The 72,089-nt window shown below is 43.2% G+C and overlaps 1 protein-coding gene across 2 annotated transcripts; it reads left to right on the forward strand.

Annotated features, from left to right (window-relative positions):
- The first annotated feature begins 24,225 nt into the window (after positions 1-24,225).
- LAMP2 (lysosomal associated membrane protein 2) lies at positions 24,226-59,427 on the forward strand. Of its 2 annotated transcripts, none has more exons than XM_021686678.1 (9): positions 24,226-24,453; positions 35,408-35,526; positions 36,181-36,394; positions 40,339-40,497; positions 41,409-41,596; positions 43,218-43,340; positions 47,168-47,231; positions 47,760-47,924; positions 50,643-53,159. In XM_021686678.1, the coding sequence occupies exons 1-9, from the start codon at positions 24,390-24,392 to the stop codon at positions 50,780-50,782; spliced, it is 1,236 nt and encodes a 411-aa protein (XP_021542353.1). In that variant the 5' UTR covers positions 24,226-24,389; the 3' UTR covers positions 50,783-53,159. The 2 variants fall into 2 exon arrangements, with proteins under 2 accessions (XP_021542353.1, XP_021542362.1); XM_021686687.2 differs by lacking the exon at positions 50,643-53,159 and adding an exon at positions 57,905-59,427 and having other exon boundaries at positions 24,246-24,453.
- The last annotated feature ends 12,662 nt before the right edge of the window (positions 59,428-72,089 follow it).

A 72,089-nucleotide genomic window follows, 5' to 3' on the forward strand; every position in this document is an offset into this window, starting at 1 on the left:
AAATCTGTGTATATTAAAGCAAGATATAAATCATTTATATTGATTATCTGAATTTTTTAAAAGATTTTCTTTATTTGCCAGAGAGCACGCACGCACGACCAGGGCGGGGGACAAAGGAAGAAGCAAGCTCTGCACTGAGCAAAGGGCCTGATGCGGGAATCAATCCCATGACCCTGGGATCATGGTCTGAGCCGAAGGCAGACGCTTAACCAACTGAGCCACCCAGGAGCCCCTATCTGAATATTTTTAAATAGCACAAGTAGAATAATTATTATTAGTACATATTCACATGATTTGATCAGCTTCTTATAATGTATCACTGGTATTTTTGTGAAGAAAGTATTTTTTCAATATGGTTTTATTATTTAAAATTTTTAAAAATAAAATTGCAGTAATTTTCAAACTTGCATTTTATGGCTAAGAAGTTTGAAATTGTTCACACCTTCAATTGGCTCATATCTGTAAAGCATAATTTTTAATTGAGAAAATACTGTGTCTGCACGTGCTGAGGTGCCCTGCAACTCATTAGGTTCTACTAGAGATTATTCACAATTACATTTTTTAAAACATTGAAATGTGTAAATAATCCCAAATCTTCTCACAGAAACTGTCTCTTCAAAGTATCATTCTTCAACAGATGTTTTCACAAGACAAAACTCATTTAAAAAGTTGTCTTTAGGGGCACCTGGTGGCTCAGTCATTGGGTGTCTGTCTTCGGCTCAGGTCATGATCCCAGGGTCCTGGGATCGAGTCCCACATAGGGCTCCCTGCTCGGCGGGAAGCCTGCTTCTCCCTCTCCCATTCCCCCTGCTTGTGTTCCCTCCCTCGCTGTCTCTCTCTCTGTCAAATAAATAAATAAAATCTTTTTTTTAAAAAAAAAGTCGTCTCTATGTTTCTTTTGGAAATTTCACCAAATTTGGATACTGAAAGTCATAGGCCTTCTCAAATTTTGTTTTGTTCAGATACAGAATATAAACGTACCCAATTAAAATTTTATCCAATTAAGAAATAAGAGCTCTATCAAAATGTCAAGTGTCTTTTCACAAGTCAGGATATCCTAAAGCACAATTATAGAATTTCACAATTTAGTCCTATTTGTTGTTCACTGTAATTTGTTCCAGTCCTTTTTTGGGAAACATTTTAATGCCTTCCTGTTTTCATTAACTGCAACTCGCTAAAAGCTTCAAAAGCCAAAGGGATTTTTTTTTAGCACTCTATGTGTTGAATATTTTGATTAAATATTTCCAAGTGATGGTGAACAAAATAACCTGAAATTTAGAGAACTCTTCTTTTTAAAAAATCCAGTGCCATTGTAGGAGACTTAAGTGGAGTAACAAAGTAGTTCTTCAGAAGCTCAAATGCTTCTAAAATCTGATGCTGCCATGCTAAGTCTTTCTTATTTTGGGGGAAGTCAACATGAACTTTGTCACATACAAAAAGTGTTCAGACACTAATTGTGTCTATAGAAAAAATACATTTGTAAATTTGACACTACAGCTTTGTCCATTGGTAAAATACTGCAGTTTGTTTGGGGGGCGCCTGGGTGGCTCAAGCGGTTCAGCCTCCGACTCTTCATTTTGGCTCAGGTTATGATCTCAGAGGTCCTGAGATTGCCTGCAGGCTCCGCGCTCAGCAGGGAGTCTGCTTCAAGAGTCTGTTCCTCTGCCCCTACCCCCACTCGCTCTCTTGCACGCATTCTCTCTCAAATAAATAAATAAATCTTTGAAAAAATATCGCAGTTTGTTTGGATGCAGTTATCAATTATATGTGTACTATAACCAATCTCAATAATGTTCCTGTGCTATAGATTTCTTCATTGAGTAAAAATGTTATTTTTACCACAACATTTTCCTCTGGTAGAATTTATGTTCATATTATCACTGAAAAAAAAAATTTATTAACTTCCAAAATTGTTATTTGATCCGAAACATTGCATGGGATAATTGAACTATTATTAATTTAACTTGTATTTGAAGCACCCAAACACACTGGTGTAAAGTTGGTGCATGGCACCATTTGTTTGCCAAATTCAGCCAACACTTTAACAGCTGCTGCTTCATTTTTCATACATACACAAGGAAATTTAGAATAAAAAAATAAGCAAAATGAATTTAGAACAACCATTTGATCTTGAAAAGTTATGCTTCACAGCATCATATGTAAATCTTCTGTATCTGCATGTGATCCTTAAGCACATTATTAAAATAACTACCAACTTCTTTTTTATTTTAATTCCAGTATAGTTAACATATAGTGTTATGTTAATTTCAGGTGTACAATTTAGTGATTCAACAGTTCCATATGTCACCCAGTGCTCATCACAAGTGCCCTCCTTAATCCCCATCCCCTGACCCTCCTCCCCTACCTGTGTGTTCTCTAGAGTTAAGAGTCTGTTTGTCTCTCTCTCTCTTTTATTTTTTCCTTTGCTCATTTTTTTTGTGTTTCTTAAATTCTACAATGAGCGAAATCATATGGTATTTGTCTTTCTCTGACTGACTTACTTTTCTTAGCATTGTACTCTCTAGCCCCATCCATGTCATTGCAAATGGCAAGATTTTCTTCTTTTTAATGTCTGAATAATATTCCACTGTGAATTAACTACTGACTTCTGAGGTAGATGCTGATGTTTCGTCAGCAGATAGGTGTCTTCTGGTTTTTGTGTGACCAGTTATATCACTGTGGCCCACATGGGTGGCAGACGTCAGCAGACATTTTGTGTGAGTTACATGTAAATCGTTAAATTCAGTACCTAAATTTTCATAAACACATATGTTCATTTATTTGTGCTCATTAGTGCGAAGAGGATTTATTGCAAAATAGAGAAGCATTATCAGTCAGTAAAAATAAACAGTTGTAGATTTATACCATGCTTAAATTACGTAACCACTGTTGCAAGAACGTTCAGTTCTCTCTATATGCTATATGGCAGGGCTGCTTAGCCTCTATTCCCTACACTATTTCATGTACACCTAACCTGTAATTTCCCACATCTTCCACTGACCCTGCCACCTGGTGAGCCGATAGCTTGTGTGGCTGGCATCTGTAACTCACAGGCCAAGGAACCACTGGCTGGTATACCAAGGGACAGGCAGCTGGGCAGTGTCAAATACTTCCTCCACCACTACCTGCGACCTGAGGTTGTTAGGTGTCCCTAGCTGCTATTTCCTGGGCACATTTTCTTTCATCAGTGAGCTCCCTGCCTGCTTTTCCTGATGGGGACGTTAAGAAAGATGGTAAGGAGGGGCAGCTGGGTGGCTCAGTCGGTTAAGCGACTGCCTTCGGCTCAGGTCATGATCCTGGAGTCCCGGGATCGAGTCCCGCATCGGGCTCCCTGCTCGGCGGGGAGTCTGCTTCTCCCTCTGACCCTCCTCCCTCTCATGTGCTCTCTCTCTCTCTCATTCTCGCTCTCTCAAATAAATAAATAAATAAATATTAAAAAAAATGAATCAGAAGCACATATAAATACAGGGAACAAACTGGTGGTTGTCAGAGGGTAGGAGAGGTAGGTGTGGATGGGCAAATAGGTGAAAGGGATTAGGAGGTACAAACTTCCAGTTATAAAATAAATAAGTCACAGGGATGAAAAGTACAGCATAGGGGATATAGTCAATAATATTGTAATAACTTTGTATGATGACAGGGTAACTAAACTTATTGTGGGGAGCATTTTGTAATGTCTAAAATTGTCAAATCACTATGTTGTATACCTGAAACTAATATAATATTGTATGTCAACTATACTTCAATTTAAAATGAAAATTGTTTAAAGTATGAGACAAATGCTAAATTGGATGAAATGCAGGACAATGGGTGCCTCTCTTCTCTATCTGCACTCTCTTCCTGGGGGATCTTTATCTAGGTCCATGGCTTTAAAAACCATGCTAATCGCTCTTGAATCTATATCTGCAGCTTCGGCTTTTCCCTTATACCCAGAATCATATCCTCACTTGCCTATTCAACATATCCACTTGGATGTTTTAGATTCATTTCAAAATGAACATGTCTAAAGAGGAACTGTAGCCTTGCATCTTGACTTGACTACATCTTGACTGTAGTTTGCATCTTGACTCTGAAACTTACTAGCTATGTATTGTTGGTTGCTTTTATGTGACTTAATTTCCTTATTTCTAAAATGGGATTTTTTTTTTAAAGATTTTATTTATTTATTTGACAGAGAGAGAGATAGCAACAGCAGGAACACAAGCAGGGGGAGTGGGAGAGGGAGAAGCAGGCTTCCCGCTGAGCAGGGAGCTCGATGCGGGGCTTGATCCCAGGACCCTGGGATCATGACCTGAGCCAAAGGCAGACGCTTAAGGACTAAGCCACCCAGGTGCCCCTAAAATGGGAATATTAAACCTCTGGGGACCTTGTAGAGTTGTGTTAGTCAATGTAAAGCTTAGAACAATATTTGGCACATATTAAACATTCCACTCAATAAATGTTGGCTATTATTATCTCTATCCCCTGTTTGTTTTTTTCATAAAGCAATAAAACTTGAAATTATTTTGTATGTTTACTCGATTCTCACTAGTCTTCCCTACTAGAATGTAAACTTCTTTTTTTTTTTAAAGATTTTATTTATTTGTTTGACACAGAGAGACACAGTGAAAGAGGGAACACAAGCAGGGGGAGTGGGAGAGGGAGAAGCAGGCTTCCCGCGGAGCAGGGAGCCCGATGCGGGGCTCGATCCCAGGACCCTGGGATCATGACCTCAGCCGAAGGCAGACGCTTAACGACTGAGCCACCCAGGTGACCCTAGAATGTAAACTTCTTGAGGAAAGAGACAATATTTGTCTTATTCATCACTGTATCTTCAGTACCCACCACAGTTAGTGCCTGGCTCATAATAGGTGCTCAATAAATATTTGTTGGAATGAATGAATGAGTGAATGAAATAACTGCATGACCCAACTTAAGGGTCCTGAAGCAGAGTTTTCTGTCTCTCCTTCTTTCTAATGTGTTATATTTGGGAAATAATGGGGAGGAATGTTGGGAGTAGTTGTATTATATGGGGTTGGGGGATGGTTTGTGTATCAATTACCTAATATAAGTAACCACTAGCTCTATAGACTTTTCTACTACAGGACTTCTTAATGTGTTTTGTGCCATGCACCTCTTTAAGAATTTGATGAAGGTTATGGACCCCGACATAGAATAATGTTTTAAATGCATAAAATAATATATATAAGATTACAAGGAAACCAATTATATCAAAATACAATTATTAAAATATTTAATAATATGTGATGTAATATGTGCTTCTCTCTTAACACATTAAATAGCAAGATCTAGGGGTGCCTGGGTGGCTCAGTCGTTAAGCGTCTGCCTTCGGCTCAGGTCGTGATCCCAGGGTCCTGGGATTGAGCCCTGCATCGGGCTCCCTGCTCAGCAGGAAGCCTGCTTCTCCCTCTCCCACTCCCCCTGCTTGTGTTCCCTCTCTCGCTGTGTCTCTCTCTGTCAAATAAATAAATAAAATCTTTAAAAAAAAAAAAGCAAGATCTAGAGATGTAAAAAGTAACAACGCTGAAGTACTGATGAGCATAAACTACGTGTGCAGATACTGACAATAATAGTCATGTGATATAAAACACAGCCACGGTTCCTCTTGGTTTTGACTAAGTCATAGGTATTGCTAAATTTACTGTGGGTTGTTGCCTATATCCATGATTTAAGGAAATCCTCAATTTCAGTGAAAGACTGGTTCAGATGAAGCTGCTGTTTTTTCCCATCCCAGTTCATGGGCCCCTCTGAACTCCATCTATGGACCCTAGGTTAAGGACTCCTGGCTTAGAGTCAGGGAGTTCAGGACACTGACTAGGAGAAAACCTAGTATACCTGTATTTGTTTCTGTAACTTAGGATCCCATTTGGATTGTCCTTTCTTTACCACATCTCCTTGATATGTGTTACTACATTGTTGCTTTACCCCCCAGTGTGGTGGACACAGAGAATATACCGTCCTGATCCCCATTCGAGGAAGGGCTTGCTGCCCAGCTGTGGGACGTGTGCTCAGACACCCCTGTCAGCCCCTGAGGGTCTGCATCCACTTCAGGTCGTGAGGTCATGCTCTTCCTGGGACAGCCCGCATCCCATGATTGAAAGAGAGGGGGGTATAAAGGCCTGTTGTGGGATACTCTGATGGGCAAGACTTGTTCCAGACCTCCCTGTGAGTCAGACAAGGCTTTGTTAGGCTGGCATCCCTGTTCAACTTTTCCCTCTGCCCAATCCCGCCTTCCACCCATTTCTTTCACAGATACTGATCTCTAAACATCTTGCCTCAGCATCTGCTTCTGGAAACCCAATCTGTCACACCCCACTTCCCGCCCTTAGAGCAACTACAACCTAAGTCCCCAAAGTGTGGGGCAACACTTCAGTGCAAACTGAGACGCTCGCACTGACCTCCATGCCAGGGGACCCAACCTAGCTTTCCCACCCTGTGCTTCCCCAAGATGTGTTACTTTGGCAGGCGGATTATTCTGAGCTGAAAACAAGGCTCAAAAGACTCGAGAAGAAACATTGACCTCCCGGCCTAACTGCCTAAAAGAGTTGGGATAAGGGACCTTCTCCAGGAAGAAAGTGACCACCATAGATAACTACAGTATATTATGAATTAGGGGCAGCAGACAGAAAAGAATTTAGAAAAGTCCCTTTGTTAAGATTCCTCCCTGTGTCCCATTGTTTCTAGATGGCCCAGAAAACATTTGTCTACCATTTACTTTCTCATCTTCCTGTGAGTTGCTTTCCTTCCCTTTCCTAGTCCCAGACCCCTGCCCCCTTCTCCTTAGCTCAGGACACATACCTCATTTTGCCCAACTATCTGGAATCTCATATGTATGTAGGTTCCCCGTACTTACATAATCAAATTTTATTTTCTCCTATTAATCTGTCTCATGTCAATTTAATTCTTAGACCAGCCAGAAGAACTCTGAAGGGTAGAGGAAAATCCACCCCTGCAACACCTATATCCTGCCCCAGAGCCCCAGGTAAGGCCCTGTTGTTGAACTGGGGGACACGACGCAGGGAAAGCCTCATAGAGTGGGCTGAATTTGGGGTGAACGTTTCAAAGTAAGGAGAGAGACGGGGGAAGAGAACCAAGACCCACCTAGTTTACCTCTTATGTCTCAGGCTATCTGCTAGGAATTTGTTTATTTCACCAATGCTCTGCTCACAATGACACTGTGGGGTAGGTGGCTCCACCACCCCCAATCACAAAATAAAAATAAATCCAATGATTGAATGCAGTACTTACTATCTATAGGGTACTCTCCTGAGCCTTCACACTCATTATTATCTCATTTATTCCTTCAGGGTCCGCAAGGCCTGGGAAGCCTTCAGATTTTGGAGACATTCACCAGCTCCCACCCTCTAGTACCAGGGTTCCATGGACTTCGCTTAGGATTAACATTTGTGATAACCATTCTACCAGCAATTCCACAAGAATACTCCCATGCAGCAGCCCAGATTTGAGCACCTCCCACCCAGGATAGAGGCCAAATGATCTCTCTTTCTGTTCCTCCTCTGCTGACCCTGATTTACTCAGGACCCTCTGAGGAAGCTGAGGCTCAGAGAAAAGAAGGGACTTACTGCTGCTCCCACAGCTGAGTGGCGAGAGTTTGAGCTCAGACCTAGGCCAGCCCGACTCCTTAGCCTCTTTCCTGACACTGGTGTTGTGTTACCTCTACTGGGCAGTGATGTTTCTTTCTTTTTTTTTTTTTTTAATGATTTTATTTATTCATTTTAGAGAGAGCGAGAGAGCACAAGCAGGGGGAGGGGCAGAGGCAGAGGGAGAAGCAGACTCCCTGCTAAGCAGGGAGCCCGATGCAGGGCTCCATCCCAGGACCCTGGGATCATGACCTGAGCCGAAGGCAGACACTTAACCGAATGAGCCACCCAGGTGCCCCTGGGCAGTGATGTTTCTTTTCTGTTTTTTTTTTTTAAGATTTTATTTATTAATTTGAGAGAAAGAGCACAAGCAGTGGGGTGGGAGGGGCAGAGGGAGAGGGAGAAGCAGACTCCGTGCTGAGCAAGACCCTGGGATCATGACCTAAGCTGAAGGCACACGCTTAACTGACTGAGCCACCCAGGCGCCCCTCTTTTCTGTTTTTGAGGCCCGATGGCACCGTGTTTTCTTAGGTGTCACAACCATAGTAAATAAAGTACTAATGAAATGTCCTCATTTAGGAAAAACTTTGCAGGTAAAACCATGTGCCTATATTTACAGAAATTTAAGGCTTTAAAATAAATAACAGTTAACTCACCAAGAAAAGGCAGGAGATAACGATTTTTTTTTTACTACTCAGTGACATAGATAAAAGAAATGTATTTTTGCATTTTATCAGTTCCTTAATTTTGATTACCATTTATTACTTCTCTACATGTGCTCCTTTTTAAAAGCTTTGTTGAGGTATTATTGACATTCAGTACACTATACATATTTAAAGTGTACAATCTGATGAGTTTTGACGTATGTATACACGCGACACAATGTCTTTATGTCGAAGTTGGCTAGAGCCAACCCAAGAGAGCACTAGGCTTTGGTGCAGGTTCTTGCGCTGTAAAGGACACCAGGTGAGTAAGTACGCCAGGTAAAGACTTCAAAGCAACTACTGCCATTGAACTCAGAAGTAACCAACTTTAGACATAAAGGCCAGCACTTTATTGTTCTTTCCTCCAAGAGGCCATAATTAACTGGTAAGGATTGCATTCCACTCTTGGCGCCAAAGCTAAGAATAAAACAGCATCACACAGCAAAAACAAACCGCATTTAGAAGCTAGGCCTGCAGGGGGAAAAAGCTCCTGGAGACGTGCCTAGAAAGTGGCAAAGCCTGCGGAGTCACGAGCTGAAAGTACAATAGTCGCTTTGCCGAGCAAGGTCTCCTTGACCGCTGGCCGCGAGCGCAGCCTGCCACGGCTGCAGCCGGCCCTCCAAAGGTACCAAACGCAGGAGACACCCAAGGCCAATGTCTCGTCCGGCTCGCTGCGCTGCTGTTCCCGAAAGGCTGGCCCGCAAGGGCAAAGGCGCGCCTGCCCGCCCGGATCCCGCTCCTTCCACCACCCCTCTGGCTCCGGCCCGCCGGGTCCGCCCGGTGGAGGAGCCGAAGGACAGATTCAACCGACGCCCCCCGCGCCTGTAACAATACGAAGAAGGGGGGGTAGGGGAGGCAAAGCTCACCACTTCTGGTTTAGTTTCGTTTTTATTAAAAACTTCACGTGATTGCCCGACTCTTGACTCAGCGATTTCTCCAAAGAGCCTCCTTTAATTTATTGGTTTGTCATCACCGCCTTCACCCTTTCTCGTACAGTCCTACCTACCAATTTCGGACATTTAAGCGGCACTCTCCCATTCGATACAACGAACAAGTAAATTAGCTGTTCGATTCATTTAGCCAGTTCATTTCGTGCCCGCAAAATGAGAAGATAGCGGTTTTAAATAATCGCCTAAGTGATTCCCTCGTTCCCCACGGAAGCAACTGCCACACGTTTTCTTAAAAGGATCATCGGTTTGTTTTGTTTTGTTTTTTCACTCTTCTACCTTAGTTCTGGATTATTATAGATCCATTCTTAAGTAAAAGGGAGAATTAGATAAAGACTTAATAAACAGTTGTCCCGGAACTTTCTCTCCCTCCCCCGGAGATACACCCCAATAACGACAATTCAGGTAAGTTTTGAGCAAATTGAATTTTTAGAATACAAAGCTTGGTTTTTGTTTTTAAACGTTTTATTTTAATCTTTATGTTTTATTGTTTTATTTATTTTTATTTTTTTTAAAGATTTTATTTATTTATTTGACAGAGAGAGACACAGTGAGAGAGGAACACAAGCAGGGGGAATGGGAGAGGGAGAAGCAGGCTCCCCGCCGAGCAGGGAGCCCGATGCGGGGCTCGATCCCAGGACCCTGGGATCATGACCTGAGCTGAAGGCAGACTCTTAACGACTGAGCCACCCAGGCGCCCCTTTATTGTTTTATGTTTATTTATTTACTTTAGTCACCTCTACACCCAATGTAGGGCTCGAACTCACAACGCGGAGATCAAGCGTTGCATGCTTCTCCGACTGAGCCAGCCAGGCGCCCCTTATTTTAATCTTTATAATGAAAATACTACTCATTATAGAAAATGTGGACAATCAGACAATTCAAAAAACAAAAAGTCTATTATTTACAATCTCAATCCTCGGGAACAATTCCTGTTAATAATTTGGTGTCTTTCCAGTCTCTTTTATTATGGAATTAAAAAAAAAAACATTTTAATTGTTGGAAAGAAAAATTCTCCTCTACCATTCAAGGATCTTTTAGCTGCTCTAAGAATTAAATTGACAAGAGACAGATTGAACAGGAAAAAGTGAGACATCAGACAGATTAACGTGAGACAGGTTAACAGGAGGGGACTCCACAAGAAAATGAGACCCCAGGCAGTTAGGCAATTGAGGTTTATATGCCATCTAGTATTAAGGAGAAGGGATTAGGGTTCTGGATCTTCAAAGGGAAGAAGACAATTCCTAGGAAGATGAAAAAGAGTAAATATTTGGTGAACAAATGTTTGTTGGGTCATACAGAAACAATGGGACATAGAGAGGAATTTCAACAAACAGATTTTGCTAACTTCCTCCGTGCCCACCACCCCTTACTTCATATTATAATGTAGGTATCTAAGGGCACTGTTCCCTTCCTGGAGCGGGTCTTCTGTCTAAATTCTTTTAGGCAGTTAGAGGGGAGGCAGAAAAGAAAAGACTTCTTGAGTCTTCCATTTCTTAAATATAATCAGCTTAAAATAATCCACATGCCAAAGAGACACGTTTTGGGGTGGCAAATATTCCTCCCTTACATAATTATACAATTTCTTTTCCAACTGTCCCCCCTCATGACAACATTAGCATCTTCCCATTACATTAAGAACACAACTTTTAATAACCGTTTAATAGTCCGCCGTATTAATGTAACGTGCATCATTTAATCCTCCATTTTGTGACATTCAGGTTCAAAATTTTCAGTTGAGCCAACTCTTTAAAATAACCCGGAAGTAAATTCTTTCTGTGAAGTGAAGCATCCTTTGAAATGCAAGTGGACACTCTCAGATCCAATCTATTTTTACAAGTTGAGGGGTGAAAAACTTTTCCCTTTTTCCCTTCTATGATTCTTTGCCTGGCCTAATAATCAAATTGACATAAGACAGATTAACAGGAGAAAAATGAACAAATAAAAATTCGAGACCCCCAGGCAGTCAGGTCCTAGAGTATCATCCTTGGCTGAGGAGAAGTGGGTAGCAGCCTGGGATTCAAAGGGGAGGAGGACACTTCACAGGAAGATGAGAAGAGCAAATGATGGGTAAACAAATATTTGCCATGCCATACATCTTTCTGATATAAAAAGTTATCTCTGGGGGCGTCTGGGGGGCTCAGTCAGCTGGGCGTCCGACTCTTTTTTTTTTTAAAGATTTATTTATTTATTTATTTGAGAGAGCGAGAATGAGAGAGAGAGAGTGTACATGAGAGGGGGGAGGGTCAGAGGGAGAAGCAGACTCCCCACTGAGCAGGGAGCCCGACGCGGGACTCGGTCCCGGGACTCGATCCCGGGACTCCAGGATCATGACCTGAGCCAAAGGCAGATGCTTAACCAACTGAGCCACCCAGGCGCCCCACGGGTGTCCAACTCTTGATTTCGGCTCAGGTCATGATCTCAGGGTTGTGAGATCCAGCCCCCCATCGGGCTTGCGCGCTTAAGATTCTCTCTCTCCCCCCTCCCTCGGCCCCTCCCCATCTCTTTCTTCCTCTCAAAAAAAAAAAAAAAAGTTATCTCTGGTAATAGCTGTCTTCCAGGTACAGGCATCCTATCTAAATTCATTTAAGCGGTTAAGGGGGAGGTAAAAAGCTTTACCTGAGTTTGCTGGGTTTTAATTGCCTTCAGCTCAAACCATTCCACATGCCCAAGTGACACACGTTGGGGTATTGTATTCTGTTCCCCTCCCTAAATTTTTGAGTTCTCATTTATTGGGTTTATGTAAGGCAAAACACACCTGAACTTTTGCTTAAGTTTGGCGGTTGTTTGAGGTTTTCCTACAAATGTATGTTGGACAACCCCTAAAACTATTGTTCTAACCATCTTCTGTGTTTTTCCCAAAGCGCCTCAATACATCCATAAGCGCCTAGATCAGTGGAAGGAGTGATTTAACTCCTTTCTCACTCATTCCTGTCCACTGAGTCCAGGAGAGAGATGTGGAGAGAATGGGCAACCACTAGGACGGCAGTCAGTGCTGAGGAGGGGAGAGCTGGGCTGAGCACCAGGGGATGTGCCCCCAAGTGTTAACAGCCCAGCCGGTCAGAGTGAAATCCAACTTGTGTGTCGTACTGGGCAGGCCGATTGTGAGTCACACAAGGTCTTATAAAAGACATTGTCAGATAAAGACACAGCTTCCTGCACTTGGTGTCCTTAGCATTTTAATAGAGGAAGACAGACCCTAAACAATAAACATAATAATAAAGAAATTATATTTTATGTTAGGAGGAGACAAGTGCTGGGGAAAAATGGGCAAGAAAAGGGAGTTTGAAAGTGTGTGTGCGTGTGTGTGTGCGCGCGCATGTGCGTGTGTGTATTAAATAGGGAGTCAGGGTTGGCTTCAGTAAGAAAGTGGCAGGTAAGCAAAGACTTGGAGGAGAAACGAGAGAGTTCATCATCCAGATATCTGAAGAAAGAATGTTCCGGAGAAAACAGCCAGGGTAGAGCCCTGGAGTGGAACTGCACCTGAACAGCAAAGCGGCTAACACACGTGGAGAGGGGCAAAGTTTATTGCTTACATGAGTGAATGGCTAGATACCCGATTGCAAAGCAAGGTGTTAGCAAGGACGAAAACAACCCTACCCGCAGGGCAGATGGAAGGTATGAGGGCTTGAGCAGCTGCTGAGTTGGAAAGAAGTTACCAGATGGAGGTTCTGGGTAGGCTTCCTGGGACTTGAGGGGTGGAAGGTGTGGGGAGGGCAGACAGGGCACATAAAACAGAGCCATGGCCTCAAACTGCTCCACAGTGGTTGCCAAGACTCGCAGGTTTCTAGAAGGCTAGATGAGAAACCTGTCTGGAGACCATCGAAAACTGGCATTTGCTCTTATTCTGGGACTTCTAAGTAGCAAAGGAAGCAAATAAACCGACCCAAACCCCAAAACAACAAACTACATTTTTCCGCCAAAATCTTATAAAAGCCAACTTCAGGGGCAAAATACTCAGGGACCCACCTCTCCTTCCCTAAAATCTGCGAGTCTTTCCCTACAGGGGTTGTTTTATTAGTTTTCTGTTGGCTGCTTTGACAGATCACCACAAACTTGGTGGCTTAAAGCCACACGTATTTATGATCTTATAGTTCTGGAGGCCAGAAGTCCTAAAATCAAAGTGTCAGCAGGATTGCATTCCCCCTGGATGCTCTGGGGGAGAATCTGTTTTCCTGCTTTTTCTACATTATATAGGCTGCCCGCATTCCTTATCTTGTGGCCCCTTTCCTTTCATGGTATCGACGTCCTTTGTATTTTCACTTATGGTAAATTCCCTCCTCTAACAACTTGTGAGGCACAAGGAATTTCAGAAAGCTACCGGATCCAAGTTGATAGAGCACTTAGAGGTCATCTGATCTAACTTTTCTATCGGTGCTGAAACTCATTCTACATTTTTCTGGACAAATGCTCATTCGGCTTCTCTTTTAAACACTTGTGGCAACTCAAAACAAGTCACTATGAGTTAGTACTTGTTAAGGTCTTACTGTTAAACAGTCTTCCTACTGAACAGAATCCTGGCTCCTTGTAACTCCAAACGAACCTTCCCATTTCCTCTCCGGAGCTCCAGAGAAGAGTCTTTCTCTTCCCCGTGTTTGCCCTGTAGGTAGGTATTTGAAGACCGCTACCCCCGCTAAGACCTGTTGTCCAGCCTGACCATGTGCCCGTGGGGAGATTTTCTGGTTCCTCTCTACCCTGGTCTCCCTTTTCTGGAGGCTCTCTAGTTTAGTGCCCTGAAACTGTGGTACCCAGAACTGAATATATGACTCTAGGGCAGAATCCACTGGGATAGCACCTTCTTTGACTTGAGCTTTCTTTCTTTCTTTTAAAGATTATTTTATTTGAGAGGGAGAGCGAGAGAGCACGAGCTGAGCATGGAGCCCGACACGGGGCTCAATCCCAGGACCCTGAGATCATGACCTGAGCCGAAATCAAGGGTTGGATGCTCAACTGACTGAGCCAACCAGGCACCCCTTCCCCTTTCTGATTTGTAACAGCTACTTTCTTCTGTTAGTTTTCTGTTAAAAGTGTATTTTTAAGCAAGTAAAAAATGCACCACAGAATTTTCTGGTTATAAAATGTAGCCCACAGACCACTTACATCTGACCCACCTGGCTATTTTCTAAAAATGCAGACCCCTGGGCCCAACTCAGACTCAGATTCTCCAGTAGTGAGGCTCAGGAGTCATCATTTGACATTAAACCACAGGTCATTCTTATGGACTCTAGAGTTTAAGCACCCTGCTTTAGGACTTCCACACAGCGATCTACAGCAGTGGGTCTCAACTCTTCACACCTCTCATGCCCAGACCACACCTCCTATTAAGTCAGACTCTCTGGGGGTGGGACCCTGGTATCTGTAGGTTTAAAAAAGTTCCCCAGGTGATTCTAATGTGTAGCCATTACTGAGAAACACTGATTTTTATGTTCTCCAGTATAGATTTGAGGGTCAAATAACCTTTAACAACTTGTCAGACCTCAAGAAAACCCTTTGAGCTCATAAAATGTCACCTGTTTACTTTGGACCTCGAGTTACCTGTCCTAGGGTAAAAATGAACTCCTTGTAAGGAGAGACATGAGGTGCCTCTTAGTCAGCACTAAAAACGTCAACAGTAATTGCCATCATTTTTATTCCGACAAGGAAGGTTGATGACCACCATATGTGTGGGACAGTGTTTACAGCGTTATGTACTGCTGGCAATGCTGGGGGTAAATAAGCTACTAGAAGGCATGTTCCTCAAGGAACTTAGTCTAGCTGGAGAGTCCAAATGAACCCAGGAGAACCTAGAGTGAAAAGTCATACAAAACCCCCTCATAACGAAATATTGAACTATAGGACACGTGGTAAACACTAGTTCAGAATCTCAACAGAGAGAGAGGTGGGTGAGGTCTGCAGGTAGGGTTTAAGGTGCATCTTGGAAACATTTCAAGATTTGAATTGATGGTGAAACAGATGGACAGCTTCCTGGATGAAGGATACTAGTTCAGATGACTTCAAGTCAGGCAATAAAGTTCCCCAACTAAGAGTGACTTAAGTTTATATGGACATGTATTATCCCACTTAACAAGAAGTTGGGAGGTGGGCAGTCCCAAGAGGATTGTGTGGCAACTCAGCGCTATTAAAAATAGTTTTGTCTTTTTTGCTCTGACATCCTCAGTACCGCAATGATGTCTTCCCTCATGGTTCCAAGATGGCTGCCACAGCACCAAACATTGCATCCTGACTCTAGTATCCCAACAATAGGTGGATGCAGGCCTTTCTCATGTTCGTCTCCTTTTCAGAGAGGAAAAATTTCAGAGCTCCCTCGGGGTCCTCCTCTTGTCTCATTAGTCAGAATTAGGTCACTTGGTCACCTTTATATCCATCACTAGCAAAGGCTTGCATGGCTGGCTTAAAGCAATTGTGATTTCATCTCTTGGAGCTGAACACATTGTCACCTGTAACATAATCAAGGTCGTGTCACTAAGGAAGTAGGGGGAATGACTCTTTGGAAGGCAACAGCTGTTTCTGCCACAGACGTACTGAGCATTTGTACTAAATGACTGAAAACTTACGATAAGTCATTATAGCAATTCAAACTGACAAAGATGTGCACGTTATTTAAACTTTCTGTGCTTCAGTTTCCTCGTCTGTAAAACAGAGATAACAGTGCCTGCTGTATAGAGTTGTCTCGAGAATCCCACGAGATAGTACATGGAAAAGGCTTACACCAGCCCCTGGCATACAGGACCTGCTAGCTATCATGCCTTTTCGGGTGTTACCAGCTTAGAGATGGTTCTAGAGGACTGCCATGGATATGCTCTTTGAGTGTTCTCATTTGAGCTTCTATTTTTATTTTTATTTTTTTTAAGATGTATTTATTTGAGAGAGCGAGAATGAGAGAGAGAGAGAGCACATGAGAGGGGGGAGGGTCAGAGGGAGAAGCAGACTCCCTGCCGAGCAGGGAGCCCGATGCGGGACTCAATCCAGGGACTCCAGGATCATGACCTGAGCCGAAGGCAGTCGCTTAACCAACTGAGCCACCCAGGCGCCCTGAGCTTCTATTTTTAGAACAAAATCCACCCGAATCTTTCATCATAAAACAGGCCTATCTTGGGCACTGAGAAAGAACCTAGGATTTTAGACTAGTTCAGCTAAAAGTCAACATGGCGATTTCTTCGTCCAATGTTTCTTGTACTTTTTTTTAGCGACAGAGCCACGAAAACTTATGCTCTAAAACAAAGAAAACTGGAGCCATTGTTTTCCTTACTCGCTCCAAGATACCTCCCCTGACCCCAAGGACGCCATGGAACACACTTTGAGAAACACTGACGGGAGTTCAAACACTTAGACGATAAAGTTTCATCAGGTGGCCAAAGAGATGAAGTGGCCTAAAGAGGCCACAGAGTGAGTAGTGGCCAAACTGGGATCAGAAAGCAGCTTCCCTGGTTTGTAAGCTGAGGAGAGTGAGTGAATGTGCGGTGGGGGCAGGGGGCTAGATGGGGCATTATGGCCAAACCTCCGCGGGGCCCTGCCAAGCCCATCATTTAGGTTTTATCTGGAGGGTTGTTGTCTTCATCCTGCTTTACAGGTCTTCAGGGAGACGTGCCTACCCCCGGGAGGCACCCTGGCTCGCAGAAACCACTGTGTCCGGGGAGAAAGGATGGAGAGACGCCAATGGAAAGAAAGGGATGGAATCAAAGGATGTGGACTTGTTTTTCTCAACTTCTGTTAAATCCCTAATGAAGTGGTTGGCCGATGGGCTGTCCTTCCTTAAAGCCCGTTGTAGAGCCAGCAAGTGCTTAGGTGAACAGTCAGCTGCAAAAGGGAGGAAATAACATCTGGAAGAGGGACGTTGCTAGGAAACTCCCACAGTTCAGTTCCTAAGAGTGCTAAGGTCTGCACCCGATCAATTCTGCACCAGCGCCGAACAGCACCCTCGGGGTTTTCCCGGCCTCTCTCACTGACAGGACACTTCGATGAGTGGGGCCTTTTAGAGCCCAGGCTTGGAGCTAACCAAGCATAGAGCACTAGACAAGAAGTACAGAGATGAGAGTTCTAGTCCCCGTTTGGCTGCCCACTTGGGCAAGTAAGTTGAGCTCCCTGGGCAAAATGGAGAGGTTGAAGCGGACAAGGGCTCTTCTGATTTGACCATGTCCATCGCTTCAAATCAAGGGTCTGCAACAAGGGGCCGCCATCTTGTGCCAAAGAGTTGGCTGCGGCCTTCTCAGTTGTACCTGCCGAGTCAGGTTATCCTCCTCATGAATACCGTCACCAGGTGGGGTTAAGGATTTCTGAAGGTGAACCCTCTCCTCCAAACCCCTACTGCAAAGGAAGGGAAATGGGACGTTATTTCACAGTTTGTGGGTCGTACTGTCCTGGGATCAGTCTCCCGCATAATCTGTTGTGTTGAAAGAGAATGTGGGGATCATGGGGGAGGTATAAGTAAGGCCAGCATGCACGTGTGTGTGTGTGTGAGAGAGAGAGAGAGAATGAGACTCAGAAAGAGAGAGAGAGAGACGAAGAGACGAGGAGAAAGTGGTAGAGGTGGAAGGTAGACGTTTGTCAATGGTCAGCTGGTTGGTCTAGTGGAAAGAAGGCATATAGCCTGCCACTTTCCCTGATGTGACTCAGATGGAAAAAACTGGGGAAATATTCTGCTTGGGAGACCATTCCTTCAGCTCAGCACTTAGGTCATATAGTCTCCAAAAGCCAGATCCTATTCTTAGATCTGTTATTCATTCATTAATCCAATATACACTTACCGAGCACTTACTATGAGAAGAGATTGGTAAAAAAAAAAACAAAAAAAAAAAAAAAGGCCACGTCCTCTGCCCTAAGGAAGCTCACAGGCTACTCTCGGGTCTGGGCCAGTGAATAGACAATTACAGTGTGATGAATGCCATGATGAGGGAAGTCCAGGATATTGGGGGGAGCCTGTTGGTGAAACCCCCCTAATTCAGCCTTGGCTGGTTAAAGAAGGTTTCTTCTGAGAAAATCATGTCACCTGGAGAAGCAGAAGCCAGCCTGCTGTTGGAGGAGGTGGAAAGAGAAGGAAAATTCTAGGCAGAAGGAGGACTACGGGCTTTAAAATTTTTTTCTTTGTGCTTAGCAGTGTTTTACAAATATTCTTCGCTGGCAATATATTACATTAATATAGAAGGAATTTTAGAATTTAAAGGTTAGCAACGGCCCTCCCTTAATCAGTGAGCACCAATGAGAACTTCCTTAGGTCTGTGACACGCTGACAGAGAGCAAAGGGGACACTATAATGACCACGACTGATCACAGCATTGGAAATATTTGTTAATTCTTTCTATATGTGAGCACTTTCCACATACCTCACTTAATCCCTACAATAATCCTACGTGATAGATACTACTGTTATCACCTCCATTTTACGGATGAGGAAACTGAGGCCCAGAAGTCACACAATTAGGGAGTGGAAGAAACGGGAATCAAATAGAGGCAGTCCGAGGCCCGAGCTTGGGCTATTCCCTACTAGGCTGTGGGGCGCCTCTCTAAGAGACTAAAGTGATACGCACCGGAGAAGAACTAGTGTTTTAACTTCCCCCTCTTCTAAGAAGCAACTTCTTGCCATCAGCTGACTACGCTCCTGTCTCCTCCAAGTCGGGCTTGGGGAGGGGGGAACAGGGGAGAGTCTTCATTTGGGCGTGGAGAGGGATATCAGATGCACAAAGCATGAAGTGATTTTCCGAAGGTTGCATGATAATCTGATGGCTGAATGGGTTCCAAAAACCCATTTCAGCACCACAACTTCTGGACCCCACTTTGCTCTGGCCACGCCAGCAATGTTTATCTTGTGCTAAGCGTCCAATTTTCAAACCACCGACTTCAGTCTAAATGGTTTTTTAAAATTCCCTTACACCGATGCTGTTCTGTGATGCAATTCCTATGGGAACCACAAGGTGGTGCTGCAGACAGATCTAGGGATTTGTTTGAAAGGAGTGGTTTAAGCATATTTGTGTTTTTACGAATTATGATATAGCTACACAATTAAATATTAAGCAGCCATTTGAAAGGATGAAGTAAAGCTATATGGCTTTTAAGAAATATCTTCAAGGGGCACCTGGGTGGCTCAGTCGTTAAGCGTCTGCCTTCGGCTCAGGTCATGATCCCAGGGTCTTGGGATCGAGCCCCGCATCAGGCTCCCTGCCCTGCGGGAAGCCTGCTTCTCCCTCTCCCACTCCCCCTGCTTGTGTTCCCTCTCTGGCTGTCTTTCTCTCTGTCAAATAAATAAAACCTTAAAAAAAAAAAAGAAATATCTTCAAGATATGCCACAAGTGAGAAAAGCAAGTCAGTAAGCAATGTGTAGAGCATGCTCATATTTGTCTAATTAGAAAAAGAATATAAATACATACGCAGGTACAGACATAATTTTTTCCTGAGAGTATTAAAAAATAGTGTTAACAGTTATTACTCTGAGGACTAATTTAAAATCATTAATTTAAAATCATTATTGCAAAAACAGTCCAATTGCTCTTAAAAATTTAAATACTGCAGAAGTTAATCAAAGTCCTTTCTGCACCCCTCCCCACCCCTTAATTCCACTCCCCAGAGGACAGGTAGCCACAGATGAGAGTTTGGGACCTCATTACTCAGAGTATGGTTTCCAGAACAGCAGCATCAGGATCATCTGGGAAGCTGCTAGAAAAGGGGATTCTTGTGCCTCACCCCAGACCTGCTCAAAGTCCATAATGGGGCTGAGTAATCTGGGTTTTAAAAAGTTCTTTTGGTTATTTTGAGGCATGCTCAAACCATTTCGTTTTAACAGGTTAAACCATATCCTTTGGGGGTGGTCGAGAAGAATCCCACTAGAGGAAACTAAGAACTCAAAACAGCATGTCTCCATTCACCCAGAGAGCTCTAGCTCAAAGGTTGGCAGCCTCTTGAGTCCACTGTGATCTCTCTGTTGGGGTCGACTGAGGACCGTATTGTCACAGTTTGGAGGCATGATCCAGAAAAGGGGACACGCTAGCGTGAAAACGGAAAAGGGAGTGGAGGAGAAACTTAAAGGAGGAGGAATAGGGAAAAGAAAGATGGCAGAGCGAGAATGCAAATAAAACCACCATAGGACGGCAGTTAGATGACGTTGATACCTCACAGCCACTCATTCATTCATTTCATAAATTTTTTTCAGGAAAACTTTTCTTTTTATTTATTTTTTAATTTTTTTAAAGATTTTATTTATTTGACAGAGAGAGAGAGAGAGCCAGAAAGGGAACACAAGCAGGGGGAGTGGGAGAGGGAGAAGCAGGCTTCCCGCGGAGCAGGGAGCCCGATGCGGGGCTCGATCCCAGGACCCCAGGATCATGACCTGAGCTGAAGGCAGACGCTTAACAACTGAGCCACCCAGGCGCCCCTATTTTTTAATTTTTAAAAAAAGATTGTATTTATTTATTTGAAAGAGACAGAGATAGGGAGAGAGAGCACGAACGGGGAGAAGAGGGAGAAGTAAGTTCCCCACTGAGCAGGGAGCCCAATCTGGGGCTCGATCCCAGGATCATGACCTGAGCCAAAGGCAGACACTCAACCAACTGAGCCACCCAGGCGCCCCAAAACTTTTCTTTTTTTAAATTGAGGTATAGTTGACACACAATTTACATTGGTTTCCGGTGTACAACATAGCAACTGGACAAATCTATATGTTATGCTACAGCCACCATGAATGTAGCTACCATCTGTCATAGTACAACATGATTACAATACCATCAACTGTACCCCTTACGTTTCATAAACATTTATCACTTTCTCATTCTAAATCTCTGTATCTTTATGTCCATTTCCCCCCTCTGACCCACACATTTCATTGTCTTTCGTTTACCAAATCTGATAGGACCATTATTTCTCACGCCGTTCAGAGTGTTCACATTTAGGGATGTGTTTGCCAGCGATTTCCCGCTCCCTGGCCAAAAAGTCATGAGCTCGCAAAGCTGCTCAAAAGAGTCACAGGGGCCCCTGGCTGGCTCAGTCAGTGGAGCGTGCGACTCTTGATCTCGGAGTTGTGGGTTCGAGCCCCACATTGGGTGTAGAGATTACTTAAAAATAAAAAAAATTTTTTAAATTTATTTTATTTATTTTATTTTTTAAAGATTTTTTATTTATTTATTTTGAGAGAGCGAGAATGAGAGACAGAGAGTATGAGAGGGAGGAGGGTCAGAGGGAGAAGCAGACTCCCTGCCAAGCAGGGAGCCCGATGCGGGATTCGATCCCGGGACTCCAGGATCATGACCTGAGCCGAAGGCAGACGCTTAACCAACTGAGCCACCCAGGCGCCCAAAAAAAAATTTTTTAAGAGTCATAAACAGGGCCGCCTGGCTAGCTCGGTCGAGCGTGTGGCTCTTGATTTCAGGGTCGTGAGTTCGAGCCCCCCGTTGGATGTAAAGCTTGCTTAAATGAATAAATAAATAAAAACTTAAAAAAAAGAGTCATAAACTACCTATGGGGGTAGAGGGTGGGGAGGGGGTGTGCTGAGGATTTCTGCACACTGGGGAGGTAGGAGAGAGGAGGTGTCCTTAAAAGCACTCTGGATGCGGCAGCAGCAACCATCAAGACACCAGATGTGAAGCTCAGAGGGGAGGGGATCCCACAGAATTTCTCAAACATGGATGCTGGTCCCAGACGTACACATCTGCCTCCAATACAGAAGAGCTTGCGCTAAGCTCCTTTGACTGTGCTGGGGTCATGAGACACCGCCTGCAAAAGGGACTGGTTCTCACGAAACGGCGGTGAGTATGGAAGCTCAGACCAAACAAAGATTGAGAATGTTTAATCGATTCATTCTAACAACACACCCACCATTTACTTACCGCAAAAACATTGTTCTGTCTCCTGAGGTTCCTGTCCCAGTCAGGGAGCCAGTGTTTGTTTTTGGTCAGGGGAAAAGGTTGTGATGGGGAGATTTAGCTTACCAGGCTGTTTATATCTCACTGTCTTCCATTTTTTAATTTGATGATACCTGCAGAAAGTTAAGGGCAACAATTTATTAAGCTGGACATTTCACTAATTGTGACACTGTTTCCTTATATTTTCAATAAATGAACATTTATTCTTATAGAATCTTAGCTGGGACCACCTTAGAGATCATCGCTGGCCCGTTAACATTGCCTTGGGGAGTTTAGAGGAACACACAATGCCCAGGCCCCACTCCCTACCAGCTGAATCAGAATCTCAAGGGCTGGGACCAAGGGGCAATGCTAGTTTTAAGGTCCCACCAGTTATTCCAGTGCAGCCAGGATTGAGAAACTGCTCTGGTCTCCTTTTATTTTATGGATAAAAATACAGAAGTTAAAGAGATGAAGTGACTTGCTTTGGCAGCACATGTACTAAAAGAGATGAAGTGACTTGCCCAAGGTCACGCTGCCAATAAATGGTATCTAACTATTCTGACTGCCCATCCAATGTTCTTTCCACTATGCTCTTTTTGCGTCTTCTTCTAGAACTTAGGGTTTCACTGAACATTATAGTTAGGTGATTTACAGTTGAGGGAGAAGGGACAGAGTCCATCAGTAAGGATGGGTGGGGAAACTTGTAAGGACTCAACTCAATCAAGGATTCTCCAGGACATGGCTCCTTTCAAGTCGTATTGGTGGTAGGACAGTCAAATGACCTTCTTTTGCTAAAAGCATTGTCTAATACTGTAGCGTATATTAGTTCCTCCTAGAGCAAGTCAGCTGCTCATGACTCAGTTGCACCCATGAAGAAGTCATGAACAAGTGTTCTCACTTTCAGGAATTAATCATATTAAAGCAAATGACAGGATATACCAATGACTCCTAATTTTTGAGCAGGGGTGGTTGTAGAGTGAGGACTCACAGGTCCCATTTGAGAACAGGTAAAAGCTATAGCCCCTCTCCCCGTGAAAAATACGCATACATGAGTGTTGCAAGTAATTTCTGGAGATTCACAGACGGTCCCCTCCACCCTCGCCCACCCCCGGCAAGTTCATCCATTGACACCAGATTAAGATCTCCTGGATTAGACGCTTTTGGAGCTCTATTTTTTAATGTTTCTCAAATTGTAGTCGGGGAACCACAGAAATCGGAATCACCTGGGGTGTTTGTTCAAAATGCAGACTCCAAGGGCAGCCAGAGACCTACTGTTTCAGAATCTCTGCGAATGAGGTATAGGAGTCTGTATGATATTAAAACTCCCTAGATGATTCTTTCCGACACTAACATTTGAGAATTAGTGCTTTATCCCAACTTGAGATTTTTTTAATAGTTTTTGAATGCTTTCCTTTGTTGACTATTTTAGGTTTCATCTGTTCAATTGTTAAGTATACCAAATAGGATGTTTAGTATGAATTCATTAATGAATATTCACATGTGGATATGCATAGGAAAAGCAACTGGAAAGAGAGCTAGATAACCATCTCTCTCTGGGTAGTGGGAATATGGATGAGATTTATTTTTTCCTCTTTATCTTCCTATCTTATTTTTCTCTTTCCTATTTTCTTTCTTTCTGTATTTAAAGAAGATTCTTCCTCTTTCTGAGTTCAATTCCTCCGTCCGAAAAACAGGGTATTGTAACTAGGCGAACTTCAAGGCCACGTCTTGCTCTGGCGATCCGCGACACCATATTACCCCCTAGCTCTCTTACCCATTTAATCAATCACATGAACAGCAGGGGTAACAACAGTGTTCCTAGAACAACTGTGTATTATTTTTACATATATTACGTTGTGATGCTTAGCAACCTTTTTAATTCAACAAAATTATTCTCTTCCTCCTCAAGGAGTTGGAACTGAAATGAACTCTACTACCTACACCCCGGAAAGTTAATCCTCTCTTTTAAGCCTTAGAAAAAGCCGTCCGCACAGAGCTCTCAGGCGCATAAGAATGATTGTGAACCAAAAAGCCAGGGCATGGTCGCCCCGCCCACCGGCTCCTACATCACCACCCCTCTCGCCGCTTTCAAGCGCGGAGATTGGCTAAAGGTAAGAACGAGCCCCGCCCCTAGTCTTATGACCCGCGCTGAAGCGCCGAGTCCTGGCGTTTGCGGGGCTGTGTTCGGTGGTCTGCGGTCCTCCTGGCCCGGTTCCCCGAAGCCTTTTCGCTGGTGTTGCTGCTGCCATTGCCACCGCCGCCGCCACCTCCACCCCGACCAGCCGCCGCCGCCTCCTGCTTTGCGGAATCATGGTGTGCTTCCGCCTCTCCCCGGTTCCGGGCTCGGGGCTCGTTCTGCTCTGCCTTGTCCTGGGTGAGTTGTCGGGCCCTCCTGCTCTGTCCCTCAGCCTGGGCCCGGGGAGCCCAGTTCAAAGGCCACAACCTGAAAGACTGGTCCGGGGGAAGGGGGGGAGGGTTGAGAGGCTGAGCGGCTGACACTGGGCGGCGGCGCTTGGCCCAGGGAGGCGAGCCGTGACCTAGAGAAGGCCTGACCGAGGGATGGCGGGGAGGAAGGGCCCGTGAGAGTGAGAAGGGGCAAGTAAGCGCGGGGGGCCGCCGAGGGAGTAGGTGGGGAAGAGTGAGGAGTGGAGCCGATCTGGGTAGGAAGAGTAACTTGGGGAAGATACTGAGGAGTGAGTGTAGGAGGGACGTACGTGCGATTCTGGGGTGGCAGAGACAGGGTCCTGGTTTCTTAGGATCAGGGAAGAGTTTTGAAGATGGTGGAAAATTATGGGATGAGAGCGAAAATTGGGGAGGGAAGAGACTGTCGCCTGCGTGAAGAAGCTTGGGGGAAGGGTGGGGGGGTAGGGGCAGATATGACAGTAGAGTCTGGGGGACAGCGAGGGGGCTGGGGGGGGGGGTTTGTGGGTGGGAATTTGAGGTCCTGGAGGAAGGGTGAGTAAAGAGATGAGGAATGATGCTGGATTTGAGTTTGGTAGTTGGAGTTTTGAGGGGTAGGGACCTAAGGTGGCCCGGGGCAATTTCCAGGCGAGAAAACTCGGACCTAACCTCTGGAGACTAAAGGGAAGAGGGGGAACTTTGGTGGGGAGTGAAGATCTGACTTGGAGGTGTCGATGTCAGTTTTCTTTTTTTTTTTTAAGATTTTATTTATTTGAGAGAGAGAATGAGAGAGCACATGAGAGGGGGAAGGGTCAGAGGGAGAAGCAGACTCCCCGCTGAGCAGGGAGCCCAATGCGGGGCTCGATTCAGGGACTCCAGGATCCTGACCTGAGCCGAAGGCAGTCGCTTAACCAACTGAGCCACCCAGGCATCCTAGGATGTCTGTTTTCTATTAGTTTTGCTACTTCCTCCCGGCCTGATCCAGATTTAAAACAACAACAACTTAAAAAAGACTTGAAAACAATCTCCACGTATTTCGGTTGGGAGGGCCTCCCGGATGTGAGGTTTTGGGGGTGGTGGTCTGAGTCGTGTACGCTGCCTCTCTGCCTTCAGAAGCTCCTTCTCAGTGGCACAGCTGGCCCTTTACTTCATTTTTGGAGGAGAAAGGTAACTTGTCAAAGACTTGGTTGTTAACAAGTCATAAGAATGGCTGGATGAATGTTGGCTGACTGTGTTATACCCCCCTCCCCCAAAGATCACTGGGTCCCCGAGGGCTGTAATGCCTGAAAGGTGAACTTTGACCAGAAGGTCTCTTCCTGACCTCATTCATCCTGTGCTTGTTGCTATCCACCGACTTGCTGTTTGGGACCAAATAAAACCCAGAAGGAACAGACCCAGATGGGAGTGGCGAGTAGATAAAGATAATAGGGGTCTGAGAAGGCAGTGAGAGGTGCCCATGCTGTAATTCACATTTCAGTAGCATAAAATCAGCACCCTAAAATAGTGGATTCTCAAACAGGGACATTTGGCAATATCTGGAGACAGTTTGGTTGTCGCAACAGGGGATTGCGTTTGGCATCTAGGGGGTAGAGGCTGGGGATTCTGCTAAACATCCTACAGTACACAGCATAGTGCCCCCCCCCCCAACAAAGAATTATCCACCTCAAAATGTCAGTAGTGCTGAGGTTGAGCAGTCTTGCTCCAGAGTGATAGCGCTGGAAGGGTTCTTGATCTGATTTAGTGATTCTCAAGGATCTTTTTGAGGGGGTGCCTGTCAGATAAAACTTATTTCTAAAAGAATACCAAGAAGTTATTTGTCTTTTTCACTCACACACTCACTCCAGCGTACAGTGGAGTTTTCCAGAGGCTTCATCCTGTGTGATGACATCACCACTCTGATGGCCCTGATGTTGTGTTTTATTCACTTCTCATTTTTAATTTCGAGCATGGCAAATACCAATAGATAGAACACATGTAAACCAAAGCTCTTTGAAGTCCTCAGTGGGTAAGAGAGTAAGGGGTCCTGATACCAAACGTTACGGACTCCCCGAACTAGTGCGGCTATCCACATAGGGCAGGAGACGCCTCCATAGCCCTTCTGGAAGGGGGCCGTGGAGCCTTTGCTCAAACACAATTCGAAGCTCTAACACTGCTGTGAAGCACTTACTGAGGAGCCGGTGACCCTAGGAGAGGATTGTTTACAACGAAAAGCACTTTATCAGTGGCTAGAACACATCTGACTGAGGCATCTGTTAATCAGTAGTTCACTGCCAATTGAATCTGCACAAACACAACACGGTTATTGTTTAGAGAAAGTGAAAAAAAAAATAATAGCTGTCCTGCTTGTTGGCTTTCGTGTCATTAGATTTTTTTTTTTAATGAAAGCTTTTTTGTTTTGTTTTTACAAAAGCAATGCTTGCTCATTGCAGAAAATAAACAGGCAAAAAGAAGCACATAAAAGAACCTGTCAGCTCATCTGCTCGTTTGCCTAAATTTATTGATCGGGACTAACTAGATTCATCTTCTTGGAAGATTTCCAAGGTCGCTTTCCTCTACTTCCAGGTTTAGAACAGGATTTGGAGGAGTAAAAGTTCATAATGTACCTAGATTAGATTTTTCAGACGATATCAGGATAAGACAGAAATCATCTCTTCGATACAGCTGCTTTTTCTGGCAGCTGCTGGTTCAGGGTGGAGCTCAGACTCCTTCCATGTGGCTTTCTCTCTTAAGACCTGAGCCCGTCTTGAGTTGCTTGGTGGGTTTTGCATACATCACAGTGGATACCAGGAATAAGGTTTTTAAGAACTCCGTAAATATTTGTAAAGGAGCTGCTGTGAATCTTGTGCTCTTCCGGGGTACCATTGCAGGGGGATCTGTCCTGAATTTATAGTCTCATTAGCTTGAGTGCTCAAGCTGTGCCAGTTTCACTTTGTAACTTTATAACTATTCTGGCTCCAAGGGAACTTTTTAAAAATAGCTGCTTTACAGCAAGTATAGAGGAGAGTTCTTAGGGGTTATGTATTATTATTGGTCCTTTTCACAGAGATTAAGTTATGCTCTTTCTTTGAATGCATTATAACTGACTAGAGAGCTTTCTGAAGAAAAGCTCCGAGTTTTCTGAAGAAAAGCTATACAGATGCATTATAAAGAGAGTAGTGGCTAAAAATCATTTCCTAGCATCGTTGCCTAAGTGTTTTTTCTTTGTGACATCATAGATTTCAGAATTCTTCTGTGGTTATTGATTTTTACAACTAGTTTGACTTCTTGGTGCTTTTCTGGGTTGGAGAAACCTCATGTAAATATCCTGAGTGTGCTTCACTGGTAGGAGGACCCCTCCCACAAATGGTTACCTATCGATTACCCGCCCAGCGGAGACCTGAGTGTTGCAGGGAGGCCAGCCAGGTGACCATCTGGAGGAATAGGGGTAAATCTTGTCGTTCCCAAACTCTTAGCTTATTAGGCTAGCCTATTTTCCACTCTTTTTAAAAATCCCATTGCCAGGGGTGCCTGGGTGGCTCAGTCGTTAAGCATCTGCCTTCGGCTCAGGTCATTGATCCCAGGGTCCTGGGATCGAGCCCCGCATCGGGCTCCCTGCTCAGCCAGGAAGCCTGCTTCTCCCTCTCCCACCCCCCCTGCTTGTGTTCCCGCTCTCGCTGCGTCTCTCTCTGTCAAATAAATAAAATAAAAAAAAAAAATCCCATTGCCAGTCAGATCTCCCCTAAGGCATTAGTCTCGGAGAGCCAAGACTATCTTAGGCACTGTTATTTCTCATTGCCTACTTAGCACAGCACCTGGTACCTGGTTAACCCTGAGATTTTTGTTGAGGGTATTCATTGGTGGGCACTGGGGATATGACTGTAAATTAGACCAACTTGGTCTCCTTTTTCTTCCGTGAACCTTAAATTATGTTTCGCAAGAGGTGTTTTTTGTGTCTTTGTATTGAGAACTTCAAGATCAGTGCTAAGCAGCGCAGATAATTATAAACCATTTTACTGATGTATGATCCCATATCATAATGCTACCCCTTCAGATACACCTCCATGGTAGGCAGGGTTAACATGGAGAACTAGGAAGGCCTCGGTGGGAAGGAGAATAAGGTTTTCACAGAGAACCAATCTCCCTCCCTTTGGAGGTGATCTGAAAGAAAGTAAGCAGGAGATCTCTCTGTAACCTTAACCACATTTGTTAAGCTGATAACTTTGATTTCAAGGTTCTCCTAAAATTATTTTTAGCTATAGTAGAGATAGTTGAAAGGACAGGCTTATTATTTGTCCATTAGTCATTGGTTATCACATCTGATAGGATTATAGATATTAAAATATTTCCCAGGAGTGCGGCTTTCTTCCATATCCTTGAGTGGAATTTGCGATTGACAATGATTTCATAGCACTGTAGCTGACTTAAGTGATCCTTGGTGCAGGAAGTCTGCTCTTCCTCCTGTAGTGACAAAAGCATTCTGATCATAATTTCTTATTAAAGTGATCAGAGATCGCCTCAGATCCAAAAGTGTACTTTATAAGTGCTTGTTGTTATCTTGCTGTGCATTGCAAAAGAATTCTGGAGGTCTGCCAAACACCACTCACTCAGCAATAAGCATTTTCCATTAGTTGAATAGTGTTGAAGCTCACTTCCTTACCCATTGCCTGATCTTAAATTATTTTGTAGCTTAAAATCATTTTATTACTTTTCTTTTTAAAAGAGATTTACCAGAAATTGAGAGCATCAGCAACTGAATGGGTGGTTGTACCTATATTAGGAAGCATAAATGAGGACTTAATAAATGAGGAACAGTTAATCTGATTTATTAAACCTATGAACAGCAAAGAAAGAATAAATAGGTACTGTATGCCCATGTCGTGTTTTTGTTGTTGTTGTTGTTTTTTTAAGACCCTTTGCCCAGCATCATTCTGAACTGATGAGTTTGAGTTCAGGAGTTCATAACTTAATATGATGAAAGTAAACATAGAATTACAGTTTGGGAAGGATTCCTTTAGGTGCTCTAGTTACTAGAAGGGAAACTTGTAAGCTGGAATATCCAACTTGCTTGGCAAATTTCTCTTAGCTCTGAAGGGCTTGCAGGCTTTCGAAGAACCTGTTCGAGAAGTACTGCAATTCTTAGCGAGGATAACTTGCCTAGAGTCTCACAGCCAGTAAATTGGACTGACTTGATTTGAATTCTAGCTTTTCAGTGCCAGGGATGGGGCTCTTAATCGCCTCATTATATTGCCTCTTAGATCATTGTTTTTTATTGGTTTTACCACTGCTATTATGTTCCTACCCCACCCCCCTTTTGTTTGCAAATGTATATATATATATTTAAAGATTTTGTTTATTTATTTGACAGAGAGAGAGAGGGAACAGAAGCAGGGGGAGTGGGAGAGGGAGAAGCAGGCTTCCCGCCGAGCAGGAAGCCCGATGCGGGGCTCGATCCCAGGACCCTGGGATCATGACCCGAGCCGAAGGCAGACGCTTAACGACTGAGCCACCCAGGCGCCCCTGCAAATGTGTATTTTTTCTACTACGCTTCGGGTCAGATAGACTTGTAAAAACCTAGCCACTTTTTGCGGCATGTCATGCTTGGCGAAATAAGTTGTGAGTTCTAAAAGAACCTGTAAATGAACTTTTTGGAAATAAGATTGAGAGGATATTTAAATTTGAAAAAGTTGATTTTGAGGCATGCCTTTTTCTTTGGAGAATAAACTCTCAGCTCTATAATTACACACTCTAGGATATATTCAGCTGTGTGGGGTTTCTCTTGAAAAACATTATTTAACTAAATTTAATGATTTTTTTTAATTTGAGTATAGTTGACACAGCTGTGGGGTTTTTTTTTTAATGTCATAAAGACTTTCAAACAAAAATGGTTTAGCTATGCTAAAAATCAAATACAGCAATAAGGATGGAAATGGTTTGCCGGAGACTTTTTTAGCAAAGTGTAAATGTTTCAACTGTCAACTTGCCTTATGGAAAATACATTATTCCTAGCTTGAAATTCATGTCAAAATTTATTGAGGCAAAAACTGACTTGGGGATTGAGGGAGTATCTAGAAGCCAGATAGGTTAGGTTCATGATTTGGAAGAGCTAAAACACTGGCCTTTTTGTAATTAAACTATATTTCAGGTCCTTATTGCAGGGTATTTTTACCTTGATATGATCAACCAGGAGTTATTGAGAAACTAATATGTATTCCACACTATTAGGAATGATAGGAGATGGAGGGAAAGTAATAGACATGATCTCCCCAACCATGGCACCCGTGATGGATGACGTTCATATAAGAGGCACACTCCTAGGGGCTGCAGCATAGATTAGATCATCTGTTGGTAAGGGAGAATATTGGAATTCAAATGAGTGGCAGAGACATTATTAAAGGGGAATCTTGAATCCATATATATCATTCATTCACAGACTCAGGTCCTTTTTTTATTAGTTAACAAATTACCTGCTGTATACTATAATTTACCATGACACATCAGTTTGTTGTGAAGTTAACAGTTGAAAACTGCTGTCTGAGAGCTTGTGACAATATAGGAGTCAGGATTTACAGGCATAAAATAACTGAATAATTCAGGATAGTATAAAATATACAGAAAGGTGGGGGTATGGGCCATGTATGACAGCTCCTCGAGGCTTTTACAGTTAAGGAGACCTTGGTAGAGATACTTGGCTGTTGAGAAATGGGTAGCTTATCAGTCCAGGTTCTTTTTTTTTTTTTTTAAAGATTTTATTTGTTTACTTGACAGAGAGAGAGCATAAGTAGGCAGAGTGGCAGGCAGAGGGAGAGGGAGAAGCAGACTCTCCACTGAGCAGGGAGCCTGACGCAGGGCTCGATCCCAGGACCCCGGGATCATGACCCAAGCTGAAGGCAGATGCCCAACCAACTGAGCCACCCAGGTGCCCCCCAGGTTCTTTTTTTTTTTTTTAAGATTTTATTTATTTGAGAGAGAGCGAGAGAGCTTGAGAGGGGGGAGGGTCAGAGGGAGAAGCAGACTCCCTGCTGAAAGAGAGCCCGATGCGGGGCTCCATCCCAGGACCCCGGGATCATGACCTGAGCCGAAGGCAGACGCTTAACCAACTGAGCCACCCAGGTGCCCCCCAGTCCAGGTTCTTAATTGTAAGCACCAGAAGTAAAATCTGATCGATTTTAAGCAGAAAAGGAATTTATTAAAAAGATATCAGGCATATGCGTAGGCTTCGATCCCACCATTTCATTCCTACGTATATACCCAACAGGTACACATCCACGTGTGTTCGCCAGTGTGTCCATGCATAGTAGGACCAAACTGGAAACTGTCCATATGCCATCTACGATCTACCACAGATCAGTAGTGGAATATTTACCCAATCACAGAAAGCTACACATACAGAGTGAGTTCGGACAAACTGCAGTTGCACACACCATCCTGGGTGAACCTCGCAAACATAATATGCGGTGCAAGAAGCCAGACCCAAAAGAACATAGTGAGTGATTCCATCGGTATCAAGTTGAAAATCAGGCAAAATTAATCTATATAGTTAGAAGTCAGGATAGGGGTTGCCCTTGGGAGGGGAAGAAGGTACCTGGAAGGGGGAACAGTGGGGGCTTCAGGGGCACTTGGAATGTTCTGTTTCTTGACGCAAGTGGACTCGGCTTGTGGAAATTCTTGGAGCTGTCTGCTTCACGTTACGTGCGCTTTTCGCTTTCGTGTGTTACAGTGTGCACTCTTCTGTATGTTTATGAAAAAATGTGTATCCGGTAACTCAGAATTACCAGAGCTCCTGGCTGTGTATCTCGAAGCCTGGTTGAGTTTCCCAAATCATGCCCCTGAGCCGCACTAACAGCGCCAGCGTGACACTGCTGTCCGCCCGCTCTGGGCCACTGCCACCAGCTTGGCCGGCCTTGTTGCCTGGGACCTTGACCCTGCCTGCTGTAGCAGCTTCCGTGCGCGGCTCCATTCCGCTGCCGTCCTATCTGAGATCTGGGGTGGATGCCTGTGTCCGGCGGAGCCGAGCACAGGTGCCCATCCCTGCTGCCAGGGAGGCCGGGACAGCAGGTGTCTGACGTTTTCAGCTTTTACAGTGGGTGGTGATAGGCCAGAAATTATTAGGAAGAGGCAGAGTCGGCGGGGCGGGTGGTGGTGGTGGTTCAGATTTGGGGGCAGCAGCCAAACAGAGAGGGAGATCCTTCCCAAGGTGAACACTGAGGTCAGTGGAAAAACCGTGAATTTCAATTGGTAGGGACAGGTGAAGCCTAGGGGTAGAAATTGAGTATAGAGCATGGCATTTGGGTCCAGTGGAACAAGTTTAACCGGATTAAAGGGTGTGTTCTGGGAAAATGGTTTGAGAGAAGCTGAAGGAAGAAGGTGGGATGAGATTAAGGATTACTTTGAAAGTCAGGTGGAAGAACTTAAATTTAATATGGGAGTTTTGGAGCTAGGTCCAGAGAGGAAGAGGTATTTAAGGACCGTTAAACAGGGAGCATTTCTGAGGGACAGCTAGGAGGCGTCTGTAGTAATTGAGGGGTGGGACGGTGGATTGGGAATAGAAATAAAAGGCCAAGATTGGATTTAAGAGAGGATTTGAAGGGGGGAAAAGAAAACCAGTAGGACTTCACAAAGGGAATGAAGTAGAAGCTGATTCCCAAACTTGTGAGCCTGAGTGACTGTACTGGGTCCCACCTCCTTGAGAGCTAGAGAGGCCGAGAAGGGGACCAGTTTAGAGTGAATTTTCGTTTTGGAATAGTTGAGTGTGAGGTTGATAGCGATTGAGTGAAAGTGGTTTCCGGTGCAGTTGGGAGAGGTCGAGAGGAAGGAAGCGGGGAAGCTCTGCAAAAAGAATAGCTCTCCCTGGGAGAAAGGTGGCGAAGGCACCAGAACAGAAAGGGCTGGAGCCCTCAGGGCATTTCTCAGTTCTCATTTTCAGGTCGGCAGCTAGACTGCCTTGAATTGGCTGTAGTGGTAAATTTGAACCACAACTTGTGCCTTCCGCTTCATACGCTTGAGGTCTCCCACGTGGGCACGTCAGGGCTGTTACCATCTTCTGCCATTTTTTTTCTGTTACTTCAGTATCTTTGGGAAGTAAATGATTAACCAGTGTGAGGCTTTTCTTGGTGATTTCCAGCCGTTTTGAAGCCCTTGAATACAAGGAAGTTATGCTAAAGCTAGGGACTTTAAATGAGACCAGAGAGACAGCGTATGAAAAGCAGGCCTCCAGTCGATTGGAAACATTAGGAGACGGAGTTCCCGGCACCACTACAGGGTAGGTAGCCTTGGGTCAGGGGTGACAAGCTCCTCCATTCCATATTGTACTTAGAAAAGGACAGCTGTGAAATCTACTTAGGCCTCACGAGGTCTTTTCAGGCCTTAACCAGTACATTTAGGTACTCAGTAACCACAAGCTTTAGCAGAACCTTCAGGCTTGTGAGGCAGCCTGGTCTCTGTAGCATCACGACGATCGGCTTCTGTGTACAGCTTGAAAGCTGTTGCTGAGGCACGCCTTCTTGGTATTCCTCTTAGGACTTCATGCTGCACAGCCTGTAGCATGTCCCTACTTGTAGATGACGCTGGGTTGCTCAGGTATCATTAAAAGATACGCATCTGTCTTAACAGGAAACAGCTCACCCCTTGGGTAATGTGTGAGACAGTGAAGAAAACCCTTAAATGGTTGTCAGGCATTTATACTGCTGGTGTGTTTGCTGGCACATAGTATTTTGAGTCCTTGGGCTCTTCAGTTTAAAAGGTGATGTCCCTGTGTAGATCAGAGCCAAGTTAGCTCAAAAGTCCCAAGGCTTTTCTGTCCCTGTAAGGTTTCTCTGCCTAAAGAGGTAGCAGGTTCAGAACGTAGGAAGTGACTTTGAGTCCATGTCAGAAGATTCATCAGCCTTCCTAATCGATTGGATTTTAAAAGAAACCAAAGTGATGAATGTTACATTTATAAAAAATTAACTTTTTGCTTTTAGACCTAACAACCTTTGAAACTCTGTTCTTTTGGTCACATGGTACACATGCTTACAAAGAGCTATCCCACACTTTCATATCAGAATAAAATAGTTTGCCAAGACATCCGTGTGTCATGGGTCACATAGCTTGTGACAGGATTGAAAGCAACAAGACCATAGAACATCCGATCTACCATTATTTGGACAGAGAAAGTTCCACCAGCTGGTTTGAAGGAGACAGGGTTTTTTGTTGTTGTTGTTTTTGTTTTTTTATTTAAAATCAATTAATATATAGTGTGTATTATTAGTTTCAGGGGTAGAATTTAGTGATTCATCAGTTGCATATCACACCCAGTGCTCATTCCATCACGTGCCCTCCTTCATGCCCATCACCCAGTTACTCCATCCCCCCACCCCCCTCCCCTCCAGCAACCCTCAGTTTGTTTCCTACAGTGAAGAGTCTCTTATGGTTTGTCTCCCTCTCTGATTTCATCTTATTTTATTTTTCCTTCCCTTCCCCTATGTTCATCTGTTTTGTTTCTTAAATTCCACATATGAGTGAGATCATATGGTATTTGTCTTTCTCTGACTTACATTACTTCACATAATACCCTCTAGTTCCATCCTTGTTGCAAATGAGACCGTTTAACACCCCTCCCAAGCTTCCCGTAAGCTCATTTACCTTAAAAACAAAAGTCCTGACACGCAAAACTAGCAAGGCACAGATGAATGTGGATATGGCTATTAGGAGGCAAAAGGTAAATGTCACCGATCTGTGCTCTTACCTAAGCATCCTAGGTCAAGTAACCCATTCCTTCTGGAGGGGGTGATGCTAACTTTATCAATAGGATTCCGCTAAAAATACAAAGAAAAACCATCACCAAGATACCATATATTTTCAAAGTATTTTGTTGCATTTTAGAGCTGGTTGAATTTCAGTGGTGGGTAGAGCTTTTTATTTCAGATACGTTTTCGTGGTACAGTTTTACAGTCTTACTCTTTCTAATCTAGGAGCGGTCTCATCTTACGCCTTGGAACTTAATGTGACAGACTCAGAAAAAGCCACTTGCCTTTATGCAAAATGGCAGATGAATTTCACAATACACTATGAGACCACAAGCAAAACTTACGTAAGTGCTTTTCTTTTTCCTTGAGTTTTACAGTAGGAACTCAGTTCTACCCTTTATCCTTTGTATACATTTATGTAAATAAGATTTCATATGTTAACTGACTTAACACTTAAATTCTGTGGGTTTCCAAAAACATACATACTTGAAGGTATTCTGTTTAGTGTTGGAAGGAATATTTTATTTCATGGGTTCTTTGGAGTTCTTCTTGCAGTTGATTAAGGGCAAATGATCCGAAGACTGTGGCGTTTAGGTCTGACTACATCTGTAATGCTTTAACATGTACACATCAAAGCTTTCCCATTTTTAATAGTTTGCTGTTAAAATCTCCTTGGGGGGGGTATTCTCTCAATCCTTTTGCCTTCTTATTTTCTTTTAGTTAAGGTCCTGCCTCCTTATAACCTGATTTTTTTTTTTTTTAATCAAGAATAGAAGTTCAGGCCCATTTTCCTTTTCCTTTTCGACATACATGAATTTGTCCAGAGGACTGGTATGTAGATGAAGAATCTGAGACTGGTTTACACAACGGGCCAGGCCAAGGGCAACCTGGCCATGGAGGGGGGCGGTGACAGAGACTGAATTGGCACATCCTCTGCAAATGCTTGGTGCTCATTACTGCCTGTTAGCTCCTTACCCCCGAACTTCTTTTTCTTTTAGAAAACTGTAACCATTTCAGACTTTAGCACTGCAACATATAATGGAAGCATTTGTGGGGATGTCCAGAACAATCCCAAAATAGCAGTGCAGTTTGGATCTGGTTTTTCCTGGACTGTGAATTTTACGAAGGAGTCGTCTACTTACTCAATTGACGGCATCTCGTTTTCCTACAACATTAGCGATAATACGACATTTCCTGATGCTAAAGATAAAGGTAAGCTTACAAATTAGATTTCTGTTATGTTCTCTTGCTCTTTTTTTTAAAGATTTTATTTATTTATTTGAAAGAGAGAGAGAGAGCGCGCGCTCGCACGCACGCAGGGGGGAGGGGCAGAGGGAGAGAGAGAGAAACCCAAGTGGACTCCCCGCTCCCATGCGGGGCTCGATCTCATGACCCTGAGATCACGACGTGAGCTGAAACCAGGAGTGGGACTCTTAACCGACTACACCACCCAGGCACCCCTCTCTTGCTTTATATTAATAATATAAATGTAAATAATGTAAGAAATCATCTGCATGCATGTCTGTCTTCCTAACTAGAACAGAAAGTTCATGTCTTTGTATCCCCGCCACCCCATGTATGGCAGTGTTCGACACGGTGATGGTATTTGCAGTCATTGTTTGAGTGTTTTACTTTGTACCACGGAGTACCCTAAGTGTGTGACTAGCTGCACCTCAGTCCATAACAGCAAGCCTGGGAAGTAGATATTATCCCAGCTTTATAGGTAAAGGGAATGAGGCTTGATGAAATAAATGACTTCCCCGGAGGTCACACAGCTCGTCAGTGGGTGAGCTGGTGTTTGAACTCAAGTCTGTTAAGCTTACAGAGTTCATGCCTTCACTATTATTTTTTATTTCATTCAATAGTGGGTAGTCAGCAAATGCTGAATGAATGAGAAAATCCTTTACCGATAGCTATTTTAAATCTGCACAAGTTCAGTAACCTGAGATGGGCAGAAATGCTTCATCTTCAGATCTTTTTACCATTTAGATAGGATTTGGACTGGAAAGTAAATGATTAATTAAAGGCAAAATGACTGAAGTCAACATTTGTTGCTATTTTGAGACAATTTCAGGTCAAAACGAACTTGGAAAAGCATTGGCAATAAGGCATTCTTGTCACTCTTAGAACCGAAATGCATACTAGATTTTTTTTTTTTGTACTAAATATTTTGAAGGCATGGATAGTGGAGATTTCAATTTTGTCAGAGCTATAATTCTCCTTTCTTTCCCTTCTATTGAGGTTTGGGTTAACATGGTGTCTGTAAGTAGCTTAGCATTTTTCACAGATAGTATTTCTTTCCGACCCCAGAAACACAGGCAGATGGGCTTCAGTTGCAAGCCCTGGGGATGAATGACTAATTTGGAGGTATGGATATCAAAAGATCCTATTTTCGGGACCCAGAGATGAATTAGCTCATGCAAAACTTGGGAGGTAACACGGATGGAGACTTGGAAATCAATCCTAGTTTTCTCTTTCCTAATCTCTTCGTTTGAGAGGATGACCGAAGCAAGACTGTTACTGGTTTACTTGATATATTTAGCTTTGTGCCCTGCATTGTCCTTTAGAACTAGTCTACGATTTGCCCCTCACCTTCAAGGAGTTCTAGAACAAGTTGGGGAGACAAAGCAAAATTGTTTTTCCAAGTTAGATGGCAAAAGTAGAAAGCGCTTGAGATCAGTGTGATTTGTTGTTGTTGTTTCGGGGTTTTGTTTGTGGGGGACGCCTGTCGACCCTCTCTCTCAGGGTACAGAGTAAACGTTGCAGATGGCATATACTTCCCGAGCCCCTCTGCAAGTGCCGGTCTGAGTGTGTCCTCACCAGTGGTCTGCTTGGGAGCAGAGAGAAAGGAGAGGTCAGCGGGCGTTGGAGGAGTGAGAAATCTTGGTGTAGGGAGGGACCTGAGCTGAATAGTGGAGTGGCTAATGGAGCTTGAGTCAGGCGGAGAGCTTGAGCAGAGGATTTCCAGCAGGGGGAAGCATAGTATGTGCAGCGGAAGCTGGAGAGCTGCCTGATGAAAATAGAGGCCGTGTGTGTAGCAGAAGGAAAATCAAGTGCGCTGGGTGCAGCGGGTCTAAATGATAGGGGGCCTTGGAAGCCAAGGAAAGGCATTTAGCTTGATGGGGTAGACACCGGGGAACCATTTTAGGTTTTTAAGCAGGAGAATGACATAACAAAAGCAGAGACAGTAGTTAATAAAGAATGTTCTGCGGGATTAATTGGGAAGTGAGGAGACTGCAGGCAGAGATATGGCAGCTTTAAGAGGCTGTTAGAGTAACCAAGGGATGATGCAGCGCGTGCCTAGACCAAGGGGGTGGCGGATAAAAGGACAAATCTGACAGATCTGAATGGAAAAGCTATGGACTCTAACATTAACATCTCAGTCTCCTCCTTTTTATTTTAAACGAGGGGCCGATGCAGTTTTTTTTTATTACTAGCGTCTATGTAAGAAGATATTTGAAACTATTTGGAATTTAAAATGGCTTCCTTAAATGGACTGTTGTTTTTGAAATAATTTAGTGTTTTATTTTTAGGCATCTGCTAATTGAAGTAACTTTGAAAGCTGCTATTTTCTTTTAAAAGTTTTTTTGCATGATTAAAATACAGAAAAGTCCAGAGAATAATATAATAGACCTACATGTATCCGTTACCCGGGATTTATAAATGCCATTTTTTTTTCATATTTGCCTCATCTTTTTATTTATTTAAAGAAATAGGGGCACCTGGGTGGCTCAGTCGTTAAGCATCTGTCTTCGGCTCAGGTCATGATCCTGGGATCGAGCCCCGCATCGGGCTCCCTGCTCAGCGGGAAGCCTGCTTCTCCCTCTCCCACTCCCCCTGCTTGTGTTCCCTCTCTCGCTGTCTCTCTCTGTCAAATAAATAAATAAAATCTTAAAAAAAAATAAAGAAATAAAACCTTACAGATACATTTGAGGTTTCCTCTGTACTCACTGCCCAGAGCTTCCCTTTCTGCCTCCCAAGAGGCAGCCACTCTTAGGAATTTGGGGTGGAGCTTTCCTATCGGTGTGTTTATATTTGACTAATCTGTACACATTCATAAATAATATAGTTTAAAAAATTATCATTTCATAGTAGAGCTCCAGTATGTTTATAGATTGTTTTTGAGGTCTCTCTGTATAAGACAGTTCAAATACCTATTCACTTATGTCAACAGTGAGAAACCGTTTTGGGGGAAAATGTTCTGGTTCTTGGCTTAAATTTTTTTTTTCCTTTGGCCATTAGGGGGTGCCAAGACAGCATTAATTGGCTGCCTTGCTACATGATGGAGAGACTCCGAAGGCAGCCCCTATTAAGGACCTTGAATCCCTTCCTTCCTTGCTGCTTCTCTGAAAGAAACTAAGCCATTTGGGTGGATAATTGTGATCATAGTCTTTTTGAGGTTTCACCGTAGGCATTATAATAAAAACTCCATACAAACTGACTGTAACTTACTCCTTTCACATTCTGAAGATTTCCTAAAATGGAATAGTCTTGAAATGTTATCCAGGAAGAGGTTCCAAAGGCTCATTTTATACTTTGGGATAGTAGCACAAAAATAAGGATTTATTCTAAAGTCCTTGATGAATCCATCTTTCTTCCTTCTTTGGTTACAAAGCCCTGTTGATCGTACCTTAGCTGTGTTTTCAGTTTGGTCTCTTTGCTCTCCTTCGACTGCCTCTCACCATCTTAATTTAGGCAACCTCCTCACCTTTTACCTCAGCCAGAACAATAGCCTTCTAACTGCTTTTCCTCTTAAATGACTTCCCTTAAAAGTTTTTTCCCCTGCCTAGCCCCTACAATTTTGCCATCTCCCTTAGAATAAACTATGTGTGTGTTACTTATTTCCAGCTTTAAAAACTGAAGCTAACCTTCCACTGCTAACAGAATAAAACCTAACCTGCCCTCCTCCAGTTTCCATCAACGCGTGGCCACTTGCGACTCGTCTTTCCCTCCTAACCCCCATCATGTCTTTCCTCTTACTCCCTGTGTTTCAGCCCCAGTGAATTTGTCATTTCTTGAACGTGCCATGTCCTCTGTCACCTGAGGATGGGGTGAGGCAGGCAGGCAGGCAGAAGAAGAAAGTCTATAGATAAATTTATGTGATCACTTTGAGAACTACCTTCTTGGGAACAGCTAGTGTTAATCTTGTTTTATAGGAATTTTGACCGTCCGTGACGCTGTGGGATTCAAAATTCCTTTGAACAACATCTTCAGATGCAATAGTTTATCAACCTTAGAGAAGAATGGTGTCGTCCAGTCCTATTGGGATGTTCATGTACAGGCTTTTGTCCAGAATGGCACAGTGAGCACAAAAGGTGAGTTCTTCAAGTATACATACTTGGATCCTAATTTAAGATTAGAGTATGCCAGCTGGCTTTCATTGACGTTGTTATCTGGAAGCATTTCTATACTAAGCCTTGTTCGTAGCTTACACTGGACTATAAAGTTTTTGTAAATAACCACAATTCTTGTTCTTGTGGAACTTGCAATTTCAAGTTGATGATGTACACGTTGTACGGATGGCTTTTTATAAATGCTCGACCTATAGTGTTTTCAGCTGATCAAACCTAATCTTTGTTTGAACAAATCCTCAAATAGCTTGATCATCAGCTCTTTAGCTTAGGAATGAGATTTTTGTGTTCGAATCTTGAATTTTATAAACTGCTTTTATAACTTATATATGACTTTATGGAAATGTCATAATTTCTCATTCACCAGCTCTGAAAACCTACCAGCACTTCCTAAGAAGAGGTTGAAATGCCTCTGATTTGTTGAAGGGGTGATACAAATAATGATACAAATAAAAGGTTCATTTGTATTTAAACCCTTTAATGATTTCTGAACGTTTTCCTGGTTAACACTGTCCTTCCTTCTAGTGGTTGTGTGTGGGAAAGAAGAGGGCAGGAGTGAAATGTTTTCAAACTTAAATCTCTCATTTTCACATCAGAGGCAGGTGACATTCTTTGGGAATAAAGGGACTTTGGAGTCTAAAAAGATGAGTGTGTGGTAGATAAAGTATGAAGTAGATAAAGCGTTTGTATGTGTCTGGTGTGTCATAACTCTTAGAGATTGTCGGCATCCGAAGCAGCAGTTTGGGAACCTCTGCCTGATTCCCCTAATATAACCCTTTGGACTTCTACTGTGAGAAATATTTTGTTCTTTCCTGGCCCTATGAATTAAGAAAAAGGCCACTTGAATTTATTTTGTCCTTTGTTTGTTTCTTTAGAGTTTCTGTGTGAAAAAGATAAAACTTTAACCACTGTGGTGCCCATCGTCCCCACCACTGCACCGTCACCTACTACAACACCCACTCCAAAGGAAAAACCAGAGGTGGGATCCTACTCGGTTAATAATAGCAATGGTACTTGTCTTCTGGCTACCATGGGGCTGCAGCTGAACTTCACTCACGATAAGGTATAGTTCTCTGTTTTTATTGATACGTTCTTCTCGTATCTCCTTTCAAATATGGTGTATCCTACCTCTGGCCCAAGAGTAGTGTTGCTAGACTGGTTCTGTTTTAAAGATTTTTTTTTGAAGATTTTATTTATTTATTTGACAGCGAGAGAGGGAACACAAGCAGGGGGAGTGGGAGAGGGAGAAGCAGGCTTCCCGCAGAGCAGGGAGCCCGATGCAGGACTCGATCCCAGGACCCTGGGACCATGACCTGAGCCGAAGGCAGACGCTTAACCACTGAGCCACCCAGGCGGCCCTGTTTTAAAGATTTTTAAATATTTGAGAGAGAGAAAGAGCACGAGCAGGGGAAGAGGCAGAGGGAGAAGCAGGCTCCCCGCTGAGCAGGGAGCTGACGTGGAGCTCGATCCCGGCACCCCCGGGATCATGATCATGACCTGAGCCGAAGGGAGAAGGCAGACCAGACGTTTCACCGACCGAGTGGCCACCCGGGTGCCCCTTTTAAATGGAGATTTGATGTTGACTTGTTGAGGTCTGATAAATTTGGAGTTACTGTAACCAGGAAGAGTTAATGTCCCTGTCAAGGGGTTGTCTTGGCCAGCAGGAAACCTAGCCGTTTCAGGGACTCTTTGGGGTTTAGATTCTTTTTTTTTTTTTTTTTTAAATTTTATTTTTATTTACTTGACAGAGAGAGAGATAGCAAGAGCAGTAACACAAGCAGAGGGAGTGAGAGAGGGAGAAGCAGGCCTCCTGCCCAGCAGGGAGCCCGATGCGGGACTCAATCCCAGGACCCTGGGATCATGACCTGAGCCGAAGGCAGACGCTTAACCACTGAGCCACCCAGGCGCCCTGGGGTTTAGATTCTATTTACCATCAGTAGATCAGAGTACACACAGGTGATTTTTATTTCAGTCCGTTTAAAATATAACTCCTTCACATTTGTATCTGAAATGCAGTGTAGGTTGATGTTTGGCAAAGTGCCGCTGTTTCCCCGCGATGACTCCGATGCGTTCAGGGCTCCAGTCCGGGGCGGCACTTGTGGTTGCAGTGTTCCACTGAGCCTCCAGGGGGCGTACTGACGGGCAGATCCCACTTCCAGAGTCTTGCGACTTCAATAAGCCAGACAGATGGCTCTTGTGCTCCATAAAATGTGTCTTTTCTTTTTTTTTTTTTTAAAGATTTTATTTATTTATTTGACACAGAGAGAGACACAGCGAGAGCAGGAACACAAGCAGGGGGAGTGGGAGAGGGAGAAGCAGGCTTCCCACGGAGCAGGGAGCCCGATGTAGGGCTCCATTCCAGGACCCTGGGATCATGACCTGAGCTGAAGGCAGACGCTTCACGACTGAGCCACCCAGGTGCCCAAAATGTGTCTTTTCATTTGGCTCATTACAGAGGAAGCTTCCCTCTTGTTTTTCTTTTCTTTTTCTTTCTTTTTTTTAAGTTGTCTGAGTCATAGCTTGAGGGCCTGGGCCAACTTTGTTTGAAAGTAAGACACCATAACCTTAAGTATGCAGACAAAAGGATTTTTTGTTCTCCACTGAAGTTGCTCATTAGAGTATAAGGTTTTTGCTGTGGATGCGTATGGTTAAGCTGTACCTTTCTCTCTCTTCTTCCCCTACAGGTTGTTTCGGTTATTAACATCAACCCCAATACGACTGACTTCACCGGGAGCTGTCAGCCTCAGACTGCCCTGCTTAGGCTGAACTGCAGCAACATCAAGTATCTTGACTTTGTCTTCGCCGTGGTGAGTAACAGATTTCTCTAAGATTAAGTTTGTTTTCTTAGAAACACATCTGAAAGTCTAAATAGCTATGTGTGTGTGTAGGGGGGTGGATTTAGCTCTGTTTTCCATTTCAACTCTACTGAGTTATAAAGTGTAGTCCATCGACCCCTCTTAATCCCTCATAGTCACCTCAGTGGTCTGTGGGCTGGATTCTTAATATTCATGTTCACCAAAAGCGACTATTCGCCCATTATATAGACTTCACGGTAGGGGCAAGAATTAACCCACTTCAAAAAAACAAAAACAAAAACCTCTCTAATCTACCCGATACAGAAATATTTAATAATAAAAGTATATATATTTATATATTATATATTGCAAAAGATAAAAAGTAATTTCCATAATATGTTTCTCTATTATTGGTTGGAAAACTCATGTTTGTTTACTCTAATATTTTAGGTTTTGGGGAGGCTATACTGTTTGTCATAGTATCAGTAACAATAATAGCTAACATTTATCGAGTACTTGCCATCTACAAGACTCTGTGTAAGTACTTAACATGCATAAAGTCATTAAATCAAGATAGCGTATAATGGTAGCATTCGGATTTTTGTTGTTCATGCTTGTATGAAGGGCTGAACCCTAAAGAGAAGATTCCAGGTTAAGCATATGTGCTCTGCTTCTTGCTAGCATAAATTCATCACCGAGGACTTTCATTTCTACCTTCTCAGAAGCAGTTATTACCCTCATAATTTTTGGGGGGGTGTGTGTGTGTGTGTGTACGTGTTCTGGCAAATGGGAATGGGAAAGGGGACAGCCATCAATGAGGGAAAATTTAAGCCGCCGGCAGTTCTCAAACTAAGGGTTATTGTATAGGTAGATTAAAAACCAGTTCTGCTTTTAAATAAGATTACAATATCTAGGGATGGGGAAATACTCTCAACATTTGATATATAAAAAAAATTAGATGTGTGGTGTTTGTTTCAAGTCCAGACTTGGTATCTTTAGTCTAAAGCCCTTTTTCTCTATGGAATATACGCAGAGTAATTGAGGATTATATCAGGCAATTATATCTTAGAGAGGTTTATAAAAATCTTCCCTTTACCAGCGTTGAAATCATTCCTCTGTTACAGTACACATGTGACCAGAGGATTAGTATTAAAAAGGTCTGGTCAGGCTCGTCCTCTTCGATGCGGTAAAGCAGGCTTCCCCAGACATATTCTCTTTTAAAGTTATCTCATAGGGATTATACTATCAGTAAGAATGAATAAAATAGTATTTTAGGTTCCTTCCCTTTGGAGTGATTGAGTTTGATCTTTCTAGCTGTGGTCGGGTCCTAAAAGGAACATGGTTTCTTCTAACTCTTACGGGGAAATATTTAATAATTATAATATCTAATTTGCCCAACAGACTATTTTTTTTTTAAGATTTTATTATTTGACAGAGAGCACAAGCAGGGGGAGCGGCAGGCAGAGGGAGAAGGAGAAGCAGGCTCCCCACTGAGCAGGGAGCCCGACGCGATGTGGGGCTCCATCCTAGGACCCTGAGATCATGACTCTCCTTCCCGCTTGTGCTCTCTCTCTTTATCTCTGCCTCTTTATCTCAAATAAATAAAATCTTTTTAAGAAAATAAAAAAAAATAGTGACATTTTAACCATGCTATAGGCACTTCGAAAAATCAAGAAACACCTGTAATATCACCAGACTTCACTGGGGCCCATCTTCAACCCTGTCATGATAGACACTTTGAAGGAGAATTTATTGAATTCGAGTTTGTTGAGTACAGGATGCCATGGTGGGATTCAAAGAAGAAGGCCTCTATTAATAAGGAGCCCACAGTTTAGTGGTAAAGATAAAAATATACAAATGACCGTTTTTGTGGAAGGCCTTGAATACTACACTAAGGCTTTTGAAGTGGATTCTGTGGGCAATTAGAGCACCATTGGAAGGTGCATTCCGGGTGGGATGAGTGATAGGCCAGGAGAAAATACAAAGTCTGTGAGAGTATAGAGGGGCAGTGGTTAATTCTGGGTGTAGGAGAGTCAGCAGGGTTTCACGGAAGAGATGACATTTGAGCTGGACCTTCAGGGATGGGTCAGGTTTGTACACGTGGAGATAAGGGGAGTAAGTGGAAAAGTACACGTTATTTCTGGAAAAAGGAACGTGATCAAGACCAGCTGGGAGAATGAGGCACGTGGCATGTTGAGGGAAAGACAGGCATGGGAAAGTAGGTGGGACAAATCGTGGGGAGCCTTGAATGCCAAGGCGAGACATAGCCTAAGGCGAGGAGAGGTGTAATGAGGTGGTCAAGTCCTTTGTGCTTCCTCCTGACATTTCTCTGCATCTGTCCCCTCCATTTTTGTTCCCCACGGCCTCTGCCCTGAGTCCAGCCTGCATGACCTCTTACCTCCCAGCCACCCAGCTAGTCCTTCTTCCTCTCCTCCCTTGGTATTCTTCTGCATCCGCTTAATCTTCTGGAAGCACAGCTCCTCCTCAGAAAGCTTCAGCGGTTCTGTTTTACCAACAAGGTAACCTCTAACTTCCATGGCAGGGTAGTTCAAGTCTCTCCCCCACACTGCCCCCCCCCCCCCACCCCCCCCCCCGCCGCCATGCAACGGAACCTGCATAACCTGCATATCCGGCTTTGTGTCTCCTCCTTTCCCTTCTCATGAAGCCTGTGTTCTGTGAGGTAGGAGAGCACAGTAGCAACCAGCGCCTCGGCTCTGCAGCCAGACTTCCGGGGTTCAGATCCCGCCTCACTGGCCACTAACCATATGGCCTTGGCGAAAATCACTTAACATCGCCATACTTCGAGCACCCCATCCCAGAATGGAGTGTTACGATTATTCAGTGACCCCTCACCTGTAAAAAATTTTTTAAGATTTTATTTATTTATTTGACAGAGAGAGGCAGGCAGAGGGAGAGTGAGAAGCAGACTCCCCACTGAGCGGGGAGCCCGATGCGGGGCTCGATCCCAGGACCCTGGGATCATGACCTGAGCCGAAGGCAGATGCTTCACCGACTGAGCCACGCAGGCGCCCTCACATGTGAAGTTTTAAGAACATCGCTTGGCACTAAGTTTTCAAATGCTGCCGTACTTGTGATGGTGCTTACTTTCTGGCTACCTTTACTCATGCGCTTGCCTTCCTGAATATCCTTTTCTGCTTGTTTCCTCATTGAATTCGGCCCAGTTCAAATGGCGCATCCGTAAGCTCGTATTGCTCTGCTTCTCCCCTACTTAGAAGTCATCTATCTCTTTTTAATTTTTATAATTTATCGCTGTCTTTTTTGCAATATGGTTATTTCTTTATGTATTTGTCTTCTCTTCCCTGGCAGATTGCAGACACGGTGGGGGCAGGATCCAAGCCCGGTTCATTCGGCTAGCTCCCTGGAGTACTTAGATATGTTGCCTTGTACATGCTAAGCACTAACGTAATTAGAATGACTGGCTGATAGATGCGTGCTTCACAAAGATAATAGTGGCGAAGGAAAGCTCCCAGCTGGAGAGGCTGAAAGGCGGGGAGGGAGCCCAGTTAAGAGACTGTCATGATCCAAGCTAGAGGAGGTGGGGGCTTAGCAAGTGACAGGAGGAATAAAATGAGGGAACGAATTGTTGAGTGTTGAAGAACCACGTGACTACACCGTTGGTCCAAAAATTGGAAACAAAATGCAGAGGAAAAAGGATTCTGTCACATTTTCCTTAGCTGCAGTTTATTCTGTTGGTCCGGGTCTAAGCCATGGTTTTATCTTCTGGGTAATAGGATTAGATTGCTTTTCATCTGTAGATATTAACTGTACCTTTAGACAGATGTGATGTGTTGATTAACTGGAAGCTCTTTTTCTAACAGAAAAATGAAAACCGATTCTATCTGAAGGAAGTGAATGTCAGCATGTACTTGGTTAATGGCTCTGGTAAGCAAAGCATTGGCCTTGGGGAAAAGAGTAGGTTACACTGAAGGAATAGAAACCATAGTTGTTTTGTTACCAAATAGTGCCTTTTATTTAATGGAACAGAAGAATCTATGTGAAAATTATACCTTGACCACAACTGAAAATCAGTAACTGAGAACTATAGTGTTTTTATCTTTTCAGTCTCCCTCATTTTCAAGTAGGGTGGATAATAGTTAAGGATGTGACTGATTTTTAGACCACAGAAACATCTATAGGAAGATAGGAAACTTAGTGATCCTGAGAATTGCTTTTTTTTGGTAGACCCTGTACCCCAGGCTCCCATACTTCACTGAAAAATTCTGAGGACTGTCCCATTTCTTACGTTGATAGAATAAGAAGTTACTAACAGGGGCCCCTGGCTGGCTCAGTCGGTAGAACATGCGACTCTTGATCTCTGGGTCGAAAGTTCGAGCCCCATGTTGGGTGTAGAGCCTACTTAAACAAAACAAAACAAAACAAAAGCTCCTAACATGTTTGTTTTCTTTAAAGTTTTCAGCATCGCAAATAACAATCTGAGCTACTGGGATGCCCCCCTGGGAAGTTCTTATATGTGCAACAAAGAGCAGACTGTTTCAGTGTCTGGAGCATTTCAGATAAATACCTTTGATCTAAGGGTTCAGCCTTTCAATGTGATGGAAGGAAAATATTCTACAGGTAAGAACCGAGCAAGTTTTATCAATAATTTATGTTCTTATGTTGACTAATAGGTGGCTTTTCCTTTGACTCATGGAAATTTAAGCACTGAAATAGAGAAATATGAATTCACCTCTTGTGACTCTGTTGGAGAGTTCGCATGGCCTTGAGCAAGTTCTGTGAACTCTGTATTTGGCCCATCATTTTGCTCAAAGTAGATTTCTTTGTGTGTGGATCTGAAACCCACTTGCAACCAAGTTCTTAAAACTCAAAACTGATGGAAGCATTCAGTGAGCTTTGCTTAAGGTATAGATACTCCCTGCTAGGTTTTAGTTTGTGGGAAGGATGGCAGCTTTGAGCATCTGGGATCTGTTTTCTTGGGGCCATCTTCTCGTTGGAAATATTTTCATACACAAATAAAAGCAGTTTGGTCTTATTTTGTTAAGACAGAAGATTACGGTTAGGCAAAGTCTCAAATACCATGGACAGTGTTTTGGCTGGCTGAACTGTGCATGAGGCTTTTTGGAAGATCTGCTCGGGGCTGATGGTGGTATTTATCAGATTTTTAACGAAACCTTTTGTGGAGGGCTCATGGCAGTGCGTTTATACAAATATGAAAGATGCATTTGGCATTACAAGCTTAAAATTTGCACGGAGGCAAAAAAAAGTCCATAAAATTCCTTAATTGACTTGTCCTTTAAAACTGATTACTTAAAATTGGGGGTTTGTGGATCACAGCTCTGCTGAGCAGAGCTATTCAGACCATCCACATCCTTTTTAACAGTTAATTCTATGGTTTAGAAGGAAATGTGGCAGCTGTGTTTAAAAGTGACTATGCCCTGAGCCGCTCAGCTGCTTTTGCGCTGGTGCTGGTCACCAGCCTGACTTGGTTAGGCCAGAATAAGTTGGGATCCTCACCCTACCATTCTCATGCCTGGAAAGGTTAATCACACTTAGAAATTTTTCTCAAGAATTTGTTTTCCCTTTTGTCAGTATTGCTTATGTACTACAATTATTTTGATCCTTTCATAGTTTTATTTTTGAGTCTTTATCTAGCTCCCCTCCATTATTACCCTAATTTTAGGTCCAGATTGGTGTTTAGAATTGAAAATCATTTGCGGCGTGATACCAGCTTGAGTCTGTTCATCTATCTAGTCAGCTGTAATAGCGATGAGCTGCATTCTTTCCTGAATTTGAAACTTTGGTTTTTGTGTATGTCGAATTAAAAATGGTACCCAAAGGAATACACAACATTGAATACTGGCAGTGAACGTGTAATCTGTTTGTGGAGCTAGGTTCTTGACTATGGGTACCTATAGGTACAACGCACTGCTAATACTTGACCGTGCAGGAGGAGGAAGTAAGCTTGCAGTCAGGTCAAAGAGTGTTGAATGGATTTTACTGGATCAGACTACTCTCTGGAAATAGAAAAGTTAGCCCCCTGTGGGCTGCCAGCCCTGGCCAGGTTAATAAATGTAGTAAACACACGCACATCAGTAAGAGGTCCCAGCTTCTTGACTTCTGTAGCCACTAGGATCATATACTCTAGGTCAGGGATGCGCAGAGTTTGTTTGTAAGGCACGGGCAGTAAGTGTTTTAGGTTTGGAGACCACATGGGCTCTGTCACCACTATTCAGCTGTCCTGTTGTAGCATGAAAACAGCCATAGGCAATAAATAAATGAGTGTGGCTGTGTTCTAATAGAACTTTATTTATGGATACTGAGATTTGAATTTCATATAATGCTCATGTGTCACAAAATTTCTGTTGTTTTTTTGGGTTTTTTTTTTTTTGGCCATTTAAAAATGTGGAAAGCCAGTTTTAGCTCTTGGGCCAGATTTGGCCTCCAGGCTATAGTTTGCTCTCTGCTCTGAAAGATTGGAGAGCCAGCATGGTTCTAATCCCATGATTAAACCTTTCTGATCTGTTCTCAGTTTCCCAAAAGACATTCACTGTAGCACTAAGAGGCTGATCTGGCTATGTAGAGATGGGTTAGAACTAGCTCTCTTCATTTCTTTTCTTTTTTTTAAAAAAGATTTTATTTATTTATTGGGGCGCCTGGGTGGCTCAGTCGGTTAAGTGTCTGCCTTCGGCTCAGGTCATAATCCCGGGATCGAGCTCTAGCTTGGGTTCCCTGCACAGCTGGGAGCCTGCTTCTCCCTCTCCTCCTCACCTTGTGCTCTCTGTCGCTATCTCGGTCTCTCTCCAATAAATAAATAAATAAATAAATAAAATATTTGAGAGAGAGAGCGTGCACGTAAGCTGGGGGAGGGGCAGAGGGAGAAGGAGAGAATCTCAAGCAGACTCTGCTGAGCGTGGAGCCGGATGCAGGGCTCCACCTCAGGACCCTGAGACATGACTGGAGCCAAAACCAAGAGTTAGATGCTTAACTGACTGAGCCACCCAGGTGCTCCTCTTCATTCCTCTATTTTAGAAAGGACTTGGAATATGAAACACATACACTTATATATGTGCTTACTCGTAGATATAAATGAGTATGTATGTATTCATACATATGAATATACATACACCCACAAAAGAAAAGGCAAATACGTTATAGGATTTTAATTCTAGAGAAATCCATAATTTTCTGTAGCTTTATCATTAAAATGTACCTGTCTTTATTACTTAAAGTTGATTTTGTAAGAGCATTTCTGACTTTTGAATCAACATCTTTTACTTTTGGACATTCATTTTTGATTATACTCATTATATGTTACACACTTTTTCTCACCTACAGCCCAGGAGTGTTCGCTGGATGATGACACCATTCTAATACCAATTATAGTTGGTGCTGGTCTTTCAGGCTTGATTATCGTTATAGTGATTGCTTACCTAATTGGCAGAAGAAAAAGCTATGCCGGATACCAGACTCTGTAATACTAATCCATATGTGATCTGTGTTACAAAATAATAAAGCAAGTACAAGTTCCAACATGCAATACTGTTCAATTTCAGGTATATTTAGTTGTAATCCTGATTTTAGAATGGATGGTGTGGGGGATTTCAAACTTACATAAATAAAAACACCCTAAAAACTATAAACTACAACTTAGTCACCTGATTTTGGTTTCCCCAACCAAGGAATTTTAAAACTGTTATTTCTACGGCAAAAAGCATGTGTAAAATCACCTGATTATTGGTTCTATTCTATTATCTTGAATTAGTATTTCAGTGTTTTCACTTTATGTATTCTGACTAGAAATATACAGTTTAGGAAGAACAGTTTTCAAAAAGAGATTTTTTTTTTTCCCCTGCATGTAGTCAAAATTGAGACCGTGCATCCTACAGTGGATTTGTACTTGCTCCCTTTGTACTTTTTTGTGATTTTGTTTGCAGGTTAACTTAGCTACTTTGGCGTTGCTGCATATTTGAACTATGAGAGATATGCCAGTAGATTTGAACAGAGTCTAGTATTATGTTCTTAGCAATGAATGCTTTTCTAATGCCTTTTGAATACACTTGTATTTAATGCGGCTGTAATGACAAAAGGTACAAAAGCTGTATACATTTTGGAATAGGTGTGAATCTTCTTGTTTAATCCTTTTTAAAAAAACTGGATTTTTCGGTCTTTTAAATGGCAAGACACAAGACTATTCCAGCTGGGCATTTCAATCCATTTTCTAGGTGCTTTAGAGATAATTGCTAGGCCGTGCCAATTTGGGGCATGAGTCCTTTGTTACCTGTAAATTGGCCTGTGCGTACACTGCTAAAATGAATGTAGTTTCTCTTTAGCTTTGCAGTATCCTTGGTGGTGGTAGTATGTTATGTTCTTTTCTTGTTTTGTTTTTTTTTTTCTTTTTCTTTCCTTTCCTTTCTCTTCCTTTTCTCTCCTGTCCTTTTCTCTTTCTTAAGAAATGCCAGAATGTCCTAGAACCCAGATAAAGAAGTGCACTTAGACTTAGCAAGTAACTTGCACCTAACCCAAAAGTCTTGGTCTTCTCTTAGTCCATTAAAAAGTTGTTCTTTGTTTCCGGCTTGCATTGATATTTACAACATTTACTAATTTGGCTTTCACATTTAAATAGTTCTGTGCTAATCAAAACTTAACGTTATTATTGTTCATTATGGTAGAATCATTATTAATTCATGTACTTTGTGTTCGGTTTTGTGCTCTGGGGAGATGCACCAATTGTCCATTTACCGTGCACCACCTAATGTTTATATGAGAAAGCAAAACATTTCAGCTTGATAGTTAACATGTCAAGTATTTCTCGCTGCTTCCAGATTTTTTTTTTTTTTTTGGTATTGGAATGGCTGAGTAAATATTACAGAGTTGTTAGTATGCAGCCATATATGTAAGGTTCTTGTGTTTTTGGGGTGGGAGATGACGTGCCCCCATATTCACTAGAAAATGGGACATCTGGGTTCCAAACTCTTATCGATGTTGAACTAATTCGGTAGTCTAGCTCTACACACCACACACACACAGAGGCAATTGCCTGTTAGCATGTGGATGTCTGTAAGTATCTTTCGAGTTATATTGGAGTGGTAAATATTTTCTCCCACTTAAATTTGCCCTCTGCTTAGAGTAGCCTGAAACTCTTATTGGCTCAGAATCAGATTCTTGACCAGCCTCTTCCTTCCAGCTACACTGAGCTGCATTACCAGCTTAAGGCACTTTTGGAGGACTAAATATAAATCCAATTTTTAAAACTTATTTTTTACTTAAATAGTGTTCTAGTGTAGGATTGTTAATCTTATATGAATGGATAATGCTTATAAGAAAATAGACATTAGATACTTCTCGTGAGTCAAAACAAAGCAGCTTTTTTTTATTTTAAAAATAAAAATTGGAAGCACAAGTGGGTGGCATGAGCTTAATGCTGTTAATGTTTCTAAAAGTTTTTACATTTAGATTATATACCTAATTCCTATTAAAATACCTCTAATTAGCACTGTTTTATAGAAAATCTGACTTCATTGAATATTTTTGTATTTTACATGGACCAGTTTATATACTCTTATTTACGCTCTTATTTCCTATAGCCACATGTTCTTTGTACTTTTTGTAGTTTTGTTTGTTTTACTGGGTTTACACTTTGATGGTCTAACATTGCTATTTGGTTCTGGGTGTTTTTCATGTTTTAGCATTTGTATAAAGAAACTGGTCCATGTAAATACTTTTCATGTGTTTTCTTTTTCTCAAATGTTTAAACCACTAGTCGATGTATGGTGTTTCTCTTTAGATATTTGCCTGTCCATTTGCTCAACATATTGCTTCTAAAACAAACAATAAAGATTCTTTTATTTCTTAAGGAAATTTGCTCACATTTTTTCCCGTTGGTTAAAGTGAAAATTTTGTATGCTATATGACAATTTCTTCCAAAAGGGAGGACTTTAGAAAAGCTTAGAAGTGGAACTAAATTATTTCCAGAACATTCTGTGTATTACCATCTGGAAGAGTGGTCCCATACATAGATAGGTCTGTACTGATGCTGGGCTGGCTACGGAGTGAGAATCACCTGGGAAGCTTGTTAGAAGAATGCACATGCGGGGCCCCATTCCTAGAGGATTTCACTTAGCAGGTCTGGGCATGGGTGTGCGTGCACGCTTGTGCCTGCAAATGTGTGCGCGTGTGTGTGCGCGCATGCACGTGTGTGGGTGTGTAAGCTCCCCAGTGGGGTCTGGTGGGTAGCCAGTCAGGGAACCAGTGATCTAGAATATGTATTTCATGGGAAAAGCTTGAGACTATCTCTCTGTTCGCTTTTCTCCGCCCCTCTAAGTTGGGGCTGATACTCGGTAGGAACCTGTGGCAGCTATTGGTCTGAACCTAAATAGGATTGTGTGCAGTCACTCTCTCAGATCACCCTAAAATCCTCGAACCTTCCAATTTCCCCATTGCTTCCCACACACAAAAACTTGGCAACCTGGCTAGTACCTTTCCTCTGGCTTACCTACTTAAGCTGTGTGACCGCCAGTTAATCGTCACAACTCCCAGCTCCACAGCTAGCTGCTATGTGACTTTGGCCAAGCTGCTTACTTCTGGGGTCTCAGCTTCTTCATCTGGGGGCCGAGGGCTTTAAAATCCTGTTCCTCTTAATTTCTGTGAGTGATAGTTTCTATTTCAATGACAGTTTGAGTATTTTTAGAAGGAATCTGATAAGCCACTCATTACAGTCAAGAACATATACTTTACATACAGTATAAAGTGTACCAGCTGAAGTTTCTTGCACGTTTCAGGAGGAATTCTTGTAAGACTCAGATATTTTTAAGATTATAGCATTTCATCCTTATGTCTTTAAGTAGGTAAGGTTATATTGTCTTGGGCTCATCTCTCTCCCACCCATCTCTTTTACTCTGGGAACTAACTTTCTCCATCAGTAATTACCATACCTTGTTTTTGAAACTAGTAGAGACATGTTTGGGTAATACTGAGTAGCTTCGTGATCTTCACATTCATGTGATGTACTTCAGTTTGACTGTAGATCTAAAAGGTATATAATAAGATGTCGCGTGAGAGGGAAGAGGCAGAGGGAGAAGCAGGCTTCCTGCAGAGCAGGGAGCCCAATGCGGGGCTCGATCCCAGGACCCTGGGACCATGACCTGAGCCGAAGGCAGACGCTTAACGACTGAGCCACCCAGGCGCCCCAAGACTATGATTCTTTTTATTTTTTTTTAATTTTATTTATTTATTTGACAGCGAGAGACACAGCGAGAGAGGGAACACAAGCAGGGGGAGTGGGAGAGGGAGAAGCAGGCTTCCCGCGGAGCAGGGAGTCCGATGCGGGGCTCAATCCCAGGACCCTGGGATCATGACCTGAGCTGAAGGCAGACGCTTAACGACTGAGCCACCCAGGTGCCCCAAGACTATGATTCTTAATGGTGATTCTTCCAAAGAGAAATTTTGACACAATTGGTTTTTAAGATGAATTCTTATTACAACTGTATATCTCAGCTTTCCAACTCACACTGAAAATTGTATCTGGAAAATTTCTGAGCTATCAGAAAAATGAGGATTAACAGTATTTTTAATCTACATGAAACTTTTCATTGAAATTTCAATGGCCACGAAACTTTTTTCTTAAAAAATCTTCACTGCTTCTGTAATTAATCATTAAGTTCTTCCGCAAATACACTCTTCCTTCCCCCCAGATATTTTCAATATGGTTTCCAGTGTACATTATGCAAATAAATGAGGTCAAAATGACTTACAGAATGAGATTTTCTTTTCCTCAGGATGTGATCCTATTAAAATTACTGTTTTCCAAAATGTCTTCCCATTACCTAAAGAATTTTTAAAGGTTGAATTCATAAAATCAATAGTTATTATAAATTAATACTTCACATACTAATTGAGAGCATTTTAAGTAAGTGACAGCATCTAGAAAGATCTTTGTATTAGTGGAATTGCGTTTTTGATCTACTCTGGGAATATTTGTCTTACATGAAAGCCTTATTGGCAGTATTTATGAAAGTCGTTTCAGTACTAGGTCAAATACCCAATTTGGGAAAGAGAGGACTGTGAATCTGTTGCCAGAATAAGAAATTAATCTACTAATGAATTTTTTAAAAACCAAGTTATATTAAATCCAAGGCATAATACTTTTTGGTTCGTGTCACCTAATAGTTGATGTGGCAGGTGGTAATTTGGGAAACTGAAGGGGAGGAGTCAGTTAACTGGGTGCTCTTAACACCAAGTATTCCCAGGTCACATCTAGCAATCTCAGCTATCTGGATTTCTAACAGAACCAAGAAGCAAGTAAAAAAGCTCACTGAGCTGGCAGCCAAAGCCGATATCATAAAGTCCATAAACTCCAGGATTGCATCTTGTTCCCATTTACTGCCCCAGAGGCTAGCAAAAGCCTGGCGCATTTCTTAAATGCGGGCACAATCAGAATTGCCTGGCAGCCTATTCATTCTTACTTTGACACATTTCTAATAAGCGTAATTATCTGATTTTTCCATCTCTGGTAGATTGCGAGCTAGGAGGAGAACTAGGGCAATAAGAGGCAAGGAAATGGGAAACAGAAGTGGTGGTTCAACATCCCAGCTGCCTTCCCTCTGCAAATGGACCTCCGTCTGCAGGCACCATCCCTTCCTCCTCTCCACTCTCCCTGGCTTTGCTTTTCCCTGTCCGGGCTTCTGGAATCCTATTTCACCTACCTCCCGGGAGACCTCGTACTGTCGGCTTCAGTCCATTGTTCGCGGCTCTTGCCGTCATTCTACAAATGCATTTAAGTCTCTTCTACCCCGAAGATACCCTTTCTTGACCCTGTTGTTGGCCTTCTGACTCCCTCCCTCGTGCCCTCTCTTCTTCTAAACTTCTCGGAATGACCACTGAATGTTCCCCATCCCAAGTTCTTGATCTCCTAACCGATCACTTCCCATTTGCTCCTAAACCAGCAGCGATTTGCCTCACAGCCAACACCCTCCATATCACTGGATCCGATAGGCTTCTCTAATAGTTCTCACTCTTCTCCCATTGCTAATCAAAACTGGTACCTTCCTTGGCTTCTGTGGCGCCATTGTCTACTTGCCTTTTTCTTTTTCTTGCTCCTTTATTCCTCAAATCTGAGTGTTCCTAAGGTTTTGTCTCTGATCCTTTTTAGATTCTATTTGCCCTTGCTGAGAAACAAACGTGTCCCTGGTTTTTACTACCACTTAGGTTCATCATTTTGTCCTACCACTTGGTTGGAACACAGGCATCTGAAACCCAGAAGATCCAAAACTGAACGCCTCCCTCTTCCACGTATCCCTCCCCACCCTTCACACTCTCTCTTTCTCTGTCTCTCTCTCTCTCTCTCTCACACACACACACACACACACACACACACAAATAACTACCAACAAAACTGAATGCACACATTCTCCCTCCTGTATTCCCTGTCGGGATGAATGGCACCGGAATCTACATAATCACTCAAGTGGGGAATTGGGAGCCATTTTATTACCTCCCACCACACCCCCAATATCCATCAGGTCAATTCTGCCTTCTTGTTGGATCTCTAGTCTGTCCCTTTCTGCAGCTATGCTTCGTTCACCCAGGTCAGGACCATATTATTGGTCTTCTGGCCTCTAGCAATAGAGGCGCCTCCTCGCTGCCAGTCTCCGGTTGGCATGACTTCTACAACAAATATCCTGCCTAAAATCCCACCGTACTCTTTTTTCCTTCCATCAGTGTAAGGCAGAAGCACCTAGAGCCTACGATGCCTTTGTGCGCTGGTCCTACTACACTTTTCCTGCCTCTTTTCCAGCCACCATTTGTCCCCACTCTGCCAGCCCACCTGCATTTCCCCTCAAGTGCCGTGTTCGGTTGCCCTCCAGACAGTTTGGTCTGTGCCGTGTCCTATACCTGGAATGCCCTTCCCCCATCACCTGCATGGTTAATTCCTGCTCATCCTTAACAACTCAGCTCCAGGGTCACCTCTTTCAAAGTACGTCTTGTGTAACAAGGCTGAGTTGAGTGTGTCTCTGGAACGCTTCCGTGACACTTCGCGCGTTGCCTGCCCGTGACAGCACCTTTCGGAATTAGAACCACCGCTTTTCTTGTCTGACTCACGCTGGACGCCAACAGTCATGCCGTCTGCGCCAGCTTCTCTCGTTTTGTCACCGAAGGACCCCAGAGTGCCTTGCGTGGAGTTCGCGCGTCCACTTTGCGTCGCTGTCCGTTTGGTTCATTTCGTTAATACTTCTGGGCACTGTGCCTGCTTCTGCATGATAACGGTTTGCCCCCGAAAGCCCACCCCCTGATCATCAAGGGAAGATTCGTTATGTTTATCCATTATCTTCTGTTTAAGAAATCTGGGCAGTAGGTGTTCGGTTGATAATCTCTCTTTCAGCCAAAATGACTGTGTTTTGCGGGGCCGGGGGGGGGGCGGGGTACCTAAAAGTGTATGGTTTGGTTCCTTGGAGGATCACTCTTGTGGAACCTCTCATTCGCTGGTAAGGAATGCCAATGCCTGGTGACCGCGGTGTCAGAGGCAAGGCTGGGTATTAACATTTGCGGCTTGGAAATTGTGTCATTGTTTCTGTTCTCAATTGTCCTTTCTCCACATCTAGCTCAAGACTGCAGTGCAGATGACGACAACTTCCTTGTGCCCATTGTGGTGGGAGCAGCCTTGGCAGGAATACTTATTCTAGTGTTGCTGGCTTACTTTATTGGTCTCAAGCGCCATCACGCTGGATATGAGCAATTTTAGAACCTGCAATCTGATCGATGATATAAAAATACACGCACATGAGATTTTCTTGCCTCTCCATTTTGAAACACGTTGCTCTCTAAGATTGATATGTCGAAACGTTAATTCTTGAATCAGTCCCAGCATTTTGAGATAAGTCTCTATGAATAAAAACTGTTCTCTTTTTTCGGCTGAAAATTAAATACTGTGTTCACTGGTCCTGAAGACAAACTGGTTAAAAACACATTGGTGTGCTGCAGTGTGTTGAGGTCTACCCTAAGAGGCCTTGGCCAAATTTTGATCCTAACCTAAGATGCCTTAAACTTACTAACATGGCCATTATAAGAATAAAATATGCAGTTGTCTCTTAATGGAATTAATAAATATTGTTTAACTACAAGTGTTCTGTTTTAATGTATAAGAACTATCCTGATTTAAGCTCATCACAGTACTTTTGCGTATAGTTCATTTAATACATATTGATGTGACATAAATGCCCATCAGATACGCGCAAACTTGGTTTTCAGTTGAATGTCCTCGGGACCATCAAGATTTTTTCGGTTTTGCTGTTTTCTTTGAGTTCGATTTAAGGATGAAGTCAGTATCTCAGGCTTGTGATTTTTTCCCTAGGTAAAAAACAGCCCCAAGAGGCCACAACAGAACTTAAACTGGCTTCAGAATTAGTTTTAGAAAAATTGTTTCTTTTTCAGCAGTAAAGACTGAGAAGATTCAAGCACATATAACCACTTGTCTTTTTTTTTCCCCGTGTGTTTTTCTCTTCTTTGGATGCCTGATTAGCATTGAAAGATAGAAATATTCTATGAACTAATTAGGACAGATTGTGTTGTGTTTCTCTACCTCATCTTGTTGATCTCTAGAGCATTAAAATCTATTTAGTGTTGTCATCAGACTGGTACTTATGAAATGTAAGCTAACAGCAATCTCAGAAGGGAGGCAGTGAAGCATAGCAACTAGGCTCTTGCTTCTTCAAGAAGGCCCCCGTGGGGCAGAGCATAGATTGGGGGGGGCTGGTAGAGAGAAGCTGTTGTCATGAAAATGAGCTAGATAATCAGCCCCTATTGAAGCATACTCCTTGTCATATGTGCAGCTCAGATATTGAATGTATAGACAAATAAGAAGGAAGCTTAACCAATGGACTGGAGCAGACATTCACATCCAAGTGATTCTTATATTAATTCATTCTGTGTATATATTGGCTTGTTCAGAATTTCTGTAACTCACTGATTACAGTATCTTGGTACCCAGCTATCTGTCTGTCTCTGAAGGCTTTTCGTGAAATATGGTAGATCCTTCCAATAAAGGCTATGGTCAATACTGAAATCCATGTACTTGGAAACTTAGCAACTCTTTTTTGTTTTGTTTTGTGTTGTGTTTTTAATGAATGACAAAAGTACAAAAGGAACAAAAGATAAAATTAGAGGAAAAAGTGCAAGTTATCACTCAATCATAAATCACACCAAATATCACATCTTGTTAATCACGTTAGGCTTATACTGGAAAGGGCGTTAAAGGTTATTGACTCTAACCCTATAATTTCACAGAAAAGGGAGTGACTTCGCTGAGGTTACCTATCTAGTGGGCAGCAACACCATTATTAGCATTTTGATAGCAACTGTCCCAAGGAAATCTAATCACTCACTGGTAAAACTAGTTTAAACATGAAATTATGGGGTCAGAAGGGGGCACTTTGAGCTTCTGTACTAACTACTTTCAATAACTAACACACGATGCCAACTTTAAGTATTTTTTGAAAGTACTGAATATTGGCTTTTGATCTCTGTTTGCTACTTCAAAACCTAACCCTTGGATGGGATCACAGACATGGCAGGAAAGAAGGGAATGAACACTGGTTGACCACCTGATGTATGTCAGATGCTTTGGAAATAGAATTGTATTTAGTCCTCAAATACCTTAAGTACGGGCATGACTATCCCCCTTTTACAGGTGAGGAACATGAGGCCCAGTTTAAATAACTTGACCAAAGTCGTTTAGCTAGTTAGGGAAGTAGTCAAGATTCGAAGTCGGTTCTGTCTGAGTCCAAAGCTCAAAATCTACATACACACTGCCTTCCTGGTAGTCCCGGAATGGACTCCGATGTACTGGATTCTATTGTTCTTCCAGGCCACTGCTCAGCTACAAATAATCACGTTTATAACCTGACAACCTGATGCCCGTGTGGGGAAAAAAAAATATTATACCGCATTTTCTTGACCCCAAGTCCTTTTTAACTTAAATTTTATTAGTCCTACAGAATTCTTATTTATATATTGATGATAATTGTGGCAAGGGAGAAAGGGAGCGGGAAAACACGCAGGCGGGCTGTTAAGTGTAGATGATTGCTCTTTTCCCCAGTGCTATTAGACAAACATAAAATCTTCCCGTGTTAGGTGAGCACAGATCTTTTCTTGTTTGTCCCTTAACTTCTGCTTTTTGTACTGAGGAAATTAGGTGTGATTTGAGATGAAGTAATAATGGGAGATATTGGAGGATCGGTTCCTTAGAAATATTTGGGTGGATATCGAGGGAATAGGGACATAGAGGTAACGCTATTAAAGACTAATGTACATTCACTTTCGAAATGCTTGTTTCTTGTTGGCTTGTTTCTGCTTAATTGCCTTCCTTACTAATTTCCTTGCTCTCTGTCTGTTCTTTTCTAACAGCTGAAGAATGTTCTGCTGACTCTGACCTCAACTTTCTTATTCCTGTTGCAGTGGGTGTGGCCTTGGGCTTCCTTATAATTGTTGTCTTTATCTCCTATATGATTGGAAGAAGGAAAAGTCGTACTGGTTATCAGTCTGTGTAATCAATTAAATCTAGTGCGCTTTTTTTTTGCCATCAGAAGTTACATTTCCATTGGCTAGATGCCAGGAAATGCTGTGCAATCGATTGTTTAAGACATGCAGACTAACCTCAGTGAATTGCTAGCTAACTTGGGCATGAGTAGCTCTTATTTAAAAAAAAAAAAATGTATTAGGACCAATTTTTTTTTTCTGTTTTTTTTCTTCCTTTGTTAAAGTGTAATTGGAAGAAAAATTGTGGCTTAGAATATGTTTTTTAGTAAATAATGATTTTAAGCTTCTGGATTCAATTATGAAAGCATTTCTACTGAAGAATAATTTTGTATGTTGCAGCTTACTTGTATTTTGCTACTTTGGTTGACAGTATTTACAAAATCAAAGCTGTTAGAGAATTTAACTTGCTTGGGGAAATAAATTCAAGAACAATGAATTCCTTTTCATTGGTGGCAAGCATAAAATTTGGTTCATAATAAGACTTCCTTTCCTCACCTCCTGATCAGGATTATTTAAATCTGTTTAGTATTTTTCTGTTAAAAAAAAAGAGAGAAAGAAATGGCTTCACAATATGTGCTTAATAGCAAAAGTCTGCCTGTTTTCTTCATTACCATTCGTGGCAACTGTATTTTAATAAGGATGTCTTTTTTTTCTTTTGCCTCCTGGAGTTTGGAATATATTGATTATCTCAGACTTGATATTTATCTGAAGAATGAATTAAGATCTTCAGCTTTTTTTTTAAGTGTTGATATAGGATGGGTTATGGTTTTTTAGGGTTATAATTTAGATTTTTTTTTTTTTCTTAGAGTCTTAACTTGTCCAGAATGTGAATTCATCCTCCACCAAAAAAAACCCCCAAACCACTTCTATACTTTGTGGGCCTCCTGCACTCTCCCACTCCCTACATGAATAAGTTCTGATTGACATTTTTTAATGTATTGATTTCTTTTTTCTTGCAGCAGCCAAGTGCTAACTCTAGAGGCTAGTGGGTTCTGAAGTATCATCAGTCAGATGGCTGCCTAGCCAAAGCTGGACTGGGATTATACTGTAAATTTGTTGATCTTGATAGAGACTTCTATCCCTGTAGGGACCTCTCATGGCTCTGGCTTTTGGAGTAAGGTACTAGAGACCATTCATCCCAGGGCCTGCTTGGTTGGCTAGGCTGTTGAATTGCCCTTTGATTTGGAAGCACAGTGTTGTATTTCTCTAGGGCCCAAATGGCTACTTTGCATACCTGGTATTAGCATAAGGCAAATGTTTATTTTACCAAGCTGTTTTCTATCTAACTAAAAACAAAAGTCTCCAAAGATCTGCCTTCGCTTCAGAAGTGTTCCATGGATTAAAAAATGAAGCCTAAACCTTAAATAAAGTTAGTTTGCTATTAAATCCAAGGATTAAGTCCCAGTCTACCTCTCAGCACAATGCAGCTGTGGTGTTGCCCTTAACTGATGCCAGAACTCTTTGCCAGTAACTGGAATTAGAAAATTTTGCTAAAAAGGAAGAGACTTCATCAAGATCTTTCTTTGCTATCTTATCTATATGTTCATCTCGATAGCATCTTTTCCAATGTGGCATAGAGTCAGATTGCTCAGTTACATCTCCCTTAGAACTCTCTAGCTCTGACTGGCAGATTCAAGCTCGCCTCTATTTGCTAAGTACAGAAAGAAGGTTTTCTTTTAACATGTTCTGTGAAAACAATTGCTTATTTGTTATTTGGTCAAAATGATGGCACCATAAAGAACAGTGGCTTAATTTCGATGAATATTTTTGAGATGATTGTTTGGAAAGCCAGATGATGTAAATCAGCTTGTGACCTTGCTAAGTATATGAATTGGAAATTCAGATACATTCAGAATTAAGGCTTCACTTAGAAGTTTTCTACCTTCCGGGTAGGAGACTAATAGCACTAATTCATCATTAGGTATCATGGCTTTATCTTAGATAATTAGCAGACGTGTTTAATTCTTGTTTGAGAATGAAGATTAAAATACAAAATATTTGTGGAGGGTTAAAACAAAAGCTGCTTTAATTCCAATAAAGAATGGGAAGCCCCAAATCTATGAACTGAGGATTCAATTAGCTTTGCTCACTGAGTTCATTTTTCTGTCAGTACAACAGTGGATCAGACAGTAGGACTTTGAACTCACGGATATAAAGGATTGTTTTTCACCTAAGCTTCTTTGGAAGAACGGATGCTTGCTGCAACCTAAAGTTTTGGACATATCAATTTAGTGAACTAATCGATACCTGCAAAATAAAACATACTGTGGTATTCCTGTTTAATCTGATATGTGTGATTTTTAGACCAGTGGATTCAAAGATAATAAAGATTATACAATCCACATCACTATGGATAACTTCATTTTTATTCCATGTGCTCAGCCTTAAGAGCTTGGATTGATTTGTATAATCTAAGTTCCTCAAATTCTAGTCTCTTGAGTTGTCAGTAGGAATCCTGTGATTTCATAGGTCTGCCAATTAACCAAGTACCACCGGGAAGAAGGCATTAGGAAGCTCTAGTACAGACAATTCAAATGCGGGGGCCTATGTGGTTGTGAAAATTCCAAGAAAACACTGAAAAGAAAATATGGAAATCTAACAAATGTAAGAGCTTGTGAATAAATGGACTTTCAGCACGTGTCTGTTTTTCCTTGATGTACTGTACTCATTGTCGAAGTTCATTCCATTCCGAGCAAGATATACCTCAGGGATATGGCAGGGGCGGAGAAGGAGCCTAACCCATTTTCTGCAGATTCCTTTAAATTCCTTACAACCCAGTCTAATGCTCACATATTCTATCATTGGATCAAATGACAACACACTCCTTTTTATGTAGGGCACATTGTGGGTGGCACATGGCATTGAACATTGGCCCTCTGTATAGCTCCTGAGTAATAGGACTTCACTTTCTGATTGTTAGACGTTTAATGGCTGTTAATTAAGTAAAAAAAAAGAAAAAAAAAAGGCCTTACTTGCATTTGAGGGACTGGCAAGGGGGTTCCCGGTAGAAGCCGTCATTCTTGTCTCAGCTTCTTCACTGACTATACTTCACAGTTCTGCACCTCGCGGGGCCTGGAAAAGAAGCAAACACTTCAACATGACTGACAGCGAAAAGAGTGGTTCTCTACACGTGGCGGGGAGGGCTAAAAAGTATCTAAAAAGTCCGCTTGGAAAAAAAAAAGTCAACGTGGAGGTTCATCTTTTTACGCTCAGTGTGTCTACTCTGGATGCTAGAACGGCCTTTCAAACTCCGAGGAGGTGTTTTCTTTTTGCTCTTACTCTCTGTGAGTATTTTCATGGCCGCGTAGACTCGAGCCCCTTCGTTTCAAGAGATCTGCATCAGAAACCGGAGAGCTCCTGGAACCCGATGCATCTCTAGTAGGAAACAGCAGCTGTAGTGGCTGTGAGCAGGTACAGAGCCGTGCGCTTGACACACGTTCTTTCATTTCATTCTCTCCGAGGTGGTGTGGTATGGTCCCCAGGTCACAGATGACATGACTAGCTTGGCTACTTAACCAGAGTCACGCAGGAAGTCGGTGATGAAACTGACATTTGAGCTCAGCTCTGTCTGCCTTCAAAGACCATGCTCTTAACCACTCTGCATTCTGGTTTCTAAGGAACAATAGATTTAACAACAACAACAACAACAACAAAAGACCCACACATACGCCTTACATTAAATGGTTACAGAAATCTGGCTTCTGTCCTCTTCTATCCTGTGTGTGGTCATCCTCGAAATGTTCTTCAGTATTCTTAAAATAACTTGAGTTCTGTCCCGCCCACTCGAGGAGCGGATGGGTGCTGTGGCAACACGCCTTTTGAAAGATCAAGCCAAGGCCAGTTTGCAATGTGCCTCATCAGTAATGGGAAGCCCTGAATGTCACTTTTTTCAGAAGAGCCTCATCTAGTTATTCTGGTCACGTATCGTTATCATTTCTGCCGTCAAACTGTTCTGAATCATTTTGACTGTGCATTAGTGTGTTTAAGAGACTAAGTGGGAACTCTCTGTCCTCACTTTGCCTAAATTAACGCCATCCTTGCCCCGAGCCGTCCCCCAGCTCTGACACCCGGCGGTCCTTGCTGGGTGGTTCTGAGCTCCGGTACGCGATTCCTGCTCTCAGATCTAGAGCCTTTCTGAGAGGATTTCAGGAAATCTGTACCCACATACTTAAAGTTTCCAGCCGCATCTGCAACGCTCCCCCTTCTTACCTCATCCACTGCTCTTCTGTACGCAACGCCACTCCAGCCAGACTGGCCCTCTGGCTATTCCTCAAAGCCCCTGAGGGTGCTCGAGGCCCCCATGCCTGCTCTGCCTTAACATGGAAAGATCTGCCCCTAGCTCTCCTCAAGGCTCACCCTGCCATCCCGCTCAGTTCTCTTTTCCAATGTCCCCCAGGCAGTGCAGCCTTCCCTGACCACCGTATTTAAAATAGCACCCCCACTCCCGCCCCTGCTTTTCGCTCCCCTTCTTCTGCTTCCACTTACTGCTTATCTCCTCTCACCATCTGACAAACCACACATTTTACTTGTGAATCTGTGTTTCATGTATGGCTCCCCCTAGAAGGGAAACTTCCTGAGAGCAGGAGTTTTTGCTGTGTTTACTACTCTGTCCCAGTCCCGAGAATGGTGCCTGGCACATAGTTCACACGGAATAAATAGTTCCTGAGTGTACGAGTGGTCATCTTGGGCCGTAGCTGAACATTTATTAAGCGCTTAATACTTTATTTCATCAATTCTAAGATGCCAGTGGCATCTTGGGGCGGGGTGCGCCTGAGTGGCTCAGTTGTTAAGCGCCTGCCTTCAGCTCAGGTCATGATCCCGGGGTCCTGGGATCGAGCCCCCCATCGGGCTCCCAGCTCAGCGGGGAGTCTGCTTCTCCCACTGTCCCTCCCCCTGCTTGTGCTCTCTCTCTCTCTCTCTCCTGTTCTCTCTCTCTCAAATAAATAAATAAAAATCTTTAAAAAAATAAAAAAATTGGTTGTGAGAACCCCATTGGTTTCAAAGGTATAAAAATGAAAAATGTACATCTGAGAATTGCTATGTGCCAGGCACTGGGGAGAGTGCTGGACGTGGATTCTACCATCTACCTTCCATCCATTGAACGCCTCTGGGATTCAGACCCAAGCAGTGCTCTGCCGTAGCAGCCTCCCTTTGGTACTGGTTCTTGTGTCATTTTCAGTTCCCGAAACAGAAGGCTGTCTCTCTGGTTGCTATAATTTTCACTTTTAAAGCAAACAATATTTAGCCTTCACTTTCCTTTCTTTTAAATGCTGTATGGTAGAGCATGGCAGGTGTGTGAGAACAGAATTTGAATCCTGGCTCTTACCACACAGTGGCGGTATCACCTTGGACTTAACCTCTAAGCCAAGGTTTCTCCATGTGTAAAATGGAGATGATGCTCTTACCCATCTTGTAGGGTTTTTTTTTTTAAGATTTTATTTATTTATTTGACAGAGAGAGAGAGCATAAGCAGGTGGAGCAACATGCAGAGGGAAAGGGAGAAGCAGGGTCCTGGCTGAGCAGAGAGCTCAACGTGGGGCTCCATCCCAGGACCGTGGGGTCGCTTAACTGACCGAGCCACCCAGGCGCCCCCCATTCTTGTAGGGTTTTAAAGAAAACTAAATAGCATAATGCCACCAAATACATAGTAAGGCAATAAACGTGGGCTTTTTTAATGATACAGAGCAAGATCTTCTTTCTAAAGATGATAGATGTCAAATGTTTAGACAAGATCACAGACACAGGAAGTAAAGAGAGATTAGGGCTGAGATAAAACCTTAGGAATGGAAATTCACTCAAACTAGGTTTAAAAAAAGAGGAGTGAATTACGAAGTTATAGGCTAAGTCTCACAGAATCCAAACGAAGGAACTACATCCGGGACTCAAAGGAACAGAGAGGTAAACTATGAAGCTTCAACTCAGAGAATACACAGGTGATGACTCCCTGAAAAGTTTAGAAAAAGATGAGTGATAACTTGCACTGCATTTATTAAAATGTGTTATACAGCCAGAATCAAATGTTAGGTGGGAATAAGAATAGACCAGCAGTTTTAACAGGCAACATACGCGCAAACATCAGCGTGTGTGTGTGTGTGTGTGTGTGTGTTTGATAAAGATGTTCTTTTCAGATCAGTGGGGAAAGAGTAAACATTGAAGCTGAGACACGGGGTTAATTACATTTAGACACCTACCTCACGATAAGTACCAAAATAAATTCAAGGTTGATTAAGACTTAAATTTTTGAAAACTATAGAAGATATAGAATCAAATATAGATGGCTGTAGATCTTACCTCAAAATAAAGAAGACCTGTTTTGTTTTTTTTTTTAAGATTTTATTGATTTGACACAGAGAGAGAGAGACCGCTAGAGAGGGAACACAAGCAGGGGGAGTGGGAGAGGGAGAAGCAGGCTCCTGGCTGAGCAGGGAGCCTGATGCGGGGCTAACTCAGGACCTGGGATCCTGACCTGAGCCGAAGGCAGACGCATAACAACTGAGCCACCCAGGCGCCCCAGTAAAGAAGACCTTCTTAAGAATAAAGGAAAAAAAAAAAAAAAAGGAAATGCCAGTGGAGACGATCTCAATATATAAAAATGTAATATTTCTGATCATCAAAATGCCACCGGGCACAAATTTAAAGACAAACTACAAACAAGGGAAAATACTCGCAATCTTAAGTATGACAAAGGGTTGGGTAATATCCTTACTATCAAATACAAAACAAGATAACATAAATATTCCACGAGTGAACTTGAATAAGGACATGAACAGCTAAATCATGATAGAAGAAATACAAACTGAGTAAGTAGCTTGAAAACAAGGTTCCATCGTCCAGGTAGGCAAAGAAATAGAAATTAAAACAAGAGATCTTTCAAACCGGTTGGGATATTTTTAATGGTGGCATTCACTCTTGGCCATGGTACGGAAAATTGTGCATACTGATAAAATGTTGAATGTGAAAATAAAAATTTGAAAATAATCTAAATGCCCAGTAAGACAGAACCAGTTAAGTCCATTGAAACGTTGATGTGACAGAATGTTACACGGCCATTTAAAATCATATTCTCAATATGAATATGAGACAGTTCATGTCTTACTGTTGTTAAGAGAAAAACAAATGTTGGAAAGAAAGATGTACCACGATTCTGTTTTGGTAAATAAACATATATCTATCTATCTATCTGTATCTATCACTGCTCCTCTGCCCGCCAAGACGTGCTTCTCCCTTTTCTTCCACCTTCCCCCACGCTGGGTGCAGAATCCCCCGCAAGAGGGGTCCGGATTGGAACCACTACTTCTGCAGTCAAGGAGGCTGCAGAAAAAAGCATGTACCCTATCCTGTTTGGTAGATCTGTATGTGCAGACATGTACATAAGCCTGTATGGGTATAAAACAAATACATTAAAGTATAACCAGCAGTCACCCCCAGGTTTGGGGATAGTGGGTGGCTTTAACTGCTTTTGATGTTTCTGTTTGGGTCAATCCAGTTTGCTTTGATAACCAGAAAGGGTCTCAGGAAGGTAATTCCCGCAGAGAGTGGGTCTGGAATCTCCGTGGTGCTCTCTGGTGGTCTGCTCCGAGATGAGCGCTAGCTCTGGGAGAGGACAAAGCCTCCACTCCCACCAGGATTTTCCCCTCATTTAAAGCACGTTTATTATTTTTTTTTAAGATTTTATTTATTTATTTGACACAGAGAGAGTGCACAAGCAGGGGGAGAGGGAGAGGGAGAAGCAGACTCCCCACTGAGCAAGGAGCCCGATGCGGGGCTCGATCCCAGGACCCCGGGATCATGACCTGAGCCGAAGGCAGACGCTTAACGACTGAGCTACCCAGGCGCCCCCTAAAGCATGTTTAATTCAAAGAAAAATGCATTTATTTTACACTGTTCCTTAGTCCAGGCACCTGGCCTTTAACCATGCCCCGTGCACAGCTCTGCCAGCCCCAGAGCGATGCAGAGGCACGTTTCTCACCGGCCTGTCGTTGCCTCCTGTGCCATCTGAGAGCTGCTTCTCCCCATCTCTACACGTTTCCACACGCTGCCTGCAGAAGCCCCCACGGGAAAGGCTGGAATTGGAGCCATTCCTTCTGCAGCGGAGGTGAACGCGAGTAGAAATGTAGCTTGCCATGGGCTCTGTGCAGGTGGGGCTGGGAACGAGTCCCCCACTGCATGCTGCTCCATCTTCCGTACCTCTGTCTCTGCAGGTTCCACCAGCCTGACGCCTCTAGGAGGTATGTCCGCAGTCCTCTTCTTCCAGTACCTTCTTTTCTATCACCAACACTCCCCGGCCACCAAAGCCGGACTCTTGCCATCTCCACCCACTTCCTTCCCCACCAGACTGCCTCTGTGACTTCGAGTCCTTTCATTATAGTCAATTCTATCAGTCAAGGCATTGACAGACCCTGTTAACGGCTATTAACTGGGAAGGGTAGAAGTTTGAGGCACTGTAGTATTACAGTAGAAAGAGCATGGAATTTGGTGCCGGGCAGATTGGGGTGAGAACCGAGGCTTCACCAACTCCCAGCTGAATGATTTGGGGTAAGTTATTGAGTTGCCACAGCTGTAAAATGGGAGTACAATATCCTCGTTGAAGAACTATTAATAGAGGAATCTATTATACTTCACAGAGCTGTGGCAGTCACCAATGGGATAATGGCCAAAGTGTCACGTGGTAGGCCCTCAGCGGGTATCCTTTATACCCATTACCCCATCATCACAGAGCAGAGTGGTAAGGGTAGGAGAAGGGAGCCAACACTTTTTGGGGATCCGAGAAATTCAGGAGTTTGCTCAAGGTCACACAGCTAGTGAATGGCAGAACAGGTTATCTATGAACCGAGGTCTCTCTGGCTCCAAAGCCCAGGCTCGTCCCTTAAACTAAACTTACTGGCTTTACATGCAGGTGCCCAACCCAGAATGAAGAGATAATTGAGAGCCAGCCTCAGTAATTCTGGACAAAGATTTATGAATGTTTTTATGAAAAAAGTCAGCCTTGCAATATTGGGTAATCACACTGGGCTGTGGAAGAGCTATGCCCAGGGATGAGTCTGCTTTCATACAGACCTAAAGACATTCCAGTGGACATCAGAGTGAGTTGTGAAGCCCTAAATGAACCAACCATAATGAAATCCTGGGTGATTTGTTCACATTGCACTATGGATTACAAACAAACGTTGTTGAACTTCAGCAGGCATCAGAAACACCTGTTAGGCTCCACTCCCTGGACTTCTGGAGTCAGGTCCGAGGATTTGCATTCGTAACAAGTTCCCAGGTGATCCTGATGCTGCTGGTCCAGAAACCACGCTGAGAACCATCAGATAAAAATATCCTATAACATTGCCGAGTCGCATCTGTGCCCCATCCTCTCAAAATTCCAGGGAGCTATTGGCACACACAGGAGTATCACAAAACCAGCCCCTGACCCAGAAAACCTAGCTTTAGGTCGATGTCCCTGATGGTCCTCTTCGTCCCCAGTGTTCCCCTCTAGTAAGCAAGGCCTCCCGGTTACCGGGACTGAGGAGAGAGAGAAAGCTGGTGGGGTAGGGTCAGTTCTCTGCCCCATCCCCTGTCCCTACACCAAGCAGGCAGCCAGGTTCTACCCCCCTTTGCCTCAGGGAACATTTATCTTATTAACAGGCCGTCTAAACCCGGCTGTTCCCCCGAACTCTGAACACCTTCATGGGATTATGCATAGGAGGGAGGGGACCGTGGATTGCAGGGCAGAAATGCAGAAGGGAAATTTCTGCTGGGACTCTGGGAGACAGGGCCTCAGGGAAATGGCTTCTTGGTGCACATAGGGAGGCTGGACACCAGGCATCCGGGTTCCCAGCCTAGACAGAGCCCCATCCCCACCTCCCCTCCCGTGCCCCACGGGCCCAAGAGCAGCGGAGATGCCCACCTTCAAAGGACCATGTGGACTCGGACAGCGAGGGGAGCAGGGACGTTCACAATGGATTGAAGGCCCCACAGAAGCTCCTCCCCCTCCCAATCTTGGGTAACTTGCTGGAAGAGGAGAGGCCCTCTAATGGTGAATGAGCTCGAACTTTCCTTCACCTCGGTGGGATGGTGGGAAGATGTGGGTTTAAACTGCCGCCCTGGAGCAAACCTGACCCGAGATGCACACCACACAGAAGACACAGCAGGCAAGTGCACACTCTTTATTATTAGACTCAGGAAACCTCTGACAGAGGCTGAGCTTGGTGAGCTGGGATTTCATGGAGGAACTCGAGGACACCTTTCGTTCAGACTGGAGACCATCTAACTTCCCACCCCCTGGGCTCCACCTGCCTCGGGGGAGCAGAGAGCCTGCAGAGAACACACCAAATGGGAGAGAAGGGGCCCGGGGCATTCCCAAAAGGGCTTGTCCCAGTCCAGTTCTATTTTTAATCCAGTCAGTCTTCCCAAGAGAAGCACCATCCACAGCATGGTGTTTGCCCTCGGAATCCATCTTGACTGGAAAGGAGCTTGGGATGGTGGTGTCCCAAAGCTGAGGGAGCGAGTGTGTAGCCGACACTCTCCTTCTTCAAGACAACCCAGTGGCCTTTCAGACAACCGGGAAAATAGCAGTCCTTTTCAAGAGAGGAAATCAGCAGGAGTCTCAGAAAAGTCCTGCCCGTACTTTTGTGAGGTTACTTTTCCCCATCTTTGCCACTGCCTGTTTGTCTCCGTTGGGACTGATGTGCTGAGCAGTTCAGTCATTCAAGTCCTTCCGTGAAAGTGCCTTTGACGTTGCCTCCAGAATCACAGAAATGGATCTTGATGTTATTTCAATTGGGTTCACCCAAAAGCCACTACTACTTGCTAGGCAAAGACACCCCCCGTGTACACTGTATCCCAAATTAGGCTCTTCTGTCATCTAACCAAACTCATCCAATTGAGCTATAATGTGTGCACCAGATAATAACATATAATTGTAGTTCCTAACATACTGGGCAATCAATAACTATTTGTTCAATGAATTAATGAATGAAATTCAACAAACTTGCTATAACCTCTAACATTTAATACTACCCTCCCATCCACCCTTTGAAATCTGCTGTCAATCCCTTTTCCCTAACAGAAGAATCAAATTCTAACAAAATCGGTCTGCTTTCCCCTGTTTCAGGATGTGTGCCAGAATGTCTCCTTTTCCCTGATTTCTTCACACTTCTACTAGCTCCAGCCAGTTGAGATCTCACTGAGGTGAAGCCTGCTGAGAGCCAGAGGGTATTTTGTGAGGATTCATTCACACACTGGGAGCTGGAGTTTCTTCGGCTTCAC

This window comes from Neomonachus schauinslandi, chromosome X, assembly GCF_002201575.2.
Source record: "Neomonachus schauinslandi chromosome X, ASM220157v2, whole genome shotgun sequence".
NCBI classification, from domain to species: domain Eukaryota; kingdom Metazoa; phylum Chordata; class Mammalia; order Carnivora; family Phocidae; genus Neomonachus; species Neomonachus schauinslandi.

Coding starts and splice junctions, on each gene's coding strand:
- LAMP2 (XM_021686678.1), top strand. CDS start 24,390: ATGGTGTGCTTCCGCCTCTCCCCGGTTCCGGGCTCGGGGCTCGTTCTG. Junction 24,454..35,407: donor TCTGCTCTGCCTTGTCCTGG/GTGAGTTGTCGG, acceptor TTTCTAATCTAG/GAGCGGTCTCATCTTACGCC. Junction 43,341..47,167: donor TTGACTTTGTCTTCGCCGTG/GTGAGTAACAGA, acceptor TTTTTCTAACAG/AAAAATGAAAACCGATTCTA.